At 42.4% G+C, this 72,089-nt stretch overlaps 1 protein-coding gene across 2 annotated transcripts; it reads right to left on the bottom strand.

The window, feature by feature from the left end:
- Nucleotides 1-16,776: 16,776 nt before the first annotated feature.
- On the bottom strand, nucleotides 16,777-33,253 carry MBIP (MAP3K12 binding inhibitory protein 1). Of its 2 annotated transcripts, XM_033143297.1 has the most exons (9): nucleotides 33,068-33,251; nucleotides 28,854-28,964; nucleotides 26,770-26,991; nucleotides 26,568-26,664; nucleotides 23,931-23,996; nucleotides 21,208-21,360; nucleotides 20,015-20,112; nucleotides 19,051-19,089; nucleotides 16,777-17,136 (listed from the first exon to the last, which is right to left on the bottom strand). In XM_033143297.1, the coding sequence occupies exons 1-9, from the start codon at nucleotides 33,197-33,199 to the stop codon at nucleotides 17,032-17,034; spliced, it is 1,023 nt and encodes a 340-aa protein (XP_032999188.1). In that variant the 5' UTR covers nucleotides 33,200-33,251; the 3' UTR covers nucleotides 16,777-17,031. The 2 variants fall into 2 exon arrangements, with proteins under 2 accessions (XP_032999188.1, XP_032999197.1); XM_033143306.1 differs by lacking the exon at nucleotides 28,854-28,964 and having other exon boundaries at nucleotides 33,068-33,253.
- Nucleotides 33,254-72,089: the final 38,836 nt, after the last annotated feature.

Here is a 72,089-nt window from a genome sequence, read left to right as displayed (position 1 = left end):
AATGTACATTTTTTTTGCAAGCCGTTTCCCCTAATATAATGCATTTTTGTATGTTATTTTCACTAATATATTTATTTTTACACACAGTTATCTCTCATACACTGTATGAATTTTATTGTAAGCACTGTTTGGAGAACTGCATTACAAAATTCGGATAAGTGCAAATTTTGACGGATGGCTGTGTTCCAGTTCTCATATTGTTTCAGAAACTGCAAATTTCTTAGATTTGGCTTTAAAATGCTAACTGCATCTAATTTATTCCCCATCGCTACCATGGATGCAAGTATTGTCCCTAGATGAACAGGAGGTGCACCCACTTTGAAAGAGTAGAGGGATATAGAGTATCCATTTCTCAGAGGCCAGGTGTACTCAGGCTTCACTGCTGCGTAGTCAACAGATCTACTAGAAATGGTAGAGCAGTTCTCATTGGAGTATTTTACTTCCCTCCCCCTAAGATGTTTCTGTGAAGGTCCATGCCCTATCACAATCTGCCTTTGAAAAATCTCCTTGGCTCAAAAGTGCTCTGCCACAAGACATCCTGGGCTGCTCTTTGACAAGCACAAATCTCCAAGGGAGGTAGAATTAGATGTACTGTGGGTTTTTTGGGGGGGGGGGCTCTTTTGACTAATCCCATTAAAATCCATAGGACTAAAAAATTTTCTAAGTCCCATTCCATTGCTTTCGTTTAGACTTAGTTGTAACTAACTTTATTGTGTATGTTGTTGTTTTGCTGAGTCAACTCTTAAAAGACTCACACCTTGGTGGTAAGGAAATGTGTGTGTGAATGATGACGATGAAGATTTATTTATATGCCACCCACCTGACTGGGTTGTCCCAGCTACTCTGGGTGGCTTGCAACAAAATGTTGAAACACAAAAGACTCAAACATTAAAAAACCTCCCTGTACAGAGCTACCATCAGATGTCTACAGAAGGTCGTATGATTAGTTATCTCTTTGACATCTGATGGGAGGGCGTTCCACAGGGCAGGCACAACTACTGAGAAGGCCCTCTGCCTGTTTCCCTGTAACCTCACTTCTCGCCAGAAGGCCCTGAGAGGTGGACCTCAGTGTCCAGACTGAACAATGGGGGTGAAGATGCTCCTTCAGGTATACAGAATAGAATTTAAAGGCTCTTTTTCAGATTACTGGTGAACATGTGTTCAAACTGCATTTTGGGCTTTGTGCCACCATTCCACAACTATGTATGGGAAGAAAAAAAACACAATTTTCAGTCTATACATAATGGATTATAGGAATAACCTTGCCCTGGAGAGCATGTGTTCTAGAGGCATGCATCACTCTGTGTGGGGGCTGAATAACAAGGGGAATTGGGGTTGATTGTAGAGCCTTTTCCTCCCTCCCAAGTTAAAGCATGTTGTCAATACCCCCCACCCCATTTCAGACCAGGTTCTCTATAGTTCTCTTGGCTTTGTAAGAAGTGCAGCTGTTGGAAATATTGCCTATGGATTACTGAAGAGCTCAGGGTGGTTTGTTGGCTTATTTGTTAAACTAAAAGATCAGATGATATTTTTTATGTTAAAAGTTTAATTTAAGCTTTTTTAAAAAGAAAAGAAAAAGAAAATCCTACCTTGTTCTACTTTAACAAAAGTACAAACAAAACCAGAGTTCTTCAGAAATCCACAGGGAGCATTCTAGACAGCCTCACATCATAATGCCTCTCAGAGCCCAGAATTCAGTGGAGTATAGAATTGCAGCCACGTGAAGGATTCGATCTGGGAATAAATTACATTAAAGCAAAAACTTCACAAAATGTGCATGCCCATCATCAAACACATCCCATACAGTAATTCCAATTGCAATGGATATACCACCTGGAGGAAGAATAGTTTTTTCTCATTGGCGGAAAATGCAACAACTCTATAATTGAAATGCATCTGGGCTGAGTATATCAAATGAGTAATAACAACTGTGCATTATGAAGATTACTCTGCCCTTGATTAAACTTAGCTTCTAGAAATACTTTTGGGATTTCAAGAAATACTTTTGAGGCCCACTAGAGCCAGTGTGGTGCCTTCTATATGTTGTTGCTCTACATTCTCCATTATCACTGACTATTGGTCACCCTGACTGGGGCTGATGGGAGCTGAAGTTTAATACCATCTAACTGGCATCATGCTGGCCACCAAGCCCTATCTCCTTCTCCTCCGTTCTGTTTGCTTCTGTTTATATAAATTCATAACTTCTGATGTTGCTGTTTCCTTGAAAAGGGAGGTAGATAACCTATGGTCCTCCAGATGCTGATGGACTCCAAAATCCCATCAGCCCCAGTCAGCATGCCTGGTGGTCTGCAATGATTGGAGCTGAAGACCAGCCACATCTGGGGTCCACAAATTAGCCACCCCTGCTTTGAAACATGTACAGTCATACCTTGGAAGTCGAACGGAATCCGTTCAGGAAGTCCGTTTGACTTCCAAAATGTTTGGAAACCAAAGCGCAGCTTCTGATTGGCTGCAGGAAGCTCCTACAGCCAATTGGAGGCCGCGAAAGCCCCATTGGATGTTCAGCTTCCAAAAACGCATTCGAAAACTGGAACACTCACTTCCTGGTTTTGATTGTTCAACAGTAAAAGAAATGTATATTCATAGATGCTGATACAATGTATCAGGAATGCAGATGCTGCCGAATACTGAGTCTGACAGTTGGGCCATTTAGCTTAATATCGTCTACGCTGACTGGCAATGGATCCTTCGTGTTAATATAGTTTGTTCCTGGGTCAAGGGGAAGTACTTGAAGAGGGAACTTCCTGTAGATGTGAGTGGGGGGAGGAAGCCAGCATGGGACTGGAGGCTGAGGAGTAAGAGTGAGCTGTGTGTCTACTATACAGTGGTACCTTGGTTATCGAACGGTTTAGTTGCCGAACAAATCAGCTCCCAAACACTGAAAACCCGGAAATAAGTGTTCTGGTTTTGAACATTTTTCGAAAGCTGAACGTCCGATGCAGCTTTCACTTGAGTGCAGGAAGCTCCTGCAGCCAATCAGAAGCCTTGGTTTTTGAACGGTCTCAGGAGTCGAAGCGACTTCCTGAACAGATTAAGTTCGAGAACCAAGGTACCACTGTACTTACCTAAAGCTGTTGCATATGAGTATACCAGAAGTGCCTGGAGTCCGTTTCTAAGCAGGGAAGCCGTGCTGGATAACAACACACCTTGCAATCCAGCAAATCAGATTATTGGCTTTTGCTACCCTACTTTCTGCATGCCCCTGCGAATGTCCCAGAAAAAAACAAGAGCATGGCAGTCATTTGAGTTGCTATGATCTCGCACAACTTCACAGCATCATTATTTTCCTGGGGGGGGGAAATACAGAGCCCCAAAATGCATGTTTTGGGGTGCCATGCCTGAAAAAGAACTTTTGGGGAAGAACCACAGCACGAAATCGCATGAGATCACAGCAACCGAATTGGCCACAAGCTCTCACAATAAAAAAGGGGGAAATGGTATTTGGGAAGACGGCATCCTGGACTTTGGTTTCAAAGTGTTGGAGGGTGTGACTGCTGAAGTTGGGGGCTGACCCTGGAACCTTCTGCATGCATAGCATGTGCCCTACTGCTGAGTTACAGACCGTATTTGTACAACAGATTGCTGGTGTACAACAATATGATCTGCCAAAATTTGTAAAATTTACTTCACACTGAAACACATGTAATATCAACAAATGTTTTGAGGATCAAAACATCCTCTGCAGTGAATCAAAAGTCATGTGATTATTTACACCAGCTGTGAAATTGGTGATATGGCTGATAAAGAATGAATCCCCATGTTCTTTAGGATCAGATAGTCAGCCCTTGCATCTGATTGCAAAGTTAAATCTGCAGAGGCTCAGAGCAAAGTAATTTTTGTTGTGGTCTTCAGCTTTGAAGTTCCCTTCCCAAAAAGCAGTTTGCATAAGCAAAGGTAAAGGGGAAAAGTTGAAGTGTTTTGCATGGTCAGGATCTGTTTTATTTGTGATAGCTTGAGTATGTTGTATAGATTTCAATTGGATTTTTGTAATTTTGAAAGTTGGAGGTTTTACAGATTCCATGTAAAACTCTTATTGATTTTGATAGATGTATATTGCATGTAATTAGACAGTAAATTTCAGGGCAGTCGATGCTGTCCCTTTTTGTAAGAACAGCATTAATATCCCTGGTGGTGGTTGTTTTTTTTATTAACAAAACGCAAAACCTATATATTGTCATGTAATTGTACCTTTATTACCCAAATTAGAATTCATCAATGAGTCTGGAAACATTTCATCACTGGTTCTTGCTCACTGTTTACAGAAGTTTAGCTTTATGTTACAGGAGGCTTAATTGTCTCATCAGGTTTATATGAGCTCATTTCTAAGTATCATGTCTGGGACTATAACATCATACATCTGCAGTAAGTGTGCATTTACTGAGCACATCCATCTTGAAACTTCAATGAAGGAGGGGGACTTTATGGCAGGTCTTGAATGCACATTTACTGTGAAATAAGTGAATAATAATACTAGGTTATTTTGGAAAGTGTTCTTTTATGCAATCACTGCATTTAATACAATCACAAAATGACAGCCCAACAGGTGGTCTTTTCATAGTGTTAAGCCACAACAATTGGAACAAAAAGGACACCAGAATCTAATGTTCTTCAGAATGTAAAAAGCTGTTCACTTCCTTTTGTGAATTTTCAGATTTAACCATGTTCATTATTGTTGAGCCACAAATGCAGGACATTCTTTTTTGACATTTTGCCATAAATAGACACTGACTGAGGCTGACTAGCCAGCTAGCTGTTTTGTCACAGGCTAGCGGAAACGAGCCATTTAACAATGAGTAGCCACTCTTGGTTCTTAAATGGCCGAGGAAAGTACCCGTTTTGACATGTTGCAAATGTAGCAAAGTCTAGGATAACAAAAGAATATTTGACAAAGGATGGAGTTTCTTTTCCGATATTTCTCCCCAAAAGTAAGTATTTAATTCTGGCCTAATGAAGTTGCAAAGACGATTTGGTGTCACACTGACAGCTCTTGAAGCTCTGAAAATATACTTGGGCATTGTGACTTGAACCATTCATGCAGCCTCCTTTAGGAGGGCCCATTATTTAAACAGTAATTATGAACTTCGTGGGGCAATGAGTGGGAGGCTGGAATCTGATACTTGTTTGTTAGATTTTTAAAAGTAGAGAAAGTACCTTGTTACAGGGATCATGCAGCCCTAACCTATGCAAGTTAACGGCAGAAGCAAGTCCCACTGCGTTTTGGGGGCCTTTCTTGCAGGTAATTATATGCAGGGTTTCAGTAGCCTCAGTCTCATAAAAAAGTGACAATAAGTGACCATGAATCAGAATTTAATTTACCTACATAAATAGTGTTTTGTGTGTTGATTTTCTGCTTGTAGGATAAATATGCCCTATTTATTTGATTGATTGATTGAAGATTTGCATGCCACCTTTCTACAAGAAAGTTTGTGCTCACAGCAACTACATCAAAACACAGTTCATTCAAAACAGAGTAAATAATACAAAAAAAGCAAAACCATACTACATTCAAAAGGAAAATATCACAAAGCAATTCAGTAACAATACATTTCAGTGACATAGCAGTGACAATGCTAATGAAATAAGCAAATGAAGAATACTATATGCTATTTTCTCAGTAATGGTGCCAGCCCAACCAACTTGTAGCACTATAAACCTTCAGGGCACATACTGTAGCCATGCTGCCTCAAAAATTTGTTAGTATGAATAGAAATATGAGATATGCAGCTATGCAGCTGGCAAAGAAAATACTGTTCAAATGAAAATCAAGGCCTTTAGCCTTTAGTAACTGTGTGAACTTTTCTCGAAAGAAAGAGGAGGTTACCTCCTCTGGTATCCCTGGCTTGCCTTAGGAGTGTGTTTGTGCATTTGCCTCAATCTGTAGATTCTATTCTCAGCTGTCCCAGCAGCAGACCCTCTGGGTCTACCTGGGGATTCCAGCTGTTGGTGCCAACACTGGCTCTATACCTTCCTCTGAACCTACTGCAGGCAGACAGGCAGGCAGACAGACGGACAGACAGACAGACATAGATACAATCCCTGTGTGCTGGGATCCCCACTAGTTCTGCAATGGGGTTTCAGCTTGCACTTCTAAACAGTAGACCCTTTGCCAGCCCCATTTCGCAAGGCTCTTGAAAATAAAACAGATTGTGATATGGCACCGAGGAAGGGTGATTCAGCTCTTCGGTGCAAGAAGAAGTTAAAGAACAAAAAGCACAATACCCTTGGCTAGGCCTAAGTATCTCTTTGCACCTCAGCTGTGGTGTCTAAGGACATGGCAGCAACTCAACCATGGCTCACAGATTTTGCTCTCGGAGAAAAGATGTAAGAGGAGGAGCCAGTCTTCCAGCAACATTTGAGGTGCCTCCCTGATCACAAAAGATGCCTCTCAGAAAGATGAGCTCATAAGTTTATTATCACGATATTGTCTTCCCGTGAATATATATACCTGTAGGTGCAGGACGGCATGAATAATAATAATAATAATAATAATAATAATAATAATAATAATAATAATACCCCTTTAGACTTTAGACTGTTGCAACAGTCCAGAATAAGGGAGTCGGATCCTAGGGACCAAGCCCATTTGATTCCCCCTATATTTTGGGGGTAGGAGCCAGGACCCCACTATGCCCAAAAGCATGGAGTGGAGGGTGGAGCCAAGCAACGGCGGAGTGTATGCCCACGCTGCCTGGGGTGGGGCACAGAGTCCGCCCTCCCACATAGCACAGTTCAGGGTGGGAGAGGCGCAGGGAAGCTGCTGCCCACTCTCCTCCTGCTCTCCGCTGTGGGGTCAGGCTTCACCCCACGGCGGAGGCGGAGTTGCTGCGGCTGGGCACGCCTCACCGTGACCAAGGTGGGATGCTCTCTGCCACCAGGCCGGGCCAGGTGCGATGCACCACGCAGCCAAGGGGGGTGGGCAGCAGCCTGTTCTTCTCCTCCCCCGGGTTAGGCCTGACCCAGGGGCAGAGTTGCACCAGGCACAAGTGTCACAACCAAGGCACAGCTCCTTCTGGCCTGGAACTAGGCTTTGATGAAGAAGCCTGCTGTGGTAGCGCCTGTTTGCGCCCCCCTCTCAAAATTGTCCCCAGGGCCACGGCACCCATGGCACCCCCCCACGCTATGCCTCTGGAGCCGAGTGCATCATGTCTCCAGAGGCTGGGTCCTTCTCATGATTCTCCTGCCGTGAAAGATCATACGCTTACCTGAACTTTAGAATCTTCAACAGACGCCTTGCTGTGAGTGCCTCCAGCAAGCAGGTGGCTGTTGGAAAAAAGAGCCTTCTTGGTGGTGGCATCCCACTTGGCACCTTTTTCGTGGATCTTTTCAGCACTATGTGAAGTTGCGGGATTTTCAGTTCTCACTAGCTTTTAAAACCAAGGATCTTAAAATATGAACTTTTATCCCGCTGCTTGTATATTGTTTATTTTTAGTTATTTGTCAATTTAGGTTTAGATCTTTTCCTGTTGGAAACTTCTTTTAAAATAATATTTTAAATTGTATTGTATTTTTCTATATTTGTGGGCTGACAACAGAACTATGTTCTGGGATGGCCTGATATAAAGGCTGTAAAATAAATACGTAAGCTTATTTATTTATCATATAACCTTATATTTAAGGACTATACATTAATGTTTAAGTTGTGGAAATGTTCTGGTCTTTGAATAATTGAAATAATGGCTCATTTATGAACAATTTCCCCTGAACAATGAACTAAGCTACAGCTTTGCCTAATTTTAAGCAACTGCATAAACTATAAAGGGGAGGGGGTGACAATAAGCCTTTGCTTTTGCCAAAGTCATGAAACGATGAAAAGCTTCTGCCAGGTTCATGAGAGGCTTTGCTTATTTCATGAATTATGCAAAGACATTATTGATTTCATGAATTAGACAGAGAATTTGTTCAATTCATACAGTCTGTTTCATGAGCTGGGCAAATCTGTTGCCCATTTTGACAAAAAAAAAATCAGACTCTGCTTCATGAGTCAGGCAGAGGCAGCAGGCATTATACAAATGCAGTAATATTTAGCTTACTGCACGAATGAAGCAATTTTTGAAATTTGGCAACACCTATACTCTACATCTGATAATGTTCAGCTGTGAAGAATAATGTGTTTGAGAGATTGGCTAGTTGTGGTCTGAAGCCTCGACACTGTTTTGAAATTTGCATGCTAGTAAAAGCTACTAAGAGGGACCCGAGTGGCACTGTGGTCTAAACCACTGAGCCTAGGGCTTGCCGATCAGAAGGTCGGCGGTTCGAATCCCCGCAACAGGGTGAGCTCCCATTGCTCAGTCCCTGCTCCTGCCAACCTAGCAGTTTGAAAGCATGTCAAAGTGCAAGTAGATAAATAGGTACCGCTCCGGCGGGAAGGTAAACGGTGTTTCCGTGTGCTGCTCTGGTTCACCAGAAGCGGCTTAGTCATGCTGGCCACATGACCCAGAAGCTGTACACCGGCTCCCTCGGCGTGTAGAGTGAGATGAGTGCCACAACCCCAGAGTCGTCTACGACTGAACCTAATGGTCAGGGGTCCCTTTACCTTTACCTTTCAAAAGCTCCTAAGAAATGATTGAGTAGTGAAGGGAACCCAGATTTCTGCTTTGCTCTGACCATAACTCTGTAAATCAGGTTCTGCTGTATTATGGAAGAGTTGCTTCCACTTCCTCTATATGAAGGGGAGAAATCCTTTAGATCTGAGAAAGGGATGAGGCTGGAACAGAGACCTTGACATGTAATGTTTGTGCATATTTCAGCTCAATACCTGGGTGGAGATGTTGGTGGAGACAGTGTGATGCTTGCTTAGACATCTGCTTAGACATCAGTGTGTCCATACTACTCCATGTCAGTAGATGGTTTGGGGAATGGTGGTAAGGATTTGGATTATCAAGAGAGAAACCCCAATACAATTCTAGTCATGCACAAGTAGGCAGCTACATTCCTATTTGCATATCCAGGCAGTTCAGAGAGGCTTGGAGGAGCATGTTGATGTAGTTGGGGAGCCTGGTTCACACCTGCCTCTAAATGGACCAGACACAACGGGTTGGAACCATGAATGGAATTCTGCTGTTGGGTTACTGCCAGTAAAGGAAAGTGGGGTGCAATTTTCGCTGACTTCTCCTCCCTGGAGCTCCTAGCACTCCCTGAAAAGGTACTGTGTAAGGTTGAGAGACCCTTTGGAAGAGTGTGAGAGGTGTCACAGATGGAAGGGGATTTGGTAAGTATTGCCTCCCATCCAGCTCCTTCTGCGAATGAAAGAAACACTTCCATTTACAGAAGGAAATACTCTGGATCGTGCCCATTGGCTGTGCAGCTGATCCTTATGATTATTTCTTAACGCTGGGTTCAAACAGTGCTTGAACTATGCTGGGAAAAGGCCTGAATGAAACCCACAAGACCCACTCAGAATTCCTCCCAATCATTTCCCACAGCAGCTTATTAAAAAAAAATAATTACAGGTTAGGGGCATTGATAAAAGATCAAGGTGATGAGCCCTCTCTGCTCCATGCCTCTCCTTCCTTCCTTGAAGCACTGAACACAGACCGATCAGGAATAGACAGCTTGAGAAAACAAAGCAATGCAGATCTGGAGGCCAGACTGCCTCCCTTAGCCAGGCAGATTGTCAAAGAGGAACATGGTGCAGAGATTCAGACTCGGGGAGGGGGGATTAAAAGGCCCTGAATGGAGACAGGGGGGTGAAATTGCAGCCTCCCCTGTAGTTTTCTGGGATAACAGGGGCATCACAAACAGTTGTGGGGGACAGGAAGACCCGATTCCAAGTCATCTGAGCACTGGAGTCAAGGTGAAATCCTGAAATGAATGACAAAGCACTTGACCTCAGCAGAGCCCAGATCTCGCCCATTGTTGCCTACATGCGCAGAGAAGGGTATAATTCTCATTTTCAACAGAAATGAGTTTGAAGCAGCTGATTTAGCCTGGCTGCTAGTTGAAGATTCCCAAATAACAGGGGCACATTGTGGAACGGGGTAAATAGACTGTAAAGAAGAAGAACAATTGGTAGGCAAATATATTGATAAATAATTTACTTGTCTTCATTGTGAATTTTCTGCACAAATCTATTTTAATCTCCCAGCCAAATGAATTGTTCGTGCCATTGTTATGTTCCTCACGGTTTGGCAATGAATAAAAATCAGTACAATAATAGTATAAACGGCATGCAAATAGTTATCAACAGTAGACCATCTGTATTGGACAGAAATCCTTGCCTCAATTAGGTGATCATAAAAAGCAAAACAGATGTGGATGAATCAGCGGGGGGGGGGGGGAGCGAAACGGACTGAATACTGATGTTTGTTGTTCACATACAGACCTTTTCAATAATCCAAGATGGGTAAATTACACTAATTAACCTTTAAAAATTAGATGATTTCTAAATAATAGGTTTTAAACAAAGCCTGTTCTTTTCATTGTAGCTCTAAGTGTTTTGTTCATGACAAAGCGCTGTTTCATTTGAAGATTTACAAAGGTGATTACCTAACTCTGGCTCTTTTTCCCTTGCTAATTATTTTATGCCAAACCCACATCTATCTATCTGGGGAGTAAAACTCGGGCAGCCCTGAAAACAGTATTGAGAGGCGACATTCAAATATTCTGCTTAGTTGTTGCACTGGAGAGAGATAAAAGACTTCTTTTCTTTCTTTTTGCAAACAAGTAGTTTTGCTAACGACTCTTGGGCCAGCTCTCGCTAGAAAAGGGTAATTTTGCCTTTATGAAGCATGAAGGTGAATTTTATTTCCCAGTTGCAATACTGTTTCTGGATATGGCCTGCAATGTAAGGGATCAGGTTCAACAGTGTAGCATTCATTGGCTCCTCAAACAACAAAATAACATAAGAACATGAGCACCATTGGATCAGCCCAACTGGTCCAGCAGTTCTTATGTTGGCCAATCAGATATAATAATAATAATTTATTATTGTTGTTGTTGTTGTTGTTGTTGTTATATTATTATTATTTATGCCCCGCCCATCTTGCTGGGTTTCCCCCAGTCACTCAGGGCGGCTCCCAATAGAATATTAAAAGCACAATAAAACATCAAACATTAAAAACTTCCCTAAACAGGGCTGCCTTCAGATGTCTTCTGAAGGTCAGATTGTTGTTTATTTCCTTGACATCTGATGGGAAGGTGTTCCGCAGGGCAGGCATCACCAACTACCGGTACTTTTATCCACTGACTGGATAAAGGAAAACTGTTCCTTTAAAGGAAAACCTGCTGCATGGGGTGGGGTGGCGGGTTGGAAAGAGCACCATCATGAGAAACTTACAAATCTCAGGCCAAATCAGGGTACACCCCACCACTTCCATCACTGGGGCGTTCGACAAGGCATTGCTACTTAGCTTGTGTGCAGGGATGGAGATGAGCTGTAATGCCACACACACACACACACACACACACACACACTTCACCCCGCCTCATGGGTAGGCCGACCCTGGCTACACAGTAAGTTTAATGGTGACCACTACATGTCTTCTTATCATAACCACTGAAGAAGAGTCTTCATAAAAGACAGGGAATTTATTCCTGGCACAAGGGCTGTGTGGATCCTTGAGCTGGTATGGAATTTTGCTCATGAAAATTCCACGCCTGAAGTTACCATCTAGCAACCCAGCCAGAAGTTGAGCAGGTTGGAGAACGAAGCCAGAGTCAGCTGGTCAAGTAGTACAGCCCTATTGGTTCCTTTTTATTATTCGATTCCTTTGGAGCTAGTAACATCACCATCTTCCGGCCAGCAATAGCGCAGCAAAGATCAGTTTCCTCCCCCAGCAAGCTACCATGGCAGCAAATGATGGTATCTTAGCCCCCTTTGCCAGAGTTCTGGTTTAGTGATGTCCAACACTTTTCACGTTCTAGGATGTGGTCTGCCTGCACAGCTGTCGGTCTGCCCGACCACCAGGCACAAGCTGATAATTTACAAGTGCTTTTAAAAAAACTCTCTTTCAAAATTATTGCCAACCTGCTTTCCTCTTTAGTTTTTTATTCCAGATTATTTGCTTAGTGTTTAAGAGTGAAAACTCCTCAGTGGTAGCGCAATTCCATAATTAAAACCAAACAAAGAGATCACTTATGATTTATTAAGGGTAAAACAAAAAAAAATCCATTACTGTTCTAAACAATGTTAGAGAGAATAGTGAACAGTTCAAGCTTCCCGAACCACTCATATTTCCTGCTGATGTGAGGGCTGTTCAAAAAGGCACTTCACTTTTGGGTTTGTTTATTAAAATCCTGCACTTGGCTATAAGAAATTAGCCTCCTAGAGATGAATCGCTCCTTTCGCAGAAGAACTTGCAGCAAAAGCAGACATTCCAGAATCAATCACAGAAGACCAACTGATGTGTTACATTGCCTGTATCTGGGTATAGCATCGAGTTTTCTTTTTAAGGCAGGAAAAGGGTGGTTCTCATGGAATGGCTTTTTATAAAGTATCTGTTAATTTTAGGTGGTTGTGCAATATTACAGATTTATGTTAACATGAACCAGACCTATTGTAAAGAGTGGCATCACGACCAAACAGGAACAGGGAATGAATGGTCTTTTAAACTGTCCGTACCAGGTAACTACATCAGAAACACCTGACTTGTCTGTGAAATGTTCTGTAGTCTTGTAGTTCAAGATGTGAAATTCTACAGCGTTCTTGCTATTCTCTTTCAGAGATCAGAACTGCCCCTTCCTTTTTCAGGCATCAAAGCGTTATTCCCACTTGAAGAGGGAATAAGTAATTATCCTTTTCTCTCCCTTCCTTTTCTCCCTACAAGCACTGGCTCACTTGTGTAGATTCAAACAGAGGAAGCTCTTGTGTCCAGAGTGAGTAACTTCTTAATTCACTCTAGTTCAGAGAGATGCTTCTAGGAAGAGACCTGTTTATAGGTACTATCAGAAAAAGTATCAGTCTGTAGTGTCGAACAGTCTGAAAATGGGAGTGGAAGAAGACTGCAGGTCTGGTTAGATCATACCATACTATGTGCAAAACACTTTGTGGCTTTACTATAGAAATAGTTCTCAGGTGTGATATATGTTGTTTGAATTTATACACTCATGAATAAGTTAATTTATAAAACAGGTTAATCGGCTTCCCATTAAGTTCTCAGCGATTTTGCAGTATCATCTCATACACTGTCTGAATTATTACAAAGACCTGGCCTTGCTTGCAGTACACTGTTATTTACTATCAGTTTCTGATCATCATCGTTTTTATGCCTTTTTGTCTGTTTTGTATTTATTTAAGGGCTTATAATTCTGCTTTGCGACTCAAATTAATTCCCAAAGCAGCAAGCAACATTAAACTGCCACTCCAACTGTATTTTTAAAATCCAAGAAAAGGTGCATTAAACCAACAGCATCACCTTGACAATAGGAAAAATAATACAAACTAAACTAAACTCTGTCAAACTTGGAAGTTAAAAGCCCGCTTAGTCCTAATAGCACTAAGTGGGCTAAGCTCTTGAATGAGGCAAATCTCAAGCTGTAATGGTTCCATAAACATTGCATAGCAACAGCGTATGCTTCATGTGTTATTGTAAACAACATTTTACGATATAGTGGTATGTGAATATTTTTATACATAGACGACAAGAATAAAAATTGCCGAATGCAATCTAGCTTCCAAAGGTAGCACTTTGCAGCAGAAATAAGTGACAAGAATCTCAGTCGTTGGTGTGGTACATGTAGGAAATGGTACTCTCTTGGGTATTCTTGATGCGGGCTTCAATGCAGAGTTGGCAACACCCCAACCTGCCCTGTGAGATGCATGATGGGTCTACATACCAGCAATGGCTAGGGCCCAATCCCAAAGTGAAGCACATGCACGCACACACACACACACACACACACAATTCACATGCGCATACCATTCACAAGTGCACCACATTCAGACCCGAGTTTAAGGATAAAAAGCAGGATCTTTAAATTAGCCTGGAAAAAAACTGCTAATCAGTGTTGGCTCTTGGAAGTTAACATCCATATTTCATTCTGACTTCAGCATCCTTGATCAACTGCAGTTTCACGGGCAGCCCTGTGTATTATTACAGCAGTCAAACTGAGAGGTTACAAGGGCCTGCTGAATAGTGGCAACAAGGTCTCTTTTACAGGAAGAGGATGTTATAGTACTAGCCCTTTCCTGTTGCTGTTCTACAGCATGCTGCTGCCCCAGATTCTGCCATTGCTGAATACAATAGCCTTACCTTCCAGTGATTTCCCCCCCCCCATTCCCTATTAAGGTAAAGGTAAAGGACCCCTGACAGTTAAGTCCAGTCACAGATGACTCTGGGGTTGCGGCGGTCATCTCGCTTTACAGGCCAAGGGAGCCGGCGTTTGTCCGCAGACAGTTTTCCCGGGTCATGTGGCCAGAATGACTAAGTCGCTTCTGGCGCAATGGAACACCAAAACCAGAGCAGCGCATGGAAACGCTGTTTACCTTCCCGCTGGAGCAGTACCTATTTATCTACTTGCAGTGGCGTGCTCTCGAACTGCTAGGTTGGCAGGAGCTGTGATAGAGCAACGGGAGCTCACCCCGTTGCGGGGATCTGAACCACCGACCTTCTCATCGGCAAGCCCAAGAGGCTTAATGGTTTAGACCACAGCGCCACCTGCGTCCCTAATTCCCTATTATTACAGATAAAAACCAGAATTGTTAAAAACATAGAAACAATCATGAAAAAACAATTAACACTGATAGAATGAAAACTATATACATATATAAAATATGTTTAAAACATAATAATTACAATAAAAACAGAACACCAGCAGCCTACTCATTTGAAGCAGTAAGTTTCCAAAATCCTGTTGGAAGAAAAGCAAGGAGGGAGCCAGACTAGCTTCTCCAGGTTCTGGAGTCTGGAAGCAGCAGCACCGAGAAGACGCTCTGTCTAATGCCTAAGCTGATGGCCATCACTAGATCTTGTGGAAACAAATTTCACAGTTTAGCTATGCAATGTTTGAAGAAGTTCTTATAATGCTTTATGTGGAAATTGTTCAATTATGGTTGTGTAGTTTTTGATGTGTTCTATTTACTGTTTAGGACTACTTTAGCCGTTTGTAACTTTAACTATGGAAAGGTGGCATACAAATAAATTATGATTGTTTCCAAATGTCTCTGTATTGTCTGTAAATGTATAGTTACTTTGTTACCTTTAGGAAATGCCAGTTAAAATTTGTAGGGTACTTAGTCCCTATGCCTAAATTTAGCCTCTTCCAATTAGACACAGCCAGTTTTATTGAGTATTTTCCTACGCCCTCCAACTTCTAATGTAGTGAGATTGACATGGGGTAGTATGAAACTGACATATACAGGTGTGGTATTTTTATACCACAAATCAACTGGCATGTGTCTGGGGTGCTAAAATATTCTAAAACAAAACCATATGAATTCTGTCAGAAACTATCTACCTCCCTTGCTTGATTTTTGCTTTAAACCCCCCCCCCCCCCCATTTTAACATTGCCTGGGGTTAAAAAGCACCTCATTTGTAGAATTCAGTTGGGTTTCTTAGGTTATTTTTGTTACAGAATGATAACTAAATAAAAAGGCACCTGCAAGTAGGTAAGTGGTATAAATGCGGGGACGTTGTTTACCAAAGAGAAGGTGACAAATTAGGAGAACTAGGCTATAGGTCTACTTCTGTGTAAATTCTGCAGTGAAGAGTGATTCCGTGATGAATTACTATCCCGTTCTATTGGCCATGTAACATTTAACCTTACAAGGCAGATAATAAAAGTTTGTAATGATGAAGTATTTGTATTCCTCCAATAAACCCATCAGCTCAATTGGGCTAAGAAACTAGAGAATTGTTCAAGAGTAGGCTTGGCAAACAGTGAAAACCCAGACAGAAAAAGTTATTAAGCTTTTCTTGCAAATTCGCCAAAAAATATGAAGCTTTTGAGCTATTATGAGGGGAAATTGCCAAAAATGGCACTGTCAACACGGGTTGCCATTCACCCGGATATCCTCAGACATTTTTTTGTGATTTCTACCCAGACACTACTTCCGACTGCAGTATTCCGGATATGCCTGGGTAATTCTGGACGTATGGCAACCCTATTCAAGAGCACCACACTGAGCTTTGTGGCTAAGACAGGCCTTTAACCAAGATTTGCCTAGTCCACAACAACCAACACTTTCCCTACTACAACACACTTGCTGTTAGTGCTCATTACCATAGCAGTAGTATTGATCAAGACACTTTTGAAAAATGTTTCCATTCTTCTCTTTAGAGGTCTTAAAGTAGAGGCTGGATGGCAACCAATCAGGGATGTTGTAGTAGTGGCTTTCCCATACTAAAAGAGGGATGGACGAGAAGCTCTTTTAGGTCACTAGTAACTCTTCTGAGTCTATGATGTCAAGACAAGACTGGCATCACACAGAGTTCAAAAAGCCTATGTGAAGGTAACGTGTGTGGAAAGAGTTAGTTCAGTGTAACACAGTTGCTTTTCTTCTTCTTTTGATATAGTCCTAAGGATTTCACTTCTATAAGCATTCAGTATTAACTCATGAACAAACAGTATCACTCATAACAGTATCACCTAGTGATATATGTCAGTTTACTTTCCTACTTCAAGAAATCCCTCATCCCATTAAATGCACCATGAAATTCCCAATGATACCCAGACCGCAGCAAGCTGGCTTAATTTTTCTACATATAACTCTTTATTTCACAAAGCTATACGAATTATATGAACAATCATGTTTCGCACTACTCTTTGGATAAAACTACATTTATTAAAGAGGCATTCTGAGCCACAGGCATCACATACAAGATGTATGGTTTTCTTTTTATTGTTTCTACAGACCCTCCTTTCCATCAGAAGGGAAGAGACATTTACAAGGCTACGTTTAAAAACATTCTTCATTTTGAAGAAAAAAAGTTCACTTGACCTAGGTTTCCAATAAGAATTTGACTGGTTCATATGTAATGTTTCATTTCCACAGAGTGCCTAGATAAACAGTACTTGGGCAGTCTAAAGGAGTTAAGTACACATGAAAGCACGATGAAGTCACATCACTGTACTCAAAGAAGCTGATCAACAACCTTGGGCCTCCCTTCATTTGTTTTTCTCAGCAATGTTTGCTTAAGTGCATTGATCTTCTCATCAAGTTCAGCCAAAGAATAGTTCTGTCATTCAGAAAAAAAGAGGTTAACATCTTGGATTTGTTGCATAAACATTTGAAACACTCTAGTCCCCCCCCCTTATTTTTATAAAAAAAGACTGCTGCTTTTCTTTTTGTTTATGCACTTTTGCAACATATATATACACCATACAAGATTCATCATTATCTCTTATCCTCAGACTTCCCAGTCCATCTCTAGGCAGTTTTTTCTCGGCTGCAAATTCTATTATTCCACCCATCTTCGTCTCAAATCTTCCTTTATTTAATGTGATCTGCTGTTCCTATGTTCATTCCTACTTGTAGGTTAAACTATTATATCCTCTGAGATAGTCTTCAAAACACTTCCACTCGTTTCGCGGTCATAGTTACTAATTGTGTGTATTCTATAAATTTATTTTGCCATATTTATTTTATGGGTATCTCTTTTTCTTTCCATTTTTTCACATATACCACTCTAGCTGTGGCGATTGCATATGAGAAGAGATTGAGTGCCCTTTTCAGGATCACTCCGTGCTGCTTTTCATGATAGAATCTAGAAAATCAGCATCTTATTCATGTTCACCCCACTCTTCTTACTGTATTTGCCAATTTCGCCACTTTCATTGAGGTTACATAAACCAGTTTCACTTTACATCAGATATGGTATGGCTTCTGGCAGTCCTAAAAAAATGTTAAACTGTGGTTTAATCCTGGGCCACAGATCACAGTATGAAAGACTGCTTTCATACTGAAGTCTGGAGTCCAAAGTTAGACCACAGTTTTCCATTTCTGATGTAATAGGAAACTGCAGTTAAAGAAACCATAAAACAAGCTACAAAGTTGGCATGTAAGGGAAGTCTCTGTGTGTAGGATGCTTATCACTGGCTTAATAAATCATGATTTACTATACATCTGAATTTTCCCTATGACTATGGTGGTAATTATGAAGAAGACTCCTAATGTTTTTTAGCTAGGATAAGAAGAATCTGAGAGAGAGAGGAAAAAGTCACGGTTAATTTAATATCTATAAACTACCAAGATGATTTCTGATACTGAGAATTTAGATCCAGTGTAACCCTATGCACATTTATTTGGGTAGCCAGTGTGGTGTAGTGGTTAAAAGCGATAGACTCGTAATCTGGGGAACTTGGTTCGCGTCTCCGCTCCTCCACATGCAGCTGCTGGGTGACCTTGGGCTAGTCACACTTATCTGAAGTCTCTCAGCCCCGCTCACCTCACAGAGTGTTTGTTGTGGGGGAGGAAGGGAAAGGAGAATGTTAGCCGCTTTGAGACTCCTTCGGGTAGTGATAAAGCGGGATATCAAATCCAAACTCTTGGGAGTTAGGTGTAAATTTCACAGTGTACAAGGGAACTGAGTGAACACGCACAGGACTGTGCTGCTAGAGAACTTAGAAGGACTGATGCTTTGATTTAAATCTAAATAAATAAATAAATAGATCCTGTCTTAGGACAGATTCAAATGTTTGTGGAATGCCATGGAACTGTCACCAAAGATCACTGTTCCATGTTTGGAGCTCCACACACCTATGGGAACACTGGATTCTGATTCCCATGAGGATTGGCTGGACTATGCGAGATGTGAGATGTTACTGTTTCCCATGCAATCCAGCAGATTGGACTCCGAAGCAGATTTAAGCACTCCCCAAGGTGCCTGGAGCTATGATTATAGGAGAAGGGTTTTTTGGCTGGGGCCACTGTGCCATACGAGTCCATCCTATCTTTAAGCTTATGTGACAATGAAATGTTTAACAGTGCTAAAATATATGCTAAGTTAACAGAGACAAAGAAAATGCACGTGTTGCGGAGAGGTTTCTGGTGCGTCTATTCTAGTTTAAGCAAGCTGAGGGTAGAGGACTACCAAAGGTTATAAATCTCTTGATTTTTAATTGCAAGAAATGCACAGGTTAGCAGCACTCACTTGGTTTTGTTGGATTTTCCTTCTCTTGCCAGACAAATTCTGAAAAAAAGACCAACCCAAAAGTCCAAATATAAGTAAAGCAGATTCTCTACTATATTTCTTTTGTATTACAAAAACAATAAAGGACAATAATTTTTTCCTCATCATAATGAAAGAGGCAGCAACCTGGAGCCCATCCTTCACATAGGGCTTCCGTTTTCTATTGAAGAGAAATGTGAGCACCTGAATCCTCTCCTATATAAAATTTGCTTACTCCAATACTGCTAGGAACACGTTACGTGCAAAAAGATGGGGAACCACCTGCATTGATGGACTATCAACATGTGGCTCCCCTTTTTCATACAACAGCTGAGGTTTCACACACATATTAAATCCTGCTGAGCAGCTGTGCAGGAGTGGGTGCTGGATTCATTACTTCCCCAAACAGTTGCCCAGTGAGTTTTTAACCAACCCTAGCGTGTGTGCTCTTTTAGACTGGAAAACCTACCAGCAAAAAGCAAGCAAACCACAGAGGACTGTAGTCAGGCTTCATTCCTAATTTTCTGTATCCTGAGTCCTGGAATACGTCTGTGTGTGTGTGTGTGTGTGTGTGTGTGTGTTTAAAACCAAATGAGTAAATTAGCTCTTGAGGAAATATTTTCACCTTTGTAAGAGGAAAATACTCTGTACAGTTTTTTTTTTAAATAGTCCATCTTCCCAAAACAAATTCCTCATGAATTCTCCAGTGTGTACATAGAACATATTGTATCTCCTGGTAGCCCAGCTGTCCTCAGTAGAGAGAACCATGAAGAGCTGTCCCTTCCAGAGAAATGAACAAGACAGTCGGTGGAGCTGGGAAAGTACAGCAGAAAACTATGTGCCTGGAACAAAATGGCTAGAGTGAAGTAATGTTTTTTTTAATCATAGAGAACCTCCACATACTTTGCTTTGTGCACCTTATTAAGCGCAACAGAGTTAGACTTACCACAGATTGAAAATATTCGGGAGACATTCCTTCCAATTCAAGAATCTTATCTTCCAGCTTTTTTATTCTTTGATAGATGTCTTTTGGCACTGGTCCACCTGTATTATGGGAGATAGATAGATAGATAGATAGATAGATGATAGATAGATATGAAAAGCTAGCGTGACTAGAAACATTCAAAAAAAGAAAAAGAAAACTTCAGTATAGTCTTTAAGATTAATCTCTCAACCAAGATGTGAACATAACCATGGGTGCATAGGAGGGAAAACATACAACATTAAATAGCAATACTCTGGTGCCAAGACCTGCTGAATCCTAGCAAGGCAGGACTCCAAGATTGGGCATGGGAAGTGCATTGTTTATATACATGTGGTGATCCAGGGCTCTGAATGTAATTGCAAAAAGACATAGGTTTAATATTTTGCTTTGTTTAAAATAAATTAATCTCCTCTTGTATTTTACTTCTTGTTCTTTGAAAATATAACTCTGTCCATTATGTTCCATCAAAGCAGAGTTAATGAAACCACTGATCAGGATTTCTGCAAAGGGACCTTGAACTGCACTTATTGTTGTGAGTTGTGACATTTTTCCATCTGAAGAACCGTATGCCAGAGTCCTTACACTTCTACTTCAAAATTTTGTGGACATACTGTATTGGAAGTGAAACATGACCGGCATGAAAAATAAAATGCACACATTTAGATTTGCAGACTATATATATCTCCCTGAGTATAATTCCTCTCTTGGATCTTTACAAGAACTTAGTGAATTTTTCTTTCCATTCCTTATATTAGGAAGAGGCTAATAATGAACATGCTAGGCTGCCCAGCAAGCTGTCTGACAGTGATCAACATGTAAACATGTCAAAGACCACCAGCCACTGAGTGGTGTATCCAACTAGACTAAACACTTGCACAAGTAATTCCTACAGATTTTTTTTGAGGGAGGGGACAAAAAGAGAGAAGGAAATGCAATGCATAGTGCTTTTACATGAACAATTCTAATCCTTGTCTCATCATTCTTCAGCCAGTACACTCCCAAATTTTGAAGTCCAAAAGTAAGAAATATGACACCAGGGATAAAAGTGTAGCCTTCTCTATAGTTACACTTTGAATTTATACTTCTGAATGACTCACAACTGAGGGCACAAATACAAATTATTTGCATGCACAGATAACAAACTCTCTACAAACCTGTTTGCAACCTTAAATGTGCTTCAATGTTGTGCAGCCTCTCTTCTACAGCCTGATTCCCACAATCACGAGAAAGGGAGTTAGCTTTATGACTGGACCCATGAGCACTGTCACTTCTAGTCTGCGGGCCGTAGGTGTTTACAACTCGAGAAACTAGGTTTAAGAAGTACAAGATGAATATTTTACACACATGGAAGGAACAAACAAGGATTACTTGCTAGGAAAATATTTTTGACAGTGCAATTTCATTAATTTTACTAGAAAAGTAAGCCCCAGTGTTTACTTAGACTACTCCCAGGGCTGCTTCCTTAGTATGCAGATGGAACCCAGCTCTACCTCTCTTTTAAATCAGAACCAGTGAAGGCGTTGAATGTCCTGCTTGAGTGTCTGGAGGCAGTTGGAGGATGGTTGGCGGCTAACAGATTGAGGGTGAATCCTGACAAGATAGAAGTACTGTTTTTGGAAGAAAGGGGGCAGGCGGGTGTGGGAGACTCCCTGGTCCTGAATGGGGTAACTGTGCCCCTGAAGGACCAGGTGCGCAGCCTGGGAGTCATTTTGGACTCACAGCTGTCCATGGAGGCGCAGGTTAATTCTGTGTCCAGGGCAGCTGTCTACCAGCTCCATCTGGTATGCAGGCTGAGACCCTACCTGCCCGCGGACTGTCTCGCCAGAGTGGTGCATGCTCTAGTTATCTCCCGCTTGGACTACTGCAATGCGCTCTACGTGGGGCTACCTTTGAAGGTGACCCGGAAACTGTAATCAATCCAGAATGCGGCTGGGACCACATAACACCAGTCCTGAGAGATCTACATTGGCTTCCAGTACGTTTCCGAGCACAATTCAAAGTGTTGGTGCTGACCTTTAAAGCCCTAAACGGCCTTGGTCCTGTATACCTGAAGGAGCGTCTCCACCCCCATCATTCAGCCCAGACACTGAGATCCAGCGCCGAGGGCCTTCTGGCGGTTTCCTCATTGTGAGAAGTGAGGTTACAGGGAACCAGACAGAGGGCCTTCTCGGTAGTCGTACCCGCCCTGTGGAACGCCCTTCCATCAGAGGTCAAGGAAATAAGCAGCTATGCTATTTTTAAAAGACATCTGAAGGCAGCCCTGTTTAGGGAAGTTTTTAATATTTAATGCTGTATTGTTTTAACACTCGATTGGGAGCCCCCCAGAGTGGCTGGGGAAACTCAGCCAGATGGGCGGGGTACAAATAATAATAATAATAATAATAATAATAATAATAATAATAATAGTTAGAGAATATAGCTGTAATGTTCCACATTCGACTCTGGTGGTGGCTAAACTGCACAAGACACCTAACTTCTGAATTCTTCAATTACTCTTCCTTACTGACTGACTCAAATACTCCTGCTGTTTGTACGCTTCATGCTGGGAAAAATAAATATGACTATCTCATAGGCTTTGCATTGTTCTTGTACTGTACTGTGATTCTACACTAACCTAAAACACCTCCAATTAGAAATTGCATGACAGAACTTACTTCCAATGTGGTAAATTAGCAACTATTAAGTACTAAAGATTATGTGGTGCTCAGCTTAATAGAAATGACTCATCTGCTCTTCACCCCCCCCCCCCCAAGAATACAATTAGCAGGAGTCCCAGACTCCCACAATAAACGCTCCACAAAAGAGACAAAGAGGGAGCAATATCATTTGATTCTCCGGACATTGCTGGATAACAGCAATGGTCATTCCTGACCATTGAACATGCTGGCCGGGGCAGAGGGTGATGGGAGATTGGAGTCAAACAAGTTCCCCACCTTTGCTCCAGACAACTATTCTAGAGAATTACTCCTTGAACTTTTCACACTGCCATCTTTATTTTTTTTTAAAGCTAGCCACTGATTTGTTTCTTTACAACATTTATATCCTACTTTTCCTCAACAAGCCCAATGTGTTTAGCACCACCAAGTTAAATAACCTAGCATTTTTATTTTTATTTTTAAAAAGGCAATAAATGGCAATAAAGGAGCAATAACTCACTAAAACAGGAGGGTGTGAAAGAGGGAGAACAAAACTATGAAAAAAATAATTTAATCACAGCAATTAAAACCACTTCAAAAGCAAAACAACCATTTATGGTCCAAAAGCTTTCCTAAAGAATAAAGCTTCTGACCATTCTACAAGGGCAATTAGAGAATCAGTGATATAATAATGCAAGACAACTTTCATCCAAAAGCCATTTTCTACCACAGTAGCCACAGTCCTTTGTAAAATGCTGACAGTCTGATCACAAGCCTACTTACTTCAAAACAAGTCCTGCTGAGTTCAATGGGATTTGTTTCCTAATACGTGTGCTTAAAATCACAGCTGGATATTTTTTTAAATAATAGTAATAAAAAAAATCATCTCCCCAACCCAAGTTTCTAGCACTTGTTTCTGAAAAGCTAAATTTAATATAAAATGTCAAACATTTCTAATGCAGCTGAACAAAATGTCTGTCATTGGCTTAGAAAATGAACAGATGCTGTAATCCCACAACTCAGTTGGGAACTTTTTTTTCTGAATAAACGTGCGTTGGACTAGGTATATCGCCTCAATTGATGTCTCATCTTAGAAAGAGAGACATCTTCCTTTATCAAGTGAATATCTAGTTCACTCTTGCCTATACTAATTGTATTGGCTCTTCTTTTTTTAAAGGGTTACTTTAGAGGACAAAATCCCTCATTAAATACACTGACAGATAATGATAAATAGTACTTACCCTTAACATGACTTTTGAATCCTGGGTAAGGTGTGAACACTGCATCAGTCCTCGCACAACTGTTTTCTAAGGGTGTTTTTAATAAGTGATCATTAGTGCAGTCATTTTAAAAGCCCACACTTCACTCCAGAGGCTTAACACAGCCAGCTAACATACCTAAATAAGATGCAGTATCCAATTATGTCATATTCTGAGTAGACCCACTGAAATCAATGGACTTTACTCAAGTTACTGATTTCATTCTATTATATACCTCAAATATGACTAAAATTGGATTTCAACCTAAAAGCACAGAACACTCTATGCTGATGTTCAAACTTGGTCTTTCTTACTGTAGGCCAGATTACTCATATACAGATTACTGAGATTGCTTTTTCTAGGGACAATAATAATATCCACATTTTAGGCTCTTCACGTTTAGCAGTTATTAATTATACCGTTCTATTAATATTTTAAAAAGTAAAAACCCCATTAACACTTAACAAATGCTGATTTCCAGGAGTGCTCAGCTTTCAATGTTAAAAGATCCAGAACTTATGTTGGAATTCCGTATAGGAAAGGTAAAATCTTATATGTTCCAAGTGTGCAGCTTAGAGAGAGAGAGGAAGAAATATTGGTAATAATCCTGTGTCAAATATTTAGGATAAGGATAAGATGATTTGTTTTTCAATTAGACTTGTTTTTATAATGATACTCTTAAATGCAGTGAATTTATGGCTACTTTAATTGTTTGGGCAAGGCACTCATTTAAATAATTTATTTTTATTCTTATTTTAAAGATGGATACTTTCTAAAGTCATGTGCGTGAGGAATTATATCATGTTTTCTGTTAAATGCTTTTGTAATAGAATGGATTAGTAAACACTTGGTTAAAATTAAACAAGTTTTGAAATTATATATATATATACACACACACTATAGATATAGGTATAAAAAATCTGGTAAAAACCAAAGGTTTATTTTCTGAACATTATCATTTCCTCAAAACATAAGGTCCCACTGAACATAAATTTAGACTAGACGAGGAAAATATTTAAGCAGTGATATTATAGAATATTCATGTGAGTATGTATTTACACAAGAAATCAAGTATTCTATATCAACTAATTTAAGGGGAAATCACTTTAAAATCATGTGCAGGTGGTATACAGCACAAGGTAAATTGAGACAGATGCATTTAATACAAGACGATAGGCACTGAAGAAACTGTCAGTTCTGCTGATGACTTTGATAATTGGTGGTTTGTTTTTGCCAAAATGTTTTATTTGGGGTCAGACTTTTTGCTATAATCAAGGAAATAAGAGGGCAAACTTATAATGCACCGGGTTATATAAAAATGGTGTAAGATATGAATAGAGAAAAGTGGTAACTAACATGTTAATTACTGAAAAAAATGAAATTGTTTCCAAGGAGAGAACAGAAAAAACCTACTGAAGAATGATTAAGGCTACAATCATATAAACACTTTCCTGGAAGCAAGCCCACTGAACTTAAAGGAGACTTACTTATGAGTATACATGGCTATTGTATATGGATGGTGAAGCTTACACATTTCATAAGGTTTAAGAAGTGTGAAGTACAACTTTACCAATTGAATATGTCACCTTTTGGAAAAGACAATATGATCAAAATACTGAAATGGTTATTTGCCTTTCTTAAGATACTGAGGAATCTTGCTCTGTTTATAAAACTATGGAATTTGTGTTGCAGGCATATCACAAATATGTACTGTATTATTGTTTGATTTTGATTTTATTCATGACATGATTCATGTGATTGCTGTATTCCATTTTTCTCATCTATTTTAATAATAATTAAAAGCACAGGTGGGGAAATTTCATGTTCAGAGTTGGGCTTTTAATACGCAGAAAGCAATACCACTGATGATGAAAGATAACTTGGGCAGTGGTATGATCTTGGTCACTGGTACAGAAAGAGAGAAATGTAGTTTCTGAGGGATGTGGTGTGTTGGACAAGTGATGGCCATGTATAAAATGGAAATATCAATGACAAGCTAGAGGACTTTAACAACCATGCTTATCTCCTTCAGTACATCTAAATGATGAAATCCAGAAGTTATACTTCATCAAGAGCATACTTTTCTCCTCACATTTTAAGAATCATTACTAGTGCACATTATTTAAACACTTTTATGATACATTTCAGTGCAGTTACTTACACTAAAATGCAATTAATAAGAAGAGAACAGATTAAAAAACCGAGTAAACACAGACTTGCTCAGATTGATTTCTGGTAAGGAAGGGGACTCCATTCATACCCCATATAGCTTTCCCCAAAATATTTTTTAGAAAAGCCATATTCTTAGTTAAGGGTGCAGTCTAGAAATCATTTACATTTCTGTATGCCACTACAGTTATTGAGAATACCCTAGAATAAAATTAGATTACACTGGAAATAAGTTTATTTGAAGTCACTGGGACTGAATTATAAATGAGTACAGATCAAGGTGTTGTAAACTAGGACTCTCTTTACATTTTGCCTAACTGATGCCTTTTACATGGTTAATTACGTAACATTGCTCTTTTTTCAATATTTTTTTTAAAGAGCTGTTCAAATAATAGGGCAAGAGATCACATTTAAAAGGGTAAGAAAATTAAACCACAAGTGGACAGCTACCTTGATTACAATCGATAACATTGCAAAATTCTCTGACATTGTTTTCATTGATCTCAGCTTGCTTCCTTTCAATGAAGGCTGATATTCGTCTTTCAATCTGCAGGTGACAGGGACAACTTGTATTTAGATTTCATTATTTCCATTCAAAATGGGGTGGTGGTGGTCTAGTTTTAAAAAAAAAAGTGGCCAAAGACTCACTCACTTCAGCTTTCCCAGCTTTTATTTGCACTACTTCTGGGTCAAAATCAACATGAGCCTCTTTCAGGCTTGCAGAACCAAAAGCTGCATGTGTCACTTCCATCTGCAAGTCTTTTTCTATTACATTTGAATTAGTCTCACACTTTCCACCTTCTGTCTTACTGGAATCATCAATGGGTACAGTGCTTTCTTCTTTAATCAAAGACTGGAGTTTTTCTATAAATGGCTAAACAAAAGAAAGGAGAGAGAGAGAGAGAGAGAGAGAGAGAGAGAGATGGGATTCAAACTGACAGAACACTTTTTCTTAACTGGAATCTCTAAAGCAAGCTTCTTAAAATAATTGTAGAGGCCATATGCCATCACCTTTGTGTACATAATCCAATCAAACTAGAATTAAAATACAACATCTCTAAGTGTCACTGCCCTTCCTATCAGTGCCTTTTACTAATCTGCGTATTTTTTTTTTTAAAAAAAACAACCTCTGGAGGGTCCAGACTATCTGAGAAAATCTGCCTGTTACTCATCTGTTTTGTACCAAATCAAAGCAGCACCCTTTGGCACCAATGCCACTTAATTTACATGCCATTCAAATGCTTACCCAGAACATTAAGGCTTAAGTATTTTTCCTCCTTAACATGAGAGCCAAGACTCTCATTCTGTTAAAGCTCTTGCTTTAACACTACATCACTGGCAGCATCTCCACTTGAAACTCAGCCACCCAAAATGCATGAGAGAATACAAACATTGTACTCCAGGCTCATGCATCTCCCAACACAGCCAATAACCAGAGAAGCAAAATAAATGCACCTTATTTTTCTCAACATTAAGAAAAAACCCTATTTATATCCTTTGCATTTTCCATGCAAAGTCATGCAACAAAATAAACCCAAATACAAGTTAGTTCATCAATTCTTCTGTTACACTTTTAAAGAACCTGCAATAAAAGGGCTAGACAGCAAGCCAGCAAAAAACAGTACTTGCAAAACATGCAAACAATCAAAAACTGTGAAGTGATTTACAACATCAGCAATTCCCCCCACTTCCATTTAATTGAGCTTAATGTTTATTCCTTATTTGTAGCTACAAGATTGGGATTTTACTTCGGTTGGCACTATCAAATTGTTTGAAAAAACAGTAACAAAATACTAACATCCACTCATAAGGTTATTAGTTCTCATACTAAGAAACAATTGCATGAGAGCACTTGTTGTGCTCACTGCCCTTACAAGTTCTTTTCTTTTTTAAAAAGCTTTTCATATATACATTATTTAGAATGATGGCACAATCAGCTGGAAATTTCTGCTATACAAGCCCCCACAAAGACAGACAGGAAATGAACCAACATCATTCTGTTTTATTCCCAAGAGAACTTGCAAAGGAGATGTTGTGACAGGCCACACCTCAGTTTAATATATTCTCATTGTGGCATCACACAGACACCACAAGAACTGTGCTAGCATGCAATCCAAAATGACATCCAAAAACAAGGAACAAGGCAAGTAGTGCAACTTCAGATTATTAATGGTTTTTAAATGTCAAATAAATAGGGTAACACAGAGCAACTGGTTACTTGACAAGATGAAAGATTAAATATCTAAGAAGTTTCTTTGGGGGGGAAATCTGTGCTGGAAATATGGTTAATTGCAGACACACACACCAGGATGCATCATGCTGGGATAATGCCACTTCTTGATCCACTGAAAGCACTCTACGAACCGCAGAACTCACCCAACGCATGGAATCATTATCATAGCATGACACACACCTGCCGTGTTATTGCTTAATTATAACCCACCACAGATGGAAATGTACTGCATTTACAATGGAAGTGTAGAAATCAACAGGACTGCATTTGCGCAATCTACTTATCCACAGTAGCTTGCAATGCTATTCCCACAATCCTTCTGATAATTGTTTTAAGGTAACAGGTTTAAATCTTTTAGAAAGCACAGTGGAACCTCAGGTGCACAATACAGTAACACGCACCATTTCCTTACACAGCATCCCAAACTGCGGAGCCGAGGTTCTGCATTTAAGGATTACTCTGAGAGAGCTGAGTTTTTAAAGTTCCAATAAAAAAAAAATTACCTGTAAACCTGATATATGCTGCTGCAGAGCAGTAAAGAGCAACGTGGGTGATGTACTTTGAAGCTTGCTCCAGTCGATGTTAATTTTCACCACATCTTCTCCAATATTAAGCTTCAAAAGTGAAACAAATCATGTCACAAGAGGGCTTCAACGCAACAGCCCTTCCAACCACAAACAGCCTAAGAGTTAAATGGGAATTTCACATCAGTCGAAAGCATCAAGAACAGACTGAATCGGGCCAATGGTCTACTACCAAGTCTGGCAGCCTGCTTCCCACACTGGCCAAGCAAATGCTTATGGAAAGCAAACAAGCAGGCCTTCAATACAAGTCATCTCCTGCTGTTGCTTCCTGGCAACTGTTACTTCTGAACTATGTTACTAGTCCTCAGGTAAATTTATAGAGAATAAATATATTACTATCTAAGCTAGTTGTCATTCTCACTTCTAATGACAGAGGAATCTGCAGGTTAATCAACTCAAGTTTTATAACAATCATGTTCTGAGGTGACATTCTAATGGAGCACATGTGACAGTTAACTGCATAGATTTCCATTAATTACTGTAGTTTTATTTTTTCTGCTAAAAATTACTGTCATTTTGAGTCTAGAAACTTAACCCCCTGTTCCTGGACATCATTGCTTTTGAGGATTTTTCAATATTCTTACTTCAGACATGCCCTATTTATGCTATATGTAAATACAGAGGTGGAATTTGGGCAGGAGTTTAACAATTTGGGACACATTATTTGTGGTTTCCACCAGTGTTTTCCCTCAACTGAAATATTTAGTACACTCCGAGCACTTTGGGGTGAAGGGTTCTCCAATATTATGAGCAACAGTGGGGCAGGCAAAAGCAGCCTAGGAAACCAGAAGCCATTTAACAGATTATTTCCAAGACCAGGGGAAAATATGCCACTTTTTTCTACATATAAAAGAGATATGTTCTTCAGAGGACTGAAGCATATATATATTGAAATTTTCTACTATGGCATAATTGTGCACTCATTAGGTAGCAGGAATTACTAGTGTCATTTTAAGTATGATGTGCAAAATTATTGGATATAATCCTGCATGTGTTGATGATTTGCATCTCATATTTTAAGCAGTCACAATTTTTGTGCTGCATAATAATAATAATAATAATAATTTTATTATTTATACCCCGCCCATCTGGCTGGGCTTCCCTAGTCACTCTTGGAGGCTCCCAACAGAACGCTAAAAACAGAATAAAACTTCCCTAAACAGGGCTGCCTTCAGATGTCTGGTGGGAGGGCGTTCCACAGGGCGGGAGCCACTACTGAGAAGGCCCTCTGTCTGGTTCCCTGTAACGTCACTTCTCTCAGTGAGGGAACCGCCAGAAGGCCCTCGGCCTATATATATTTGAATATTACTAGCTTTTAAAATAAAAGATATGGAAGTAGTTGATGCTCCCATTTTCACTTTCCCTGCACCCATGTCTTGTGCAACTTTTCTCATATGTTCTGCTTCTCCCATGGATGCCCTTGGGAGTTCAGAAGATGTTCTCAAAAATGGGGATAAGCTCAGTACTAATGGTGGATATTTTCTATTTTAAAATAATGATACACTTCAGCATACGGTACACTCTCTCTCTCTCTGTATCCTATGTGAAAATATTTCATTGAAATTTTTAATTTCAACTGAGGCCACCAAAATTGGGAGGAAGATTTTTACCAAATTATTTACACTGGTTTCCTCCCGCAGACATTACTTTATGTAGCACTTTTAGGTTGCAATTCCAAAGACACTTTAAGTGAACTCCTATCCTTACCCCGCGCCATGTTGAACAGCATGAAGAAGGGCCATAATTCAGTGGCAGAGCATCTGCTTTGCACCTAGAAGGACCCTGGTTCAATTCCTGGGAGCTCCAGATAGGTCTGAAACCCAGGGGAGCTGCTGTCAGTCAATGTAGACAATATTGAGACCAATGATCTGACTTGGTATATGGTACCATCCAGTGTTCCTATGATGACTGGATTGGCAATGTGTTAGAATGGCACATATATGTCCCTCTGCTGGCTTCTACCAGCAGTAGAAAAGGAAAAGCCTTAACACAGTACAGTGGTACCTCAGGTTAAGAACTTAATTCATTCTGGAGGTCCGTTCTTAACCTGAAAATGTTCTAAACCTGAGGTACCACTTTAGATAATGGGGCCTCCCGCTGCCGCCGCACGATTTCTGTCCACATCCTGAGAAGGTACTACTTCTCGGTTAGTGGAGTCTGTAACCTGAAGCGTCTGTAACCCAAGGTACCACTGTATTACTGGGCAGTTTTTGATGGGATGGATCCAAAGCTCTGTATATCCCCATAGGGAATAATTCTCAGGGCCTTCAGCGGTGCCAGCATAGACTTCATTTTGCATAAATAAAAATTATAGAAACCAGTCCCCCAGTTGTCTGCCAAAGCAGCAAGGCTTGGGATGAAAACAACGGATCCACCACGTTGCTTTCCCCTACACTTAAGATTGCTGTATGCAGAGTTAAAACCCACCAATGTCAATGGGACTTACTTCTGAGCAGATATATTTAGGATTAAACTACCAATGTTGAAAATTGTTTACAATCTTCATTGCAAATGAAACAATATTTCTGTAATACCATCTTAAGAGAAGGGGAACTGATGATGATAAGTGGCCAAGGCTACAAAATAAATCCAAAACAGCAATGAAGACTTGAGCCCATATTTCCCAGATCTAAATCTAATCCTTTATCCATTGGAGAAAATGCCACTTCAAAAAGCCAGACAACTAGTTTCCATCTAACTAATTTCCACCCACTTCATGTAGTTTAACAAAAGACGTAACATGACACTGTTTATTGACTCTGATCAATTTCTATTTCCTCCTTAAAGTTCCTTGATCAAACCACTTCTTGAAACTATAGCTATTGAATCATTTAATTATCTGTCTCTGTAAAAGATCCTTTCCGCATTGTAAAGAATTCTTATGGCTTCTCTCTTCATCCTCTCCCACTTTCAATTCACTTTTTTAAAAAGTTTGGACACTAGAAGTGATACTACACTCCAGCAGCCATCTTACCATCAATGCAGATAGAAATAAACCATTTATCTACTCAATCAATATGTGCTTCTGTTTAATTGAAATGCATGCAAATGCTCAAGGATGCAAGAGAAGAATTTGAGGACATTTTGAGGGTATTTGTTACATTTTACCTAGGTTAATAGCAGAGGTTTTTTAAGAGTCATTGTAACACAAGCCTTAAAACAAGAGATTCCTATCTTTTAGAAAGGCAGGCTGTAAAATGTGTGTATGTAGGCATTTAAAAAGGTGGCAAAAAAGGCAATTACAGAATGCTGAGTTTCACATGGGATTTTTGCTCCCCTTCCTTACAATGTGTAAACCAAATTTGAACTCAGTTCTTCGACTACTTACATTTGTTCACTGCAGATGGACTACTGTTTGTGTGTCGGCCACCCATGTGCCAGTGTCACACGTCAAAATAACGAAGGTTATTATGGAAAAAAAAGAGTAGAAGAGCCATATACAAAATAGGTTCCCAAATTTGCAGATTTACATTGTTGTTGTTGTTGTTCAGTCGTTCAGTCGTGTCCGACTCATTACACACTGGTAAGTGGTGGGGGTGTGGCGGGAAGTGCAATGTACCAAATGCATCAAAGAAAACTGGAGCCTGAAAAGCTAAATGAAATATATGAAAGCAACACCCCACTAGGAAAGATGTGAGGATTAAAATGTCCCTTGTAATCCTATTGATTTCTGTGGGACATGCATGTCAGCAGACAGCAACAACAATCATCGAGGGTGGCAAGAGGTTCCTGCGGAAATCAATAGCAGTTGCTTCCAAGCAGTAGCAAGCTTAGGTTTGGTAAGCTCGGTTCGATGTTCAGATACGCGAAGCGTGACGGAGAAAACGTGGGAAGGGAGCCATGAAGCACTAGCTAGGCTTAATAATAAGCCTCTTTTCCATGGAGAGACTCCTTTAAAACTATTTAAACACGATTGTGTTGTACAGATACACGTCTTTCGGGAAACTTGTGCAGCGAGATCGGAGCTGGGTTATTTCCCATTTATTTCCCTCTTTTAGAGAAGCCTCCCCTTTCGCCCGCCCGCCTCTTTCGCAGAGGATGTTTCCACGGCGGTGGCAACTGCCCCTCATCCCTCCTGCCTCCGCCGCCAAGCACGGCTGCTGCTGCGCTGGCTCCCTCCCCGCAAAACTAACCTGCCCCACCAGCGCCGGCAGCGAGCGCAGGGCGCCTCTCAAGACCTCTCCGGCTGCCTCTTCGGAGGAGTCCCCTAGCGGGGCGGAGACCTCGGGCGGGACGGAGTCGGCCTCTCCCACGACGGAGGCCATAACAGTCGCCCACAACAAACAGCCCCGGGCACGGCGGCGGCGGCGGCGGCGGGGGCCATGCCTCTCCCTCCCTCCGCCCCTCGCGCCTCGTCGCTCGCGGATGACGGAGGAAGGCTCACCTCCGGAGCTGCTTTAGGGCCCCGCCCACTCACGTGACCGATGGGTGAATGGAAGGACGGAGCTGCCGGGCTTCTGAGGCGCGCTGTTTTTCCGGGTGCGGCTCCTGACGGTCTCTGTGTAAACACGGTCCTTCTCAAGGGGAACACCTTTGCTCCTCACCAGCTGCTGTCTGAGGTGCGGAGCAGCCGCTTTGATCGTTGCCAAGCGTGGCTGCGTTGAGAAGCACCTGGAAAAGGAGACGTTTGAATTGTAGAGTTGGAAGGGGCCACATGGGTTATCTAGTCCAACCTTATGCAATACAGGAATCTTTCACCCAACGTGGGGCTCGAACCCAAGACCCTGGGATTTAGAGTCTCTGCGCTACCGACTGAGCTATCCGGTGAAGCGTTTGTGTGTGTCTACTGTATATGTGTTTGTTTGTTTGTTTGTTTGTTGTGTGTGTGTACCGTAGGACAAGACCTGCCCTGAGCAGCTTACAATCCAGGGATTCGCCTGGGGGACAGCAGCTGAGTGAAAAGAAGAGCACGTATGTTCAGAGCCTGTTACACAACAGTCTGCTTGAGCAAAGTCAGAGTAAGGGCCGACTGCTAAGGTCCATGCCTCTTAAGCAGATGACTAAATGTAAGCCTTTCATAAAGAACTCAAGTTGAATACTATGCAAATATAATCTGTTGTTCCTTTTAAATTTTAAAGGCAAGTAGCATTCAGATTCCGTCCCACCAGCTCCCCCCTTGCAGAATCTACACAAGATCTGGTGCTGAGCTTCCCTGGTTCTTCAAAAATAAAGCTTCAAATGGAGAGTGGGGGAGAGAACTCTGCATCCACCTAGAGCAGCATGCCACATCTTAACACCACTGTTTCACTCCTTAAGGACAGAAGAAAGGCCCTGCTGATTGTTAGCTCTTGCACTGCTACTGCCATGAAGAGAGAAGTGCATGCAAGGGTTTAGGAGCTCAGGATCCTAGGATGCTGCTTTATACTGAGTTGGACCAGTTGACCATCTAGCTCAGTATTGCCTACACTGACTGGCAGTAACTCCCCGGTTTCCCAACAGGGAATCTTTCCCAGTCCTACCTGGCGATGTCAGGGACTTAACCTCGGATATTCTGCATGCAAAAGATGCAAGAAACCCTTCCACAGTGCTCTTCATTGACTTGGGGCGTTAACATTATGAAAGTATTTATTTATTTTATATCCTGCCTTTCTCCCAGTGCAGGACCCAAGGTAGTTCACAGCAGAAATTAAAACAGAACTAAGACACACACACACAGAGAGAGAGAGAGAGAGAGAATAAATACAAATATTAAAAACAGCAATAACCCTATTACTGTAAAAACATTTAAAACATGCAAAGATAGCACAAGACCCACCTCAGAAGTTGCTGCCAATTTGTCGGAACAAAGAGGTCTTTGCCTGCTGGCAAAAGGAAAGCAGAAAGGAGTCGAGTTGGACCATCTGGGAGCAGCCACCAAGAAGGCCTTGTGTGCTCACCAAGCATGCCTGTGAAGGTGGCAGGACCATGAGAAAGGCCTTCCCAGAAGAAGGCTCAATGCAGGGAGGTACAGTCTTTAGCTCAGTGTTTTTCAACCTTTTTTGGGCAAAGGCACACTTGTTTCATGAAAAAATCACGAGGCACACCACCATTAGAAAATGTTAAAAAATGTTAAAAAATTTAACTCTGTGCCTATATTGACTATATATAAAGTAATTTTTCAATTTTTCCCACGGCACACCAGGCAACATCTCGCGGCACACTAGTGTGCCGCAGAACAGTGGTTGAAAAACACTGCTTTAGCTTGAGCCCAAGCTGTATATGCATGGCCTTTCCCTTCATGCATGTCTCTCTGGCAGGCTATGTGCCATATTATTAAGCCCCAAACACCACACAAAGCCCTTTGAAATGTTTGGACAGAGACACCTGGATTTATATAGTGCCTAGCACACAGTTGGTTTTAAATAAAGGTTATATATTGAATATATTACATTTTTAAAAATGTAAATAACTGCCTTGGGACTGGAGGGTAGGGTGAGGAGGGGATGTTTAACTCTTTCCCACCCACAGTTTGTAGCTGTTTTTTCAAGGGAAGCCTCTATTGGTGCCAGTGGGAACTTCTTTGGAAATACAAGTATGGTAGTAGCTTTGGAAAAATGATTAAAATTGGGGTCCTAGAAGGAGCACATTAAACTCCTCCTCTCACCTCAAGAGCTACATCCATGAAGTGTTTTGAACTTTCAGAAAAGGTTCTATAAATAATGGGCATTTTTATCCTGTATCATGTAAAAATGAAAAATAAGTGCTTAGACGTACTTCTCAACACAAAGGTTTTTGCCCTTGTTTGTCAGGGTCAAGAGATTCTACTGCCGGAACACCACAACTGCAAACTTTACACTGCTACCCACTTGCTTCTTTTCAAAAAGTATATCTGTCTCTCTAGATTCCCCCCCCCCCCCATTTATATTACACCATTCCTCCATTCTTCCATCATGGAACCCTGGCATGAGAAGGCTGGTCAGAGGTGTTAGGTACTTAAAAGGGAGTTGAAAGTGTGGACCCATAGACACAAATTTGCATATGATAATTTGTGAACTCAAGTTTTGAATTTAAATGTCACAGAATGAAAACCAACTCATTTCCCATCCAAATCTCCCCAGATAAATCCTTCAGTTAGTTTGCACTCCTGCCTAGAACATCCAAAATCAGTTCCCCTCCAGCTCATTTACTGCAACAGGTCTTGCTCTCTAAATCAATTCCGTTTCCCTTGGTTTACTCCCAAAGCATCTCTAGATAACAGCATATTAATCTTCCTCACTCACCTATTAACCCAGATTCGTACCCTAGATTATGCCCCATTTCAATTTCCCCTGAATTTATTACCAATCAATCCTTTATTGCAGTCCAAAGGACCCAAAAGTAATTTATTATCCATCCATAAACACTCTGTGCAGTTAGGAAAATATTTGGGAACTGTGCAATACCCCTAGAACTAGACCGGGAACCCTTGGGATGAGGAATGCAGGGTTGTCAATTACTTGGCCTGCTTTTGTGCACCTTCCGGGCCTCCTACCGTTCTTTGTTGTGACACACCTCCATGATGCAAGAGCTTCCCTGGAAATAGGCAGAAATGGCTCTCAGTTTCAGTGCAGTGGTAATGGCGAGGTCTCAGCCTTGGGTCAAAAGGCTGAGGCTTCTCTCCCACTGATACTGGGAATCAATTACTGGATCCTATGCTCTGCTGTGAAGTGGTGTTTATGATCTGGCTAGAAGGCTTTTTACATTAAGCTCCTGAGAAGATCTAACAGTTCAGTGGTAGCAATGTTAGTTGCGTTGAGATGTGGATAGCTGACATTCAGAAGATGTTCTTTCTTAGAATAACAAACTAGATGTTTTTCGTTGGCCCTGGTTATTGTCTGTTTGCTGCACTTTCAGGCATGTGCAGTGATAAATGGATTGACTCTGCTTTTTACCCTCCTAAGAGAAGCAGATGCAAATGAGGGGAAGGAATAAAATCCCATTCACAAGACAGATCCTCAAATATAAATAAATAAATAAAACAATAGGAGTTGACATGCCTATGCTCCCTGACTTATTTCTCATATTCCACATTTAATCCCACTTTTCAGACAAATATTGTCTCCCAAAGTGGCTTGCCCAGCAACAAAGAGAGCGAGACAAACCCTGCCCTCAGGCATAGGTAAAGGTAAAGGGACCCCTGACCATTAGGTCCAGTCGTGTCCAACTCTGGGGTTGCGGCGCTCATCTCGCATTACTGGCCGAGGGAGCCGGCGTACAGCTTCCGGGTCATGTGGCCAGCATGACTAAGCCACTTCTAGCGAACCAGAGCAGCGCACGGGAAACGCCATTTACCTTCCCGCCAGAGTGGTACCTATTTATCTACTTGCACTTTGACGTGCTTTCGAACTGCTAGGTTGGCAGGAGCAGGGACCGAGCAACAGGAGCTCACCCCATCATGGGGATTCGAACCACCAACCTTCTGATCAGCAAGCCCTAGGCCTTGTGGTTTAACCCACAGCGTCACCCGCATCCCACCCTCAGGCATATAAACTTTAAAAGGACCAAAACCACAGCATGGGGAATGGAAGGTAGAAGAAGAGGGAGGTCAGTGGGGACAAGGATGGTGAACAATGTTTTTTGAGTTGTAAAACGCATTTATATCCTGCCGGGGTCAGGCATATCCTCCCTTGCTGGTGGTCTTGCTCAAACAGAGCTACTAAGTGACCCAGCCACCCTTGTTCCTCTGGATACTGGCAGAGATAAGTGTGCAATTCCACTCTGTTCTTAAGATAACTTGTAGTGAAAGTGTTTTTTCTGGAAGGTGATGGGGTGGGAGCAAGCTTGTGGCAACTGCTCTGATAGACCTTCTTCGCTGGTCTTCCCCTGGTTGTGATGTTCTTGGTACAACCCTCCCCAGTGGCATTTTGTCTGCTGAATGAAGGGATAGAGGCCAGAGCATGCTTCCCTTGTGCTGTGCAGTCCAGAGAAGAAGAAGAAGAAGAAGAAGAAGAGAAGAAGAGAAGAAGAAGAAGAAGAAGAAGAAGAAGAAGAAGAAGAAGAGTTTGGATTTGATATCCCGCTTTTCACTACCCGAAGGAGTCTCAAAGCGGCTAACATTCTCCTTTCCCTTCCTCCCCCACAACAAACACTCTGTGAGGTGAGTGGGGCTGAGAGACTTCAGAGAAGTGTGACTAGCCCAAGGTCACCCAGCAGCTGCATGTGGAGGAGTGGAGACACGAACCCGGTTCCCCAGATAACGAGTCTACCGCTCTTAACCACTACACCACACTGGCTCTCCAAAGCAATTACTAGGAACTAGCAGTGAAAGTCTATGCACCTCTATTAAGAAGTTACCTCTGCTGCGTTTAATGGAGCAAACTCCCAGGTATGTGTGTATAGAACAGCAGCCTAAGTAAGCTGGAGACAAATTAAACATGTTTTGGACATGCTTGTTGCAGTTTTCATGTTACATTGCTGATAATAGTTGTCCATGCAGAGCGTTAGTTACTTGATTCAGCAACCCCATCTTAGAATATAAGTCACCCTTGAAACCCAGGAGAGTTTCAAACGTATGTGGTATAGGAGGCTGCTCTGGTGGGAGGAGAGGAACAAAATCCCTCTGCTTATGTTCAGGTCCTTGACTTGCCGAGTTCTGCCCAGGTTGTAGCTATTGGCTGGGATCCAAAAAGCTACTTAGGCTCATATAATGTGGTCCCACCAGTGAATTAGAAGAGCTGACTCCGTGCCATATTAGCACACTGCTTTTGAAACTCCCGACAGCCATGGTTTATATAGGATGGTTCTACTGTGCTCCAGCAACATTTCCAGACTTTCCAATGAGGGACTCCAAACTTTGATGATCCCAATTCAATTTAGGAGGAATGCAGAAGGATATCAAGCACCTACACAGTGAAAATGGTCTCTCTCTTTTTACACAAGCCAATCATTTCAAGTTGACATTTTTATTTGACTTATACGCATCAAACTGATCTTGTGAAAGTTTCAGAATGTGTCTAGATCTTTGTAATGTTCCATCTGAATCTTTTCTGCTGCTTTTAGTGGGTTTAATCAGGAGAGAGTCGGACACATCTGGACACTGTTGAACTATCTGCAGTTCAAGCAGATGGGGTCTAAGTTCAACATTTTAAAAAAAGTATTGTGTGAATTAGCCTTCACATGAGAGTCTAGTACTGCATTATTATTATTATTATTATTATTATTATTATTATTATTATTATTATTATTATTATTTTAAGTTGACATTATGACGGGGTTTGGAAATACCATACTGCATTTCTAGTTTAACCATTCAATTTGAAGTTTCCTTTATGTCCTTTCTATTTTTCTGCATGCAGCCCAAAAGATGGACATGTGACAGGCCATAATAGACTGCTCCTTTCCCAGGTATCGCCTGCTTGTTTCCTTTATCTGTGAATAGGAAATGGCTCTAAAGGCACCTGTGTTATGAAGTCCCAGGGGCAGCTGCCTGGTTAGTGAATGCCTGATTATGTGTTAACATGCTTTGTCAGATATTGGCAGAATCTCTTCTCTTCTCTTGCCTTTTCAGCAAGGGTGCCATTGACGGACTGACTACCCATTTATAGAAATGTTGTCCATCAAACTGTGAGGAAGGACAATGGTGTTTTTCTGTGGCCAGTGACTGTGGGAAACTTTTCTTTGGCTATTCAGGCAATTTTTGTAGCTTGCTCTGAAGAGGAGAGACTGATGAGTGCAAAAAGTACAATTAAGCAAAGCCAGACTTCAATTGAAGGCTGTAGTGTAGTCTGCTGTTCCCATTTTTTTCATTTGTAGGAGAGGGGGGGAAATCTATGGGTTTTCACTTTGCTGTGTGGCATTCAGCAGGGGGCTATTACAATCCTAATTTTTTTTTCCTGGACCACCTAATTCTAAGTAAAAATTAAATGTAATGAGAGCCACTTGGAGTTCTGAATATTTTAAAGCATAATTCCCACAGAAGGGATTCGACCTAAACTGCAGTGAGCATCCGTTGGCTAATTATAGCTGCATTTATATTACAGCAGGTGTCAGATGCAGTCATCTCAATAAAGTCCACATAATACTCAGGGAGAAAAAATGACAAAAGCTTTTCTCTGAATGTGAGTACTAATTTCTGCTAGGTGTCATATGAGCGTTGATACTTCTCCTTGGCAATAACGAGGACCCCGCAGCACTCAGAAATGCATTTTGCTTTCGGATGAATTGACACTGTAAAGCACTTGCTAGTCAGACTTCGCAGATGTCAGTAGTTAATACTAGCATTGCAGAGGTTAGAATATAATGCGGAGAGTCTTATGTAAATAATTTTAGATGATGGGCAGGTTTGGAGAAGGAGCCTGAGCAACATTCCAGCTCACTTGACAACATCTGAAGAGATGGTAGTGGAAGATCTCTGCATTTCCTTCAGATCTACCTTTCTTTGCAGAACACCATTCCTAGATCTGCCACGACGCAGAGGCAGATCCTGAAGACAGCTGAGAGGCTTGGCAAGCACCTGTTACCAAATTCGCAATACTCATTAAAGTTATATAGTAGTCAGCGGTATAGTGTGGCCGGGGTCGCAGGGGGTTGAAGAATTTGTCTGAAGCAGGGTCCCTGTCTCCAGCATCCTAGAGCCGCCCAGTCAGCATGAAAGGGGTGCTATGCAGCCACTGTATGCTCTAAAGCTGAGCATTTAGGAGCACTGAAAACACAAGGCGCTTCAGTTTCAAGAGAATGGGGTGCAAGTTCTGTTCTGTACAATGGGGCTTCATTGAAAACACAGCTTAAGGAACTCTGAAAGAAGGTGTTGGAGAACTCCAGATCATGTATGTGCACAGACACTCCAGATCATGTACATATGTGCTTTAGACATATCTAGCTGAAAGGGAACACGTGGAGGTCTGCACCGATCGTTGCAATGCATCCTTTATTATTATTATTGTACAATTAAAAGGTTATTGCTAATCTTAGAAGGGACCCTACACTTCTGAATTTTTCACTACTGATAGTAGCTGTAGTTTGGTAACAGTCAGGACAGCAGCTGGTTGGCCTCAAAGCTGCACCTGTCTTGTGGTAGCCTCTCCAAAACAACTTATTGGCAGATAGGTTGGCTAAGACGAAAAATTGTAGTTTCTTGTACTTCCATGAATTTTACTATCCATGGGTTTGGGATAGGCAAAGAAGTAAATGAACAGCATCAAAAGTAGGAGGGAGAATCTCTTGTGGGAACGTTTGGTGTTCTAGCCCTGCCTCTTGTGCTTTAACCACATTGCCCTGTCCATCTTTGGCAGTGCCCCTTTCTCTTTTGCAGTATGCTGCTGTTTAGCCACTGTGCAAATGCAGCCTGTTGCCACATATTTGGAAGTTAAAAAGCAAGGCTTTCAAGGCACCTCTCTTTGTAGAGGTTATGAATTGCCTCTAACGTTGCTCAAGTCAAAGGTACGTGTGTGGACCAGATCTTTCCCCATCTGTCCTCCTCCATACAACACTATATGCTTGAAAACACATCTTCAGAGGGTCGTGTGTCCAGTGCTGTGGTGGTGTTTGGGACTTGCATGAAATTATTTGGAAGAATCTTGCACGAGTGGATTTCTACAATTGCATTTATATCCCACCACCTTCTTCCAATAAGTTCTAGACATGTTCTTCCCTGCCTCCCATTTTATCTTCATAACATCCCTGTGGTGTAGGTTAGGCTAAGAGATCAAACCAGGCTCCTTTCCTTTCCTTCCATCCAGCTCACATGTGCAGAGCAAAACTACTTATAAAGGTATAACCAGTGTGGTGGTCTCCAGATGTTGCTGAACTCCAACTCCCATCATCTCTGACTACTGGCCATACTGATTGGGGTTGATGGGACTTGTAGTCCAGCAACATCCAGTAAGCATTGTGTTGGCTACTCCTATACTAAGGAAGGGGAAAAGGGGGAGCTACATTCTCTCTCACCATGTTTTTGCCACAATTATGTGCGGGCAAAACTAGCAGAGGATTCGAAGTCCAATCTCATGCTCTGCTGCTGTGGAGCAAGTGGGTGACGGGGCAGTTTTGTGTTTTGCAATCACTGTGTTAGGTTCCTCAATTACCTGGAGTGTTGATGTTTTAAGGTTCTGCACCCAGTTCAATCGATTGCCTACCAAATGACAGAAGTGCTACTGAAGCTAACTTGAGTATTACTGCTTTCTGTTTCATATTTGCTACTTTTCTGGTATTAGAGCTGGCACAGTCGCCAGTAGATTTTCAAAGCTGAAAGAAAATGTGTTTGCTGAATGTGTGGCTTCCTGATGAAAGTGAGCAATTTCATGATCTTTACACTTTTCAGATTCCAGCCCCGCCGTCGCCCAGCACCATGTATGAATGAACAATTCCTTTAGCTAGTATTTGGGGGGACTGTGGCAAAATTACTGTATGGGTGCAATGAACAGCTTTCACTGCGTAGAAGGTGCCTTGATACAGCTGTCACATACCATCCAAGTGCCCTTATTTTCCAGGGACTGTCCCAGAATTATGAAACCCATCTCGGCTTCTGCTTTGATCCCAGAATGCCTCTGTTTCCCCTGCCAGTGCCACCACTGCCAAACTTGGGGAGGAGGATAAGCCGGCACCTGTTCTGAGCAGCGGCTGCTTCAAGGAAGCATCCCATTGCCTCTCCATGGCGCCACGGCCGGCCTCCCTTGGGCAGCTCGTAGTGACTGCTTGAGATCAGGCAAGGGGGAGGAGAGGCTGCTACCACACTGGCTCTGAGGTGCAAGCAAAGGGCAGGGCTGCCCTGTGTGGAAAGAAAGGAGGAGTGGAGCAGAGTGCAAGGAGTCTTGTTTTTTTTTTTTAAATGCTTTGTGTGTCCACATCTAATCTTGCTCCTTTCTAAAATTTCTTGGGCTAGTGGAGGGTGTGTGTGTGTGTGTGTGCTGTGTCTGGTTGGTGTAGTGGTGGTAGAAATGCTCAGTGGGGAGGGGACAAAAATGGTGGATCAAGGAAGGTCAGTTGTGGGGAGTGAGAAATGTCCCTATTTTCATCTGAGGAATGTCCTCAAAGATGAAACCCTTCCCTCTGCACGACTGTAGAAAGCTTCAAATGCAACACAAGGGTGCCATGGTCTTGGAATTGATATAAGGTTTGTTTGAGACAGTAGTGGTGCTTCAGCGAGTGGCAGGGCCACTGTTGCTCATGCTGGTTGGGGAGGGAAGCCAAGAAGGATGGCAAATGGTGCCCCCACCTGGAGCTGGTGCAGTGATCAGGTCTGAATCTGGCATGATGCCATCAATAATGTAGGGCTAGCTTGGAATCACTGTTAGAGAAAGGGGGGAAGCGGTGGGTATGAAACCGCCCCGGGTGTCATCCCTGAGTGGGGGTGACATCGGCGTGCCCCCTGGCACGCTCGCCACAGCCGGGTGCGCCCCGAGCCACTTGCCGCTCACCACGGGCGGACACTCCCCTGGGACGCTCCACACTTGCCATGGGCAGCGCCCCCTGGGATGCTCACCGCTCACTGTGCCCCCTGGGGCGCTCGCCACAGGTGGCGCACATCCTTAAACGCTGGTCCTGCCCCCACAGGCAACTTGTTTCTGCCCCCCACGGGCACCTAGCCCTGCCCCCAGATGCACAGCATGTGCACCGCTCCGGGTGCCAGAGCAGCTAGCTCCGCCTTTGCTTGGAATCCAGCACATCCAGGGCCAGGTTCAATCCTTCCTCAAAAACACCATGTGTAGGAACTTTCTGTGGGCTACCATCAATATGGATCCCACCAGTGGTACTTCTGCCCATTGGCAGGTGGAATAGGGAGCGCCACACTGGTGGAGTGATGGTGCAGGGCTAGGCAAAGGAATATCGTCACCTAATCAAGCCACCAACATCCCAGCCTGGTGCAGAGGTGATTTGCATTGCTGCCTCAAATATCACATCAACATGGGAACTTCAAAAAATACATCTACACACGTATCTTTTGGCTACATTCTATTATCAGTGTGTAGCAGTAATATTTTTCTGCCTTTTATTATGGCACCTTAAATCTCTTGAAAGGAACAAGAATCAATGTGTTAGAAAGAACGTTCCACTGTGATCTTAAAAATCAGTCGCTATAATACATTGGTGAACATATTTATAAGAACAATATTGCTATGTTTTTCTGATTTGAGCCATAATTTCAAGGTTATTTTTGTGATAACCGGAAAGCACATCTATTTCCCCCCTCATTCAAGCCATATTCCAAGTGCCTACATACTACAGGTTATGTTAAAGGGCATTTAAGAATCAGAATTCATTGCTGAACAAATTATATCTGCCTACATAATACACAGTAATTTTCATTAAGTGAACCGTGTAAAATGCACAGGCTTAGCCCTGCTTTGACCAAGAGCACAATAATATACAATCATACACTTTGTTTTAAAAGCTATCATATGTACAGTAAACTCAGAGTTTACAGTGGCATTTCAAGCGAAACACTGTATTTTGTTGGTTTCCATTTAAAGCTTGGCCCAAGACACCTTCAGCTAAAAAACTTGCTGTGTGTGGGAGAGGAGATCCTCCACAATGGATGCTTTGTCTCCTCAGGTGAGGGATGGGGGAGATACTTCAGGGACCATTGACAAAAAAGAAAGTTTTAAAGGCGCAAGCAAGACCATTGCCTAGTATTACACAGCCACCTGTATTGATTTTGGTGCTTGTTTATTTATTTAGAGACGCCTACCAGACATCTAATGTTAATAAATTATTATCAATATATTATTATTAAATGATTAATAGATTGTCGTTGTTGTTATTAAAGATTACTGTGTTCATTGTTATTTTGATAAATTCCATGTCAACTTATTTTTTGTTTCATCAGTATCTTTAGAAAATATTGTAGTAAATATTTTTGGTTATAGCCAGATAAGTTCTCTCTCAGGGTAGGCCCACTGAAATTAATGGAGCCAGGTTAGTCATGTTCCTTAAATTCAAAGGGTTCTACTCTGACCTGCACCACCATTTACCTATATATTAACTTGTGCAACCTGTTTAGATAATTTTGTTTAAGCAGCATATAAATCTTGTTAAATGAATAAACGTTTGCTCCCAAGCCTCATGGTGTGGGTCGGGCAGAGGGAGTGTTTTCACTCTCTCCCGATTGATAATTTCAGATGCTCAAGGTAGCAACTGTCAAGAGATCTACCTACCCTGTCTGGCAAGGATGTCAGGTCTTAGGTTTTGGTTTTGAGGGGTTCATCCTGGTGGCCTCAAGGTGTTGAGTTTAATCATTGGCCATCAGCGAGTCCAGGAGACCTGCTGACTTTCTAGCTGACTTTCTAGCTTTTTCCAGGTGTTTCGGTAATGGCAGCTAGGGCAGAATGCAGAAGCTCCGCTGTTTGCCTGATTTCACTGCCATGTTACACTACTGCTGAAATAATTGCAAAGGCTACCAATTAGCTACCAGGCTAATTTCAAGGTGCTGGTACAAATATATTGTGGGCTATTCAAAAGAGAGTCAAACCAATGATTCATTGTTTGCCAGGTAGGCACACGATCGGAACTGAAGCGCACATAGTTTTCCTGTAATTTGCTAGAGAGAACTCTGAGAGACACTCCCGCTGTGTCTTTACAGGGGGAGAGCATAGCCTTAACAGCATGGACACACACTCTTTATTTTGCCTCTCTTCACCCCTCTTCATCTCATCACCAAGCCAGAAATGTGAGGACAACTGCTAGGTCTGAGCTACAGCTCAGGCTCCATCTGAATTACCATTTTAAGCCTGCCTGAACAAAGCTACCATATCTGTTACTCTGCAACAGAAAACTCTTGAGTGAGCAAATGTTATGTATAGCTTTTACAAGACTAAATAAATAAAAAAAATCCTTCCAGTAGCACCTTAGAGACCAACTAAGTTTGTTCTTGGTATGAGCTTCGTGTGCATGCACACTTCTTCAGATACACTGAAACAGAAGTCACCAGACCTTATATATAGTGAGATGGTGGGGAGGGTGTTACTCAGAAGGGTGGTGGGAATGGGTGATGGCTGATAGTGTGGTAAACCTGTTAATGACTGCAATTGGTATAACAGGCAAAAGCAAGGGGTGAAAAGGTTAAAAATAGTTTTGTCATGTATAATGAGATAAGAATCCAATGTCTCTATTCAGACCAGGTCTCTCCATGGTTTTAAGTTTGGTAATGAGTTGCAATTCAGCAACTTCTCTTTCCAGTCTATTTCTGAAATTTTACAAGGCTGTTAGTGTGAGTATTGTTTTAAGGGGGAGAAAAGGGGGAAATACCAGTAGAATCCAGTTTGCCTGAAAGCATCCTGGTTTGCTTAGAGACTAAAACTAGCCTAGCTAAGCTTCCTTTTAAGCTGCAAAGTGATGGCACTCTGCTGAACTCACAAACATGAGGAAGGAAGGATAATATCTATAAACACATACTCTCCTAGCATCTATTCACATCCCTACATATACACCATTTCATCAGGAGGTTCCTTCCATACTATGTAAAATTGGACCATTAGTGTGGAACTCTCCTCTATGATATCAGACCAGTATCATTGTGATGGCTTTTCAGTGCCTATCAAAGGCCTTCCTTTTCCCTCAAGCCTTTTAAGTGGGTATTTTTGTATTTGCGGGGTATTTTTTGGGTATTCTTTGTTGGATTTGAAATTGTTTTTTATGTGCAGTATGTTTTTTATTGCTAGTTACCACAGAATGTTTCATGGGAAGTGACTAATAAGTAAAACGAATGAATAAATGAATTTCCCTGCTTTCACGTCTCTAGGTGATGGGCTCCGCACCTTTACCACTGTAACATGCTCCCTGGCCTCACATTATGCAACGCTGTGACATCAACCCTGTGACATCAGCACTGCCCCTTGGGATTCCACTTGCTTCAGTCCACCTCATGGGTGGGCCAGCCCTAGCTATGCAAAGGAGCCTATTTAAGAAGAATAAGAGCTCAGCGGTGGAGCATGCAAACAGCCTCAGGCTTGGTGTCTTCGGATAGGACTGGGAAAGCTTCCTATCTGAAATCCTGGATCAACAGCCTGAGGTAGCGTGAGGCAGCGTCCTATATTCCTGTTTCTTTGGAAGCATAGTGGAAATGTAAAGCAACATGTTAAGTCAGGTCCCAAGGTGTGAACATCATGTTCAGCTCCCCTAGTATTCAGAGCTGTTTAATTTGGCAGGATCTTCAAACAAGAAGTAACAATGCCAAAGCAGGACAAAAAGCCTCTGTCTGGAAGGAGAGGAATGTGCAAAATCCTTTTGACACCTGGCAAATGGTTATTTTGTCTAAGGGTATATATACACGGCTGCTTCTTATGATTCTAAAATATAATCCATTGGAACAGCCTGTTTATATTTTATAGAATTCTGAGAAGACTTAAAAAAATAAAATCTCGTGTGTGCTGAATTGGAGTTTCACATTCAGAGCTTAGCATCAATATCTATAGTTAGTTACAGTGCAAGCTTCACTATATCCTCTCAGGAATATGTCGTATTAAATTCAATGGGGCTTATTCCCAGGGCGATAAGGTTAAGATTGAAGCCTTAGAAACAAAATTATAACCAGAAATACAGTGATTGGTACTTTACCACTAGTCATCTGTATAATAAAATGTAAGTATGAACCCCTTAACCAAATTTAGTCTAACAGCAACATTAATTTAGGAGTAAATAACCTTTACTTTGAGTTGAATGAGTATTGCAGCATGAACCCCTATGAAATGTTTTCTTACTGGAAGTTGTTTGGGAAGGGGCTGTCCACTGGTACCACACTTTGAATAAGCAACAAATATGTATCCCAACCCCAAGATCACGCAAAGCTAAGGATTTAATATAAAATGTGCTGCACCTTTAACTCACATGACTAATTAATAATGCAGTCCAGTCATTACTCTTAAAATAAAATCAGTACTGTATTGCCATTTTAAAATATATTCTCTTGCTAGTTCCTGAAAATATATTCTCTTGCTGTTGCTCCAGAATATCTGATTATTATTTTTAAAATAAAATTCTTAACACATCTCTGTCCAACATACGTAGCTTTTAGATGCACAATTATCCCAGACCTCCTTAATGCTCTCTGAAGCTTTGTTTTTGAATGTCTGTGCCATCTACTTCATTCCCCTTGTATTCTTATCCTTAGAGAAATCCACAAGTTAGTGAAGCATGACCCTTCGTTCCTGAGACTGCGCTGGCCATCCTTAATCAAGCTGTGCTTTTCTAAATGTCTCCATTTAATCTCCTAAAATGCTTTTTAAGACCTCTCCCCCCTGCTACAAAGGAATCAAAACTAAATGGTCTGTAATTTCCTGAAGTGTTCCCAGATCCTATCTTAAATAATGACATTTGGTTGGCCACTTTCCAGCCATCAGGTCACTCCTGAATGCAGTGACTTTGTAAAACCTCTGCTGAATCTTGGATAAACTCTCCCCTACTCTTCTACAATCCTAGATGTGGGCTGCTTGGCAATATGTGTTCCGCGGAATGCTGTTCTTAACTCTGCTGTGTTATATAATGCAAGATACATAATTTTTAAATGAATGGTTTCTGTAAAAAGTACCGTTCCAGAAATTAGCAGGAGATGTGCTCCTTATGGCTATATATTCAAAGTTGTCAGCGTTGATATCACTCACATATAAAAAGCGCTTCTTCAAAGTATACTGCAAAATGTATTGAAAAGTATTCACAGGTTGTTGTTGTTGTTTTGTTTTTAAAAAGAATAAAACATGCAATTTTGTATTTCCTTTATTTGATCTCTTGTGTTTTCAAAATGCTGCTCTTCAAATTCTGCCAAGGCAGTAGGTAATTAACATGTGCACATAAAATAGTGTGGAGCAATGAAATGTAGAAGCAGTTCTCAGGCACACTAGTTTCTTCAGCGTTGGGATCTGCTAGTGGGTTGTGGCCTAATCCATCATGGGTCACAACAGAAGCACTACCACCTGAAAATATATGGCAAAAGATTGTTAATTGGTCCCCAATGCATGTCCTGTTGAAGATACCTGCACTAGGACACACGGAAATGGTGGTGAACAGAAATTTTATTCCTTGGGTGCTTACAGAGCCTTCTCATAAACTGGCTTATGGCTTCCGAACCTCATTAATTTTAACATGAGGGGGAATCAATGTGTGTTTTTTTTGTGTGTGTAAATGTGCCAAGAAAAGTTCCTACTAGGAATCTCTGCAGACAGCAAGTGAACACAAGGAAGTGCTGGAAACATAGAATTATAGAATTGGAAGGGACCCCGAGATGTTGGGATTTCATTCCTCCCATTGCGGATGTGTGATTGTTTTCATCACGTCTGTGTTGACATTTCATACTGTTGGAGTCATGAGAACGGAAGTTTCAGTTACACCGTTCCGTTATGTAGTATTACAGTGGTACCTCTAGTAATAAACTTAATTCGTTCCGGAGGTCCGTTCTTAACCTGAAACTGTTCTTAACTAGAGGCGCACTTTCACAAATGGGGCCTCTTGCTGCCGCTGCGCTGCCGGCACAACGATTTCCTTTCTCATCCTGGGGCAAAGTTCTCACTCGAGGTAACTCTTCCAGGTTAGCAGAGTTTTAAACCTGAATCGTTTGTAACTCGAGGTAGCAATGTATTGCTTTTATGCTCTCTCGGAGATGAAGAAGGAGAGAGGAGCCTGATTTCTTTTGTTCTGTTTTGTACATAATAAAGTAGCTTAGAAATCCACGCCTCCAATGCCTAGCTTCTGCCTTGGATTCTGCTTTTGTGTTGTGTGCATATATCTTCAGATACATGTCACCGAAGCACGTCAGGAAATAAGAGTGATGAATCATCCCGAGGGTCGCTTGTGGGGAAGAACGCAACTGCCTGGTGTTTTCCAAGTTGGTGCAGATCCAGCAAGGTCCACCTCTGTGTACCCAGGCACCAACACAAGGGTCATCTAGTCCAACCGTCCCTGGGTGGGCTCGAACCACCAACCTTCTGGTTAATAGCTCCACTAATTGCACTACTGGGGGACTTCAAATACTAATTAGGAACAGCCATCACAGCATACTCATTGCACTTCATTATTTTGCTCTATCAGATCTAGCTCCACTTACACATTACACCTATGTAATGTAGCACACATAGCCCTATGCGTGTAAATGGGGAAGAGGGGTTAGTGATTGGTGGCAATAGTCCTCCATACCTTCTGCATGCCCAGCTCCACACAGCCAGACATTCTGCATTGTTGTCTATACACACGGTGGGAACTGAATGAGTAACACAGTGCACAATGCGTTTACATACCTCATGAAACATACATTCCTGTTCCTGCATGGCGTGTGTTATGGTAAACATACTTGATTTACCGGTACCTTATATCGCAAACCCATATCTTCCTAGTTCAGGTGTGGGGAATTTTTTATGTCCACTCCTTCACGGCTTTCTTTCTTCTCTCTATCCTGCAGTGAAGCTGAGGTATGTGTGTGGAGGCCATCAGTAATTTGGTGACTTGAAGATCAGAGCACACTAGTTTCTGGTAGGTCCACTGACATGAGCCCAGCACAAAAAGCTAGCTATTCCCTTAAATTATATGGGGAGGGGAGATGGCTGAGGGGAAAACACACACAGAGAGAACATTGCCTCTGTTTTTCAGGCAATTTGCCCCCAAACATAAAAACTTGCCTGGCTGTGGTTTTTTTGTGGCTAGTTGCCAACCCTATATAGACTACACTCTTGTTAAATCTGGACTTTCTGCCTTTCCATGTGAGTTAATTGGTATTCATATATATTTATCCATTGTCAAGCATGGTCCTCAACCAAGAACAAGAGACTGGCAATAAGGCCCAATTTCAATTAACTAATTAGGTGACTCATCCTGCTCATAAATGAACATTATTGACTCCCTTGTAGTGATTGTTGAACCACTGTAAATTAATTATCTTGTTGGAATTTCTTTTGCTTATAATCTGGTGCTATCAGGCATTATTAAGAGCAAATGTGATGCACAGTGGGAATCTTTGTAGCTATCAAATGAGCATGGTCATCTTAGAGATCTCCAATTAGGCAGGCTATTGTATGGCAAATACGTTTGTCTGTGCTCTGATGTGATAAACTAATCACAAATTACCCATACTAGTGAGAATCACATGTGTCTGTGCTACAAAACCACTGCAGAATAAAAAAGAAACCCTATTAATTAAAAATTAAACTGTGCTTCTTCCATTTGTTTTGGTTTTCCAATAATTTCAGAGAGGATAAATGATTTAATAAACTTTATGGATCTAGATTAATGAAGTTCAATGAGACTTTTGCAATCATAGTCATGTCTGCTCAGAAGTCAAGGTGTTTACTCTGAGGTGAGTGGGGTTACAATTGCAGCTTCAGTCTGGATCTAACCTATGGTCAGTGGCAGAAGAAGGGGGCAGGGAGCAGTTCGTCCCGAGTGCCATCTCTGCGGGGGTGACAAGAAGGTACCCTGCTGGGGGCGTGGTGGCATGAGCCACCGCCATTATGCTACCGTAGCCGGATGCGGACAATCCTCCACTTGCAGCTGCACCCTCGGCTGCTGTCCATAGCGCGCTTGAGCGGCGCCTTCAGCAAACCTCCTGATGGTGCATGCTCCATACGTAAGCCTCATGTGCAGCAGCGCTATGTATATGCATGCGCGGTGGTGCTCAAGCGCCGTACGGATGGCAGTGTGATTGCCACTGCTGCTGCAGGCTGTGAGCCGAGGATCCTGCCGCCATCTGTACGGTGCTCGAGCAGCGCCGTCGGCAAAACCGCCCAGTGGCACATGTGTAGCACCGCTCGAGCACCGTACGGATGGTGGTGCGATCCCTCTGCTGCCGCTGCAGCCACCAAGCGGAGAATCCCTCCAGTATGTAGTGCCGTGCGCATGTGCCGCCAGGCAGTTTGCACCGCCCCCCACACTGGGTGCCGGTTTCTCCTTCCTTCGCCCCTGCCTATGGTCCTTTCCATTGGCTTCTGCTTTCTGAGCTATATGTTTATATTCCTAACCATAATTTTTGTGAATAAATTTTGTTAATACCATACAAGTGCCCTGTCCTGTCCATTAAAATGTGGCTTTTGTGCTTTCACCTCTAAATTTGAACGCCACAAGACAAAACAAAAAATCTGATCTATTATGCTTCCTAAAGGCAAAAGTAAAGGTAGCAATGTTCTGTTCACCTGAATCAAAGACCAAATGAACGGTCCATAAATAACAATAAATAATTGGGAGATTGTTGTGAATTATGGGCAGTCCCATTGGTGTGTCAGGATTATGATGAACCTTGGCTAGGACTAGGAAGTGCACTGCCCCCGATGTGGATATGAAAAGTACCCAACCAATCTTTTGGGGCCCATGGGCCCATTTCCAACCACATAAATTGTCATGGGCACCCAAGGGTGGACTGTGGCATTTCAGCACCTGAGGTGAAATGCCCTGCTGCTGCCCCCACAATGGAGGGTGAAAACTCTGGTGGTGTTTGGATGATCCTCTCCGGTTCCCCCCTCCCAACCAGCAGTGGGGAATTGCATTGGCTCCTCCTTTCAGGACAAGCTGAAGCAAAGCCTCGTGACCACTGGGTTGTGTGTGGGGGGAGATTCCCCACCCCCAGCACAGTGGCAAAGCTGGAAGATGAACCGCCTCCCTCTCACTGACTCAGTAGGAGGGAAGGCATTCTGCAGAGCTTTGCTGTCAGTCCCTCTCTGCCCCTAGGGGCCAGGGATACCAGCAGCAAAACTGTGCAGTGGAATGGGTGCCGCCCCTTGAAGGGTGCGGCCTGAGGCAGCTGCCTCCCAAGCCTCATGGGTGGGCCAGCTCTGTGGGCACCACACACAGCCCACAGCCAATCACACACAACACCCTCTTCTATTGGCTGCAATAGAATAATAATAATAACGATTTCAAGCCTGATTGCGGTATAGGGTGCCTTGTGAGTGTCAGGGATGGGTGGCTCTGCGCCTGTAGGCACCACGTTGGCAATTCCTGTATTAAACAATGTAAATTCTTCAGCTCCAACTCAGCAGCATCCATCTTCCAAATATTTACGTTCCTGTAGCAATAATAACACAAGAAATTGTTCTCCCTTTACAATGTGGTAGAACAATCATGGCAATTTCAGAAGACATTTAGGAGAGCAACAAATGCACACATTTACTGGAAGGAATCCTTTTCTAAAGTAGCAGCTCTAGTGCAGGGGCATTAGTATGTATGTCGGTCAAAGCACTTGTGGTTTGGAAAATTAAATCTTTCCCTTCCATTGTGATAGTGAACACTTTGTGAAATTCGGTTGTTTGAATTTCAGAGGCAGCTCTTGGATATTACCTATGATGGCACAGGTGCCACACTTGATCTGTCTAATATTTTTGTTGCTTGGAGATTTGATTTGAAATGTTGATTTAAAAATAATAATCTTGATTTCTATAAAAAAAATCATTTAACAAAATCTATATCTGTCTAAGCAGTTTACAAAAACATAGAATAAAAATAACATTCTCAAGAGAAATCAGTTAAAAGCAGTATTTTAAAACATTCAAAATATTATCAAAATCAATAGTAGGTAAAAAGAGATAATACACATATAATTTCTAGATGTCTGGATGTTGTTGTTGTTCAGTCGTTCAGTCGTGTCCGACTCTTCGTGACCCCATGGACCAGAGCATGCCAGGCACGCCTATCCTTCATTGCCTCTTGCAGTTTGGCCAAACTCGTGTTAGTAGCTTCAAGAACACTGTCCAACCATCTCATCCTCTGTCGTCCCCTTCTCCTTGGCCCTCCATCTTTCCCAACATCAGGGTCTTTTCCAGGGAGTCTTCTCTTCTCATGAGGTGGCCAAAGTACTGGAGCCTCAACTTCAGGAGCTGTCCCTCTAGTGAGCACTCAGGGCTGATTTCTTTGAGAATGGATAGGTTTGATTTTCTTGCAGTCCATGGGACTCTCAAGAGTCTCCTCCAGCACCATAATTCAAAAGCATCAATTCTTCGGCGATCAGCCTATCCAGATGTCTGGATAGGGTTGCCTAAACAAAAGTGTTTTAAGCAGGTGCCAGAAAGAATATTGTGAAGGTGCCTGCCTGGTGTCAATAGGCAGGGAGTTCCAAAGTGTAGGTGCCACCACACTAAAGGATAGATGGAAAGAGTTGATGTGACATCTGTAATACTGTCAGTTCCACAATCGAAGCACTTGAGTGGGCATTTATGGTGTAAAGTGATCCCACAAGTAATCTGGTACCAAGCCGTTGAGGACTTTATATACAAAGAGTAGCAACTAGAACTTGGCCCAGTGGCAAATGGGCAACCTGAGCAGAAATGTTACATGCAGGCAGGGTCCCGCTCCTGTCAGCAACTGTCCCGCTCCAGCATTCTACTCTAACTGCAACTTCCAGATGAAGTGTGAGGTGAAGTAAGCCGCATACAGAGTGCACTGCAATAATCCAATATATCAAAAGATGCACACCATCCATGTCTCATGCTTTTGTGCAACTCTCTCTCTCTCTCTCCTCCAGCAAACGTAATCTCCTCATGGTCAAGATATTTAGCTGTTACCTTTGGACTGGAAGTTTGCAGAACGACCCTGCTAAAACTAAAAAATGTGCCAGAAGCACCTTATTACTGATCATCTGGATAAGCCCTTCTGAGCTGCCTTTCTTCCTTTTGAAACTGTTTACATTTTACTACAATCATAGTTTGCCTTATCACTGTCTCTGCAGGTGGGCAATCATCAGTGAGATGCACTGCGAATACACGGTGCCTGATGTACCTAAATGGAACCTGCACTTATAGCCAGACCTGTCAATAACCTTAGCACTATTATCGAAGATAGCTTCTCTCAAGATTAGTTTCTTTTCGTAAAGATTATTCAGTACCCTACGCGCAAACAACAGCAGACATTACTGCTCTTTATTCCTCGCTTTTCCTTTCCATAGAGAAATCCCTCGCATTTATTATGGTGGCTTTTTTGTTTTTATTTATTTGTAAGAGCAACGAAGAATGGCCCAATCTTTCTCATCAACTGATGATAACAATGGTTAGCACTTTTTGATTTTCAAGCACTTCGTGTTCATAATCTAATTAATTTTCAGTGCAGCTCTGGAAAGTAAGCGATGAACCACAATCTCCTTTTATACGTGAGAGAATCTGAAGCAGTGGATTTATCAATGACTAGAGTATGGGAAGAAGGCTGATCGCCGAAGAAGGCTGATCGCCGAAGAATTGATGCTTTTGAATTATGGTGCTGGAGGAGACTCTTGAGAGTCCCATGGACTGCAAGAAAATCAAACCTATCCATTCTCAAAGAAATCAGCCCTGAGTGCTCACTAGAAGGACAGATCCTGAAGTTGAGGCTCCAGTACTTTGGCCACCTCATGAGAAGAGAAGACTCCCTGGAAAAGACCCTGGTGTTGGGAAAGATGGAGGGCACAAGGAGAAGGGGACGACAGAGGATGAGATGGCTGGATAGTGTTCTCGAAGCTACTAACATGAGTTTGGCCAAACTGCGAGAGGCAGTGAAGGATAGGCGTGCCTGGCGTGCTCTGGTCCATGGGGTCACAAAGAGTCGGACACGACTGAATGACTGAACAACAACAAGAGTATGGGACTAAGATACAGGCTCAAATCCCCGCTCAGCCATGAAGCCCTTTGGGTGACCTCAGGCCAGTTACCTGGGCATACCTACCTCACAGGATTGTTGTGATAATAGGATAGGGAAGATGACTTGGAGAAAAGAAAGGATGTAAATGAAATAAATGCATAAACATGCATTAGCTTCAGTTCAAGAGTCATGCAGTCTCATTTCCTACTGATGGTAATCCAGATATATGTTTTCAGCTATCTGCTGGTAAAATTATTTACAGAAACCACAGCAAGATCAGTATCCGATACCATACCATAATTTGGGAGTCCCTCCTAGCAGTGCCAGATTACCAGATAGGCAGAGTAGACACCAAACTATAGATAGGCAGAGTAGACACCAACCTATAGGCCCCATGCCTTTTAGGGACCCCACAACAATAGATCAAAATGATTTTGCTTTGCTTAATAACATTCATAATTTTTAAACTTTGTTTCGTGTGAAAAAATTGGTTTATTAAAATTGTTGGTTGGTAAAAATCAAAATCGTATTAGGAGGTATTTGCGAGGGGCGCTTTTGGCTGCCTAGGGGCTTCCACTGACTTTAATCTGGCACTGCCTCCTAGGGATATGAGGGATTTGATTAAGTTAGCATTTAAAGACAAACTCACCAAATTTCTACTTTGGGAAACAATATGTGAACTGAAACATAGCCATTTTTCAAAATTCGCGCATCGCCAAATTTTGCAATCCAGTTTTCCAACCAAGTAATGTGTACAAAAATGCATGTGCTCGGGTGAAGTGAGCAGAAAAATGCACACTTTAAAGGAATTTTGCATGAAAATAACATGCAAAGTGCATATTAAGAGAAATTGCTTTGAAAAAAATATGTATATTAGCCAAAAATGCAAATTTATTCATTAAAATGCTGATGAATTTTCAGGAGGATTAAAAAAAAAAGAACAACACTTGCAAATTTCTGCAGAAAGCTAGGCCTGTTGTTCTATGTAGGGGACAATCAATAAATCACCAAGTGAGGGAATGATGCATGCTACCTTGATGGAAGCAGCCAATCATACCCCACAAAAAGAAAGCATCGCACTGTTACTTCAACAATTGCAGACCCAATGTTACTACTCCCTTTGTGAGCATGATAAGTAACCACAGAGCTGGTCCAAGAACAACATTATGAGAATAGCCATGCAAGGCCATGGGTTACTGCAAGGCAGGGGCATAGCCTATCCCAGGGGTCAGCAAACTTTTTCAGCAGGGTCCACTGTCCCTCAGACCTTGTGGGAGGGCCGAACTATATTGGGGGGGGGGGTGAACGAATTCCTGTGCCCCGCAAATAACCCAGAGATGCATTTTAAATAAAAGGACACATTCTACTCATGTAAAAACATGCTAATTCCTGGCCTATCTGCAGGCTGGATTTAGAAGGCGATGGGGCCAGATCTGGGTCCCGGGCCTTAGCTTGCCTACCCATGGCCTATCCTATTGTTGCAATACTAAATCTCAACGCCAAGTACCCCACTGGCACACAGATGTCCCAGGCGTCCTGATGCCTATCCTCCAGCTAACCTCATTACAGGTCATATGGCCGTGGTAAGGGTATAGAGAGCTTGTAGTGTCCTTTGCAGCCTGTTTCCCCAGCATGCATGTCATGTGGCCAGGAAACATTTCTAGCAGTAAGAGTTTGCCAAACATGAATTCCCAGCTCAGCTACAGCAACACATGCTTACCCAGCTGAAATCTTTGAATAGAATTGGCATGTTCCATAATATTGTTGTCATGCTATATTTGGTAAGGCAAAGGTAAAGGGACCCCTGACCATTAGGTCTAGTCGTGTCCGACTCTGGGGTTGCAGTACTCATCTCGCGTTACTGGCTGAGGAAGCCAACATACAGCTGCCAGGTCATGTGGCCAGCATGACTAAGCCGCTTCTGGCGAACCAGAGCAGCGCATGGAAATGCCATTTACCTTCCCGCCGGAGCGGTACCTATTTATCTACTTGCACTTTGATGTGCTTTCGAACTGCTAGGTGGGCAGGAGGCTATATTTGGTATCCGGTGACTATTTTCTTATGTGATTTGGAGAACGAAGTTGAACTACTTGCTCTCTTTTATATTGCTCAGGCAATCTGAAATATATGAAGCTAAGAGGCTCCTTCCTTCAGCATTCCCTCTGAACAGGGCCGGTCCAAATCATTTAGGCCTCTGTTGGTGGACCAATTCTGTGTCATAAAGTTGCCTGAAAACATGACGTGAAGTTTGGCAACATTAACCCCCACCGTGTGAGAATCCCTTGCAGATGACCGCAGTGCTTAAAGACAAACATTCAGGCCCTGCATCCACAGCAGTGACCAGAGGAGAAATTGCCACAGGGAGGAATGCAGAGAGAAGAAATGCCGTGGTGCATATGCAGCAGTGAAACAGGATGCCTTCATCTGCCCCACTCATTACAAAACATATCTCACCTGTATTGGTCTCTACAGCTGCAGCAGGTGCTGTAACTCTCCAATGGTTTGACTTTACTCCCAATGGCACACTCTTTCATTGTCTCTCAAGACAGACAGATGCCAACAGAGAAACCGCAAAATGGGGGGAGGAGAAGTGGGGAGTGAAGATCTACATTGAGAACAAAGGGGGAGTGAAGGTCAACATCAGGAACATCAGGAGGAGAGGAGCAGCACCTTCTATTCATCCAGAGGCCACTTCATGGAGGAGGAGGTGCCAAGAAGGCGGCAGATCTGGCCTCCACCATAGCAGGTGACGCCTTCTTTGGAAGCTGAATCTGCTGCTCCTGTGGATCCTGCTGTTTGAGGCACTCGCCTCACCCTGCCTCATGGGTGGGCCATCTCTGCCTTTTAATACCAATGAGAATACAACAATGGCAGCAGAGGTGTGAGCTTCTCCAAGGTTGATTTTTTTCTTGAACCACTGAAGGGGTTAATTAGCTAACCTGGATATATTTACCTGAATGTACTGTTAAAGACTCTTTTGAGTGGAGGCTTTTCTGTATGAAATCTTTCTTTTTTGCTGTGAACTTTGATCTGCATTGCACTCCTGATTGGCATATTACTGTGTAAGCTATGACTAAGAGTCTGAAGATAATGATGGAAGGTCAACCTTGCACAGAGAGGAACTGTCTAGGTCAGAGACAGATAGGATGGCCTTGCTGAAGTGCGCATGCTAGCACAGGAACCAATCAAGGCTTTGCCTTAAGATTGCAAGAACAGGAAATATTCCTTATATGGACAAGGACAAGATTCCTGGGATGGGAAGATGAGCCAGGGAACTGTCTATAAGAACTGTCTGAAAATTTACTAGCTTTTGTACTTGCTTGGGTGTCTGAACACCGCAAGTGCCTCTGCATGCAGAAAACAAATCTTTCTCTCTCTGAAGCCAGCAGCCTCAGGTGTCTTTTCTGCTTCCATGTTTTCTCGCCGGGCGCAACCGTAGGAACCCGTAGGGGCAAATAAGGCTACACCACAAAACCTGCATCAGAACCTGCGTGGCAGCTGCACAGAACCCAAATGTTCAAGCAGAAAATGCAGGCTGGATTTCATGCAGTACATGTGACTTTATCCTGCAGTACCGTGCAATCTAGCTAGGGCTCATATATTTTTATTCCGCTGGAGTATTTCCTTGCACGCAACGTTGAGCTTCCTTGAAAAACAGGTCTGCACATGCAAGGCAAGATGCATTACACTAATGCTTCCCTAATTCTTGGTGTTGCTGTTTTACCAGGCGTTATGATCCTTAATCAGTGGAATTGTGCAGCATGTAGATATTTAGTGAAAGTGCTTAATAAAAACCATTTAATTTTAAATTACAAGAGTGCACTTAACCCTAAAGATAGTAAAACCGATCATTTGATACATTGCAACAACGGGGAAGGTAGAGGTTTAAAAATAAAGGCACCCTTCATTTGCTTCAAAGAGAACAGGACTTGTATCCCTTAGTACAAATCATGTACTAATGCTTTGATTCCATGTGATAATAAAGTAATCTATTATGGGCTTTTAAAGCTGTACTTAAATCAGCTCAGTGAAAAGGAGGACTACATTTTCTGAAATAAGAATCTAGAATGAAAGCTCATCTGCTTACATATCTTATGTAGGGCTGAGCTGAAACTGTTAACCCATCTTTATATTCACTTTCACCTTGTTCTTGTTTGTTTGTTTGTTTGTTTGTTTGTTTTAGGGAACCACCTAAAACAAACAAACAAACAATGGAACCACCAAATGTACATTTAAAACTGCTCTGTGGCTGATAATCTAATTTAATAGCACTGCATTTTATTCCGGCCATTTTTCCAAGGAATGCACATGGTTCTTTCTTACCGGATTCTCACTGATAACCCAGGTAGGTTCAGTTGAGAGAAGAGGTGGCTTCCCCATGATCAATCACCCAGTGAGCTTCGTGGCTGAGCAGGGATTCGAACTTGGGTCACCAGGGAAAGGGAAATAGAGTTGCCAAAAATTAGCTGCCCTCTTTTCAACATCTCAACCCACCCAGAATGCTCATGTGAACACAAAGTAAGCCAAGGAAAGGAGAAGCAGACTTGATCTAAGAAAAAGATACTCTCAGCTTGCACTTATTCTCTCCCTTTTTACAATTGACTACAATGCCAGTCATGGGCGTAGCCAGGATTTCTGTGGGGTGGGGTGGGGACAGAACCTCAGTTAACTATGTGTTTTTATTGATTTAGGGGGGCAGCTGCCCCTCCCTGCCCCCCCGGCTATGCCCATGATGCCTGTCCAAGGACAACACTGGAATTAAATAGGAAGCTGACAGGCTTTGCCACTCCCCCTGGACTGGCTGCAAGTAAGCAGGCAGGCAGGTGGGGGTTGACTGAGGATAGGATGATGTTGGTGGGGCTTTGCCTATTTGCCTCAATGGACCAGTCCCCACTGCAGAAACACACAAACCTGAATGCACACAGAGCAAAACCCATTTGGCTCAAAACCCTCTGCAGCCACACACAGCCTCTTAAGTGGATTCTTTGACCTTCCAATGCAGTTTTCATAAAACAAGGTGAAACCCTATCTTAAATCGTGGAGGTTGATGCAAAGGTCTTTCAGGGTCTTCAGAAATCTGGAAACTGGTTTAAAGCATGCACTCAGTGGCACAAAAAGGTGGGGGGGGCATAAATATATATGCACAGTTTTGGAGAGAGTATAATGTATCTTTGGAGAGCATTCTTGTTATCATATGAGATTCCACAATTCTGCTGGAGGGCTTGTAGCACTGCGTAACTTGCATGGTGGTTGTGGGGAGAGCACTGAAGCAAAACCAAGACCATCCATTTCTTGACTGGGCATTTGCTGAAAATTTAGGCCCCTTTATGGGGGGGAATAGATTTTCATCCTGAACATTGCATTGTCCTGCAGGGAACAAGCTGGGGAAGCAGATCACAGCAGGATTTAATTCTCCACTCATGAGCAGGAGGATTCAGTGCTGCACGTGCAGGATTCTGATTTGCAAAGAAGCACCCAGCAAGATTGAACCCTCCTGCTCACAGTGCGGTTGCTTGATGTAATTATATCTGTTAGTCACTTTTCTTACAGAGCAACCTATAACAACAAACATTAAAACCCATTAAGAATGACAGTAAAAAAAAAAACAACCCTAAAAGCATGGCTATATGAGTAAAAGGCAGGACTTCAGGTCCCACCCCGCTAAAAGAAGCTGCAATGGCACTTTTCAAATTAAGGACCAAAAGCCCGGGTAAAGAGAAAAGTGTTTGCTTGGTGCTTGAAACTGGACAAAGATGGCGTCACACATGCCCCCTGGCAATCCACAAGCAGGAGCCACCACTGAAAAGACCAGTTCTCGTGTTGCCAGCCACCAAACATTCCATGGAGGGAACCAATAAAGAAGGAAATCAGATGATGATCACAGGGTCTGGTTTGGTTCATGTGAGGAGAGGCGGTCTTTGAGGTACTGGTGTCCTAAGTCGCATATGGCTTTGTAGGTCAAAACCAGTACCGTGATTTGAGCCCCAAAGCTAATTGGGAGCCAGTGCAGTCATGCCAATATATATATATTCAGACCGTCCTGTCCCAATCAACAATCAAGCCACCAAACTGGGTACCAGCTGCAATTTCCACGCTGGTTTCAGCATAGCAGAAGTTAGGCCACCCCTATCCAGATAGGGGCACAGCTTGGCCACCAGTCGAAGCTGACAGAAAGAACTCTGTGCCATTGAGTAGACACAGATAGGATTTCACTGTTAGGATCACATGCAGTTTGGCTGGGATCCTTCTGTTTTCAATGTATTATTTCACACCTTCAGTAGTTTTACAATTTTCCTCATCAACAAGAATAATTTACTCCTCAAAGCACCTAGATTTAAAATGAAATGGCCACTGTTTTTCTTCCTATAGTAAATTCATATTAAGCTATTCATTGTGTTGAAGAACAGAACAGGAGCAATATTTGCTCTCAAGCAGCACTGCACATCCAGCCCTCTCTCACTGCCTCTCTTTTGCATTCCAGTCCTTCCAAACCAGAGTAGGCACTCCAAGGCCCACTCTCGTTAGTCCTCTCCCAAGAAATAAAAATGACAGCTCCTGTGAAAGAGGAAATGCTGCAGTGAGCTACATGTGAGAACAATGCCCAAACAAGTAGCTGAACCTTGAAGGGAATCGCTATTGAACTCAAATACAATAGCAGAGGCTAATTCAATTAGCAATTGATGCCTGATGCTTGAACAAAGTTAAACTGTTTTTTTGTGCAAGCAGGAAATGAAAAGCCACTGAACAGGTTGAGGAGATAACAAGTTTTAACCTGTACAGATACATATTTTTTATAATGCGGAACAACGTCTAACGCCTGTTTAGCTTACTTTATCTAAATTCTCATTTGAGTCCTTGAGTTGTGTAGAAGGATTTCGTGACTCCTGAATCATAGACTCTTTGCCATTCCACTTCCATATTTATACAATACAATATACGCTGTGTTACCTTAAAGTGGAGGCGGGCAACTGTGGGCCCTGGCTTAACTTCATGCAGCCCTGGGCCTAATTCAGGAATGGAGAACTTGATGGGCCTCTGGATGTTGTGTTCATCAAACTGCAACACTCTAAAACACGGTGGGAAACCTGTGGTCTTCCAGATGCTGTTGGACTACAACTCCCATCATCCCTGACCATTGAATGTATGGGACTTATGGGAGTCAGAGTCCAGCAACAAGTTAGCCTTCTTTCATGTGGATGTCAAAGAGGTGGAAATGAGGGAAAGAGGGTGGCAGAGAGAGGAAGTACAGAGGCGTAGCCAGGATTGTTGTGGGGGGGGCAGAACCTTAGTTAGTTATGTATTTCTATTGATTTGGGGGGCAGGTGCCCCCCTGCCTACACCCATTTTGTTGTTGTTCAGTCGTTTAGTCATGTTTGGCTCTTTGTGACCCCATGGACCAGAGCACACCAGGCACTCCTGTCTTCCACTGCCTCCCACAGTTTGGTCAGACTCATGTTGGTAGCTTCGAGAACACTGTCCAACCATCTCGTCCTCTGTCGTCCCCTTCTCCTTGTGCCCTCAATCTTTCCCAACATCAGGGTCTTTTCCAGGGAGTCTTCTCTTCTCAGCAGGTGGCCAAAGTATTGGAACCTCAGCTTCAGGATCTGTCCTTCCAGTGAGCACTCAGGGCTGATTTCCTTCAGAATGGATAGGTTTGATCTTCTTGCAGTCCATTCGGGAGTAGAAAGAAAGAAAGTGAGTGATTGTCTACTCACTTTTGCCTGAGGGCCCATCACCAGTATGTGACTCCTGACAGAATGTCCCCTAAGAGAATGTGACCTTTGACAGGAACAAAGTTTGCTGGCACCTGCCTTAAAGGCTAGCTCTTTTCATCTTTGAACATTCTTGCAACTGAATCAATCATTTTATTTCTTTTTAGAATATAGTGAGATGCCCTGAAATGTCTAAATATATCTAAATATCACATGCCATACTCAAAGCAGGCAGATGCATTATTGGAAGCAAGTTTCTTCTCACCCATCTGCCATTTTGTTCTGCAAAAGAAAAGCATCATAAGGTGGGGGAGGAATCACATGGTTCTCTTGCTTTAAATCATGCACTGCAAAAGATGCTCACAGAAGGGCTAATATAGTTCTGCAAGCTCATTCTCCCACCACATGCTTCCCCATAGCAGGTCACTACGCAAGTAAAGCTAACATAGGCCAGATGTGAAACGAAACTGGTACAGCTTGGCGCAAACTGAAAATTCTCTCTGAGCTGTACACTAGTTACCTAGGAGCTCCTCTCTTACCAGAGTAGCAGAAGGATTCCTTTCTAATGGGTGAAAAAGCGATGAGAGAACTTAGTCACAGGCACTGCACCATGTGACAATAATGCAGGGCAATACTTTTAAACCACATTTGAAGCACATTCTTTCTCTCTAATAATAATGATAATGATGGTGGTGATGATGTTGATGATAATGATAATTTTATTTATACCACACCCATCTGGCTGGGTTTCCCCAGCCACTCTGGGCAGTTTACAGCTTATCTAAAAATATAAAACATCAAGCGTTTAAAACCTCCTGATACAGGGCTGCCCAGGGGCGAACGGTGCATCTCGGGTGCCCGGGGCAGCAAACGGGAGGCACCCCTGGGGGGCAGGGCATCGCCCCGCAGCATGCCTCTCCCCTCTGCTGCTCCATCCGCCCAGCAGCAGGAAGGAAGAGCGCACGCAGGCCGGCTGAGCCGAGCCCTGCCTGGCGCCGGCAAAAACCTCGCTCGGCACGGCAGGGCTCGGCTCGCTCAGCTGGCACGCACTCTCCCTTCCTGCTGTTGGGTGCTGGGAAGAGCAGCGGAGGGGAGGGACAGGCGGGCCAGCAGCGAGGGGTGTCAGCGTGATGCCGCCTTGCTGCTGGCCCTCCACTCCCCTCCGCTGCTCCATCTGCCCAGCAGCAGGAAGGGAGCGCGCACGCAGGCCGGCCGAGTGAGGAAGCTCCGCCCCGTGGCCCGTCTAGGCCCGCCGACGAGGTGGGGTGGGGTGGGGCCGGCCCAAGTGTCACCCCCCCCTCCTCTGGAACCCGGGGTAGCCCGCCCCCTCCGCCCCTCCTCACTCCGCCCCTGGGGCTGCCTTCAGATGTCTTGTGCATTTCTTTATCTCCTTGACATCTGAATGGGGGGTGTTCCACAGGAAGGGTGCCACTACCAAGGAGAATTCTGGACACTGTAGTTTATTAAGATTTGCTGGGAACTTCAACTCTGTGAGGGGTAAACTTAGGGTTGCCATATGTCTGGAATTTCCCAGGTAGAAATTGGCGAAATGTTTGGGAAAATCCGGACGTATGTAAATCCATGTTGGCAGTGTTGTTTCTGCTGATTTTCCATTTTTAAAAATGGGTCAAGAATGGCTCTTTTGCCAAAAAGCTTGACGACTTTTCTGTCCAGATTTTCAGTGTTTGAAATATGGCAATCCTAGGTAAACTACAGTGCCCAGAATTCGTTGCAGGGGAAATGTACTTTGAATGTGCTATAAAGGTACGGTAAGGACATTATTTTTGAGATAGGACATTTGTTCAGCCCAGTGGGGAGAGGATGGTGAACAGCAATGTCTATCCTTTGCCCTGCAAGTTCTTTCCAGAATTCTGAGCAGATGAGATGCTTATAATCTAGGAAAGGAAGAACCTGCTTCTCCAGGTGGCATTTATTATAGAGATGAGTTCACATTATCAGCCTGCGGTTAACTATACAGATGATATATTTCTGGTGTAGCAAATTCCTCTTAATTGCTTTTAGTAAGGTAGCACATCATGGTGGCATGACCAAATGTTAGTTTTGTATCTTGCTTTTCAACCACCAGGTCTTCCAAATGACTTGCTCTTTCTCTCACACTCAATTCCCTAACTATGGGCTATGATTATGCTGTAGGCCATCCCTTCCCAACATCTTACAACTCTTCCTCTCGCACCATTTTGCAATAAATTGCAACCACACCATTATCCTCACAGTTCCAAATACCAGTAATATTCCCAAGCAGAAGTCAAAGGCCTGGAAACAATGCCTTATGAGGAACGGCTTAGGGAGCTGCGTATGTTTAGCCTGGAGAAGAGAAGGTTAAGGGGTGATATGATAGCCATGTTCAAATATATAAAAGGATGTCATATAGAGGAGGGTGAAAGGTTGTTTTCTGCTGCTCCAGAGAAGCGGACACGAGGCAATGGATTCAAACTACAAGAAAGAAGATTCCACCTAAACATTAGGAAGAACTTCCTGACAGTGAGAGCTGTTCGGCAGTGGAATTTGCTACCAAGGAGTGTGGTGGAGTCTCCTTCTTTGGAGGTCTTTAAGCAGAGGCTTGACAGCCATCTGTCAGGAATGCTTTGATGGTGTTTCCTGCTTGGCAGGGGGTTGGACTGGATGGCCCTTGTGGTCTCTTCCAACTCTATGATTCTATGATTCTATTCATTCCCAAACCCACTTTCTAAAGGAAAAGCTGGTGCCTCTTCAGTACTGTAGATTACATCATTGTTTCTGAACTAAAAATAAAGTTATGGAGCTGCATTCTTATTCTACTCGCTCTTCTGCCCTGTCAGAACACTGGACTGCAACCTTAATATCCCAGGAATCAAATGCTGTATACCTATAGTTGTAGTGGGTATACAGAAAACTAATAAGAGGGTCCAATGTGATGGGCAAACAGGATTGAGACTTCCCCTGCTAGAATTACAACAAACAGTTCAGAATCAGATAATTAATATTTACCATTTAATAGTGACTCTTTATTTTCACAGCTATAGATCAAAATCTGTGCTAGCAAAACTTCGGCATGAGCAGAATTTGCTGCTGAGGAACCTGTGTCACTTCTCTTATTTCTTTCACTCTGCCCCATGGAAAAAATGGAAGTAGAGACAACCTGCAATTTAATTCATTTTGATAGTTTTCATTATCAATTAAATCTTGCTAAAGTGGTCTAACTTTCACCTAACTGCTCTACCAAATGTTGCTTTCATTTTAAAACAGGGGTAGGTAACATAAGGCCCGGGGGCCGGATGCGGCCCAATTACCTGGTCCAGGAATCAGCGTGTTTTTACATGAGTAGAATGTGTCCTTTTATTTAAAATGGCTCTCTGGGTTATTTGTGGGGCCTGCCTGGTGTTTTTACAAGAGTAGAATTTCTGCTTTTATTTAAAAATGCATCTTTGGGTTATTTGTGGGGCATAGGAATTCGTTCATATATTTTTTTCACAATATAGTCCGGCCCACCGCATGGTCTGAGGGATGGTGGACCGGACCACAGCTGAAAAAGGTTGCTGACCCGTTTTAGAACATGCTCCCGAGATCAAAACATGATGGTTGAGTAAAAAAAAATGTCCACATTTCCTTCAGAAAATGTTATTTGATCCTTTCCAGAAATGCCTCTTTTACCACAAACTGGCTTTCTCCTGCACTGCTACAATCTAGTCTTACTACTCTCAAGTGAAAGTTTGTATTTGTTTGCTTATGTGAACTCCTGACGGAAGCCTAAATCCTACCAATAAAATGCCTTTTAAAGGATTGCAGCCATTCTTGTCTTCACCCCTTGTCATTAATGGGCAAATGACTAATTTATTTCCTATTAGAATTTATATGGTTTGCCGCAATTAGGATAAAAAGCATAATTGCTGTCAAACCCAGGGCAGTATTTAAATCACTTCCTTGTTGACAACATATTTCTCCTTCTTAAAAGAGAATGTCTCTGAAATTTGATTTGTGCAGAACCCTTGTGGACTCATCATTCATATGTACTGCACCTGTCACCTGTGTACTAGCATTCTGCTTAAGGATCAATTTACATAACCTCATTTAATGGGTTCATAAATCATACCCATTAAGCCCAGCTAACAGGAACCAAGGGTTCTAATTTATGCTGCCTTTCATAGGAGAAAATTGGGAGGCTGGAGCCTGTGGATAAAGAACCCAGGTCTTGCCTTTGATTGTTGATTGTGATGGTAAATGTATGGATGATGAGAACAGATTTTCACTTTATTGATTTCCTGCCAAAGCTCAGCATGCTTTATTGTGAAAGGGGGCCTTTTGGCAGCAGTGCTAAAAGTGGCAGTTGTTTAGGAGCCCTTTGCCAAGATGACATCTAAGACAATACAGACTGGTAAATACTAAAATAATATCAAGCTGAAAAGTTAACCTTTTTTTTTTTAAGGCGCCCTCCCAAACCATCATAAAATCAATGATGTATTCTCACATTTGCAGATCTGTCTTGATGATGCATAGGAATCGACATTAATATGTGAAGTTAAATAAGAATTTTTGCATTTTTTTTGCACTGTAAATTGTACTGCCCTCAAATTTATTCAGACATTGGAAATCCATCCAAGAAAACACACAGACACAAAACTCCAAAGCTGTTTGTCCGGCCATGTTTTGGTCGTGGTATTGTTCAGTGTTGAAGTATGATAAAAGGAACTTTTTCTGCTCTGTTATTTGCTATCCCTGCCATCATGATATTATGTGTGACTCTGGCCCTCTGCCCAAACACTTTCAGGGATTCAGTCCCATCTGAAATTAATGAGAAGATCAGAACCTATGTGGCTTTTTTCAGAACTGGGATGTCTGCCTGTGATTCTTTAGGAAATGAACCATAACTGTATGAAAAAACAGTCTTCTTAAATTATTTTTGAGTGACAAAAGATCTTCATCTCAGACGTGCCAAGCACAGGATACCTCAATCTTTTGTTGAATTTAATGGCTGAATCTAAATCAGGTCACCAACTCTCCACAGCAGAAGCCCTAGTCTCAGTTTCACAACAATGTTGGCTGAACACATGACTTAGGGGGGGGGATAATGCTTGCTAACACCACCCACGTCTTCTGCACATTCTTTCGAGGTTGAAGACAGGGTTGTGTGCATGAACAGAACTCATATATGTACACCTGTGCATACAGAACTCACTTCATCTTTTCCACTGAAAAGATGGAAGCAGAAAACAGCAGCATAGCATGGTTTGCTGGCACCCAGGGCAAGCATGGGTCACAGAGGGTGAATGGAGCCCGCCACACCAGCCCAGCCCTCACCACCAACACTGCCAGACCAACACCAACCCTGAGCCACTTTGCAATGCTAGGATCTGAGCTGCATGATTCACGGAGAATCATTCAGATCAGATCCCAGCATCGCATAGTGGCACAGGGCTGGCAGGGTGGTATGAGTAGCAACCCCCCCCCCCCAAAAAAAAAAATGCGGGTAGAGCCATCACCTCAGAAACATCCCCATGCTATGCCCCTGGCAGGAAGTGAGCTCATTGGGCACAATCTTGGTCTCCCTTCCAAGTGCTCGATCTATTTTGATGTGAAGGTGAGAATGGGACTCAAGGCTACAACTCTTATGGAGAAAGGGAGAGTTAGTTGGATAGTAGCTCCTTAGAAGCTAACATTTTAATTATCTTTAAAACATAAAATGTTCATAGGCTGCAGCCTCCTTCTTCAGAGATGGGGAGTTTTCATTACAATCAACACCCACTGATTTAGGCCCTTATGCTTTTGAAATGGGTAGTCCACTTTCAGAATATATCATTGTGACTTATGCTCTAAAGCCTAATGGGATATAAGAAACTATGCTAGATTGTAATTTTCAGGTATGTGGTAAATCAAACTTCTTCATAACCAGAGTTGTGTGTTCCTTAATGCTCATTGAAAGTGCCAAACCTAGCTCCTGGTTTTGGACTTGACGAGAGCCAACAGACTGAAACTCAACCCAGATAAGACTGAGACACGGTTGGTGGTACCCTAGACTTGATGGCTGGGAGGTTGCCTGCTCTTGATGGGGTTACACTTTCTCTGAAGGAGCGGGTACTTAGCTTGGGGGTACTCATGGGTCCTCTGCTGTCACAGTGATGTGGAGTGCCTTCCATTAGCTTCAGCTGGTGGTCCAGCTGCACCTTTATCTGGATAGGGATAGCATAACTACTGTTGTCTATGCTCTGGTAACTTCACTTGCAGTTAGATTACTGCAATGCGTTATACATAGGGCTGCCTCTGAAAATGGAAACCTCAGCTAGTGCAGAATTCAGCCGTCAAGTTTCTCACTGGGGCAATACAGTTTGAACATATTACACTGATCTTGGCTACTAATTAGTTTATGGGTCCAATTTGAAGTGCTAGTTTATGGGTCCAATTTGAAGTGCTAGAGAGCCAGTGTGGTGTAGTGGTTAAGAGCAGTGGATTCGTAATCTGGTGAACCGGGTTCAATTCCCCGCTCCTCCACTTGCAGCTGCTGGGTGACCTTGGGCTAGTCACACTTCTTTGAAGTCTCTCAGCCCCACTCACCTCACAGAGTGTTTGTTGTGGGGGAGGAAGAGAAAGGAGAATGTTAGCCGCTTTGAGACTCCTTCGGGTAGTGATAAAGCGGGATATCAAATCCAAACTCTTCTTCTTCTTGACCTATAAAGCCTTAAACAGCCCAGGACCACAATACGTCAAGGACTGCCTCTCCCCATATGAAACTACCCGGACTGTGAGATCATCTTCTGAGGCCCTTCTTCATGTGCTTCCTCTATTATAGGATTCATATTCAACATGGGGATTTGAAAGGGAGAAAAACAGGTTCAAATTCCTGCCCTCTCTACCTTATCCACATCAAAGAGCTGTTATGAGGCTAAGGGAGCAGGGAGTTATGTAGATCTTATTTTGCCCCTTGGAAAAAGATGATAAACATGTAATAAACCTTAGCCACTATGCCATATCATTATACAGTTATTAGAATAACTACTTGAGTTTTAAGTTTAGCAACTTGAGAGTATGTCTTTTTGAAATATAGCCGTACAAAAAGTGACCGTGAACACTGTTGATGGCATATTATGCATCACTGAAGTACCACTGTAAGAAACTCAGGTGTAACATCTGACATGATTTGATCCTATAGTAATGTTAACAGTGTTCCTTAAACAACCTAACTGGCACTTCCTGTTAGAAGTGTGTATTTGTTTATTTGATGGATGAATTGTAATGGGAGCCTGAAAGTGTGCAGGTTCACACATAACTACTTGTTTTCACTCATGATATAAACAAGAAATCAACTCAAGCTCTCAGAGGTGAAAAGCTTTTAACTTCATTTCACTTTTCGATATCTGCTGTGTTGACAACATAATTAGCTGTTGTGTTTCCGTCTTCAAGATTCCATTTGACAAAGTTAAGTGAACCCTGGAGACAATAATGTGATAATGCCATTCTCCTTAATAACCAAGAGCTTGGATTGAAGCCAGTTTAGTCTCTTTAAATCAATAAAGGAAAGAGCTAGTTCATGCAGTTGTGTCTTACATTGGTCAGAATTTTGGAGTGAGACATGGGTTGAAATCCCCATTTGCAGAAGCTCACTGGATGACCTTGGGCCAATAACGGGCTTCTTAGCTTAACCTGCCACATGGAATTGTTGTGTGGATAAAATAAGGAGAAGAACCATGTCTGTCTCATTGAATGAAAGGTGGGACAGAAATGTAGTAATAAAATAAGTGTTGAGATCCAAATAAGCTGAACCCCACCCCAAATAAGCTGAACCCCACCCATATTGTGTGTGTTGAGCTTATTTTCAGAATGGTCCAATGGTCACTGAGATCATAGTTCACCAGATCCTCATCAATCTGCTTTTGAAAATCCCTCAGGATATGGCGATTCGCGTAGGGCCAAGCTTTCATAAGACCGGTTAACAGTTAAACTTAATATGTTAACATGTCTTGGCTAACACATTAGAAATGAGTGTGTTAATTAATCTTAAAATAATTGGACTCGAGGGGTTTTGGCTGCCTGGATCTGCAAAAATAGTCTCAGGTGTATGTCTGTCAAATGCTTGGCAAGCACTATGTATGGTTGGCAAAGTATGTTCAGCTTGGTGGATCACAAACTGAAGGCATCAGGAGTGAACTGCATGCAAAGATGGGCCTTGATTTTCCACGCAATCTGTGAAAGTGGCTGGTGGGTTGGAGGTGGAGTTGGTGGGGAGAACTAATGGATGTATTCTTTCCCCCTCCCTTTGGTCATCTATGTGGTATAATGGAAGCACGGGAAATGCTATAGCACTTAGAGATCTACGCACTGGGACATGTAAATGAGTTTTTATTTAGAAATTCAGCAATAAATCTGAAGTCCTTTTGCACATAATAGTAAGATTGTTAATTATTTAATTAATTCGTTTATATACTGCAAACCCATTTACGTGTGTGTGTGTGTGTGTGTGTGTGTGTGTTTTCTCCTTCTGTCCTTGAAGACTGATCAGCTGCAGTTGGACTTCTCCCCCTTCAGCTGACTCCTGGCCCATGACATTCTGCCCAGCACTGCAGAGAGCTGGTAATAACTCCCTTGCTTTCTCCCTCTCCTGTTTTTCTTTCCTGCCCAGAGTCCTGCCTGCATCCAGCAACTCCCCTCACACCCAGCAGCTTCCTTCTCTTTTTTGGATCTTTTTGGTCACTTCTGTTTTTTTTTTAATGGTTCTGATCTGTTTAATAAATAAATACCCGGTGTGTTAAAAGTATTGGTTGTGTATTTAATTAAATATATTGTGTATATTAAATAATATTAACTACGTTGCAAACCCTTTAATTTTCAGATATGGTAATTTATTTGAGGCATGGCCTGCAAGTTCTGTGTCAAAGAATTCCTGCGGCCCACTTGGCCTGAGAGATTGGACCACCCTGCGTTGGAGCAATATTATTTGCCTGAGAGGATCAGCACTTGCTTTTGATGGACAGCACTCAAGCCATGATGTAGTCCTTCTTCCGATCTCTCATCAACCAGCTTGCCTGACTTCCCTATGGTCACCCAGTTT

Source organism: Lacerta agilis, chromosome 1 (genome assembly GCF_009819535.1).
Source record: "Lacerta agilis isolate rLacAgi1 chromosome 1, rLacAgi1.pri, whole genome shotgun sequence".
NCBI classification, from domain to species: Eukaryota; Metazoa; Chordata; class Lepidosauria; order Squamata; family Lacertidae; genus Lacerta; species Lacerta agilis.
The sequence above is the reverse complement of the archived record's forward strand: the minus strand, read 5'-3'. Positions and strand labels throughout refer to the sequence as shown.

Coding starts and splice junctions, on each gene's coding strand:
- MBIP (XM_033143297.1), bottom strand. CDS start 33,199: ATGGCCTCCGTCGTGGGAGAGGCCGACTCCGTCCCGCCCGAGGTCTCC. Junction 28,965..33,067: donor TGCCGGCGCTGGTGGGGCAG/GTTAGTTTTGCG, acceptor TCACTTTTGAAG/CTTAATATTGGAGAAGATGT. Junction 21,361..23,930: donor ATTCAAAAGTCATGTTAAGG/GTAAGTACTATT, acceptor TCTTAAACCTAG/TTTCTCGAGTTGTAAACACC.